We start from the raw sequence: 53,392 nt of genomic DNA on the forward strand, positions 1-53,392 counted from the left end.
ACGGAGAGGCCAGTCCCAAGTCGATCGGCACTTTCTCAGCCGAGCTATAGTCACTTTCCCGCACCTACTCCCGAACTCTGCATGCGCAGATTGATCAACCTAGATCTCTGGACAATCTGTGGCAGACTCCATGGGCAATCTCCATGTTCAGGAGACTCAGGGGTATAAAAGTCTATTGGATCATGTCTCCAGCGCCCCCCCCACAGCTGTAGCTACAACCACTTAATGTCGAGGCTCTCATCCACATTCATTCATATGATTTCAGAATACCGGAAGTGTTGCGTTGGTCTAGATTCAGAGCCCTATCAAGAAGGGGGCATAGGTCACAGTGTTATCCTGTCTTTATGTTACATACAGTTATGCCAAATATTAATAAGGTATTATAAATTTTTTTATTGTTAACTAAGTAAAAAAAATATCAATATAAGTCTAGTAATGTATGAATTAGTAAATAAAATATAGTATGTTCTGATGAGTAAATAGGGGTGGGATTAAATAAGTGTATGCTTCTTCCCACTCCTTTTCAAATATGTAAATGAATAAAAAAATATATATATTTAGTTTGACTTTTTTGTTTGTTTTTTGTTATTTTTAATTTTGCATATATGTAGCAGGTATATATAAAATATACTGTTATGTATTCCACAAAGAATCCCTCCCTCACGTTTTATTATTATTATTATTATTATTATTATTATTATTTTTATTCTCAAAGTCTTTTATTTTGAAATCGTCACTTCCTCCCGAAGTGACGTATTTACTTTGGTGCGCGCCTCTTCCCGTTCAGTCTGGCCTGAATGAGGAAGAGGTAGGAGTTGCTCAGTATTTCTAAAACATATCTTTGGTTTAAAAGAACGTATTGATGGTTTACTATTGTAAATAAGTTGCCGGGCAAATGAACCGGGGTGTATGTAATGGTATCTAAGCAATAATGAACAGTTGTGCACTTTTTGTAAAGGAATTTAACTGTGGTGACGATCTCTTGTATGACACATGCTGATTGAGTTAGTAGTATGGATGAGCAGGTTGTGTAGGCCTCGTCCTGACAGTGTGACATATTTCCCTCATTGCAGCCTGTGAACTGGAGCCACCTAGTGGACAAGAAGTAATGCCATATTCTTCTTGTTTGTTTTGCTCCCAGGTAAATTAATGAATCCTATTGTTTATCTTGTATTATCTTATTGTATTGTTTCATTATAAATGTGTTATTTCAATGTTTGATTAAAAATGGTGTTCAGTCTGGCCTGAATGAGGAAGAGCCTGTGAACTGGAGCCACCTAGTGGACAAGAAGTAATGCCATATTCTTCTTGTTTGTTTTGCTCCCAGAAATAAACATTGAATGGGCCGCAACCTGTCTCTTCACTTCACATGCACGACGACATTCAAGAGGGTGGCCTTAGACCAGCTACATATACATTTATTATTTGAACGGCTTAAGGCGATATATGTACTTGATGTTTGTTTGGTATGTTGCATATTTGAAATAAACTTCAATCAAATCAAATTAAATCAAAATGTTACCCTGTGTTTATGTCACCCTGTCTTTATGTCACCCTGTCTTTATGTCACCCTGTCTTTATGTCACCCTGTCTTTGTTACCCTGTCTTTATGTCACCCTGTCTTTATGTCACCCTGTCTTTATGTTACCCTGTCTTTATGTCACCCTGTCTTTATGTCACCCTGTCTTTATGTCACCCTGTCTTTATGTCACCCTGTCTTTATGTCACCCTGTCTTTATGTCACCCTGTCTTTATGTCACCCTGTCTTTATGTTACTGTCTTTATGTTACTGTCTTTATGTCACCCTGTCTTTATGTCACCCTGTCTTTATGTTACCCTGTCTTTATGTTACCCTGTCTTTATGTTACTGTCTTTATGTTGCCCTGTCTTTATGTCACCCTGTCTTTATGTCACCCTGTCTTTATGTCACCCTGTCTTTATGTCACCCTGTCTTTATGTCACCCTGTCTTTATGTCACCCTGTCTTTATGTCACCCTGTCTTTATGTTACTGTCTTTATGTTACTGTCTTTATGTCACCCTGTCTTTATGTCACCCTGTCTTTATGTTACCCTGTCTTTATGTTACCCTGTCTTTATGTTACTGTCTTTATGTTACCCTGTCTTTATGTCACCCTGTCTTTATGTCACCCTGTCTTTATGTCACCCTGTCTTTATGTCACCCTGTCTTTATGTCACCCTGTCTTTATGTTACCCTGTCTTTATGTCACCCTGTCTTTATGTTACTGTCTTTATGTTACCCTGTCTTTATGTCACCCTGTCTTTATGTTACCCTGTCTTTATGTCACCCTGTCTTTATGTCACCCTGTCTTTATGTTACCCTGTCTTTATGTCACCCTGTCTTTATGTCACCCTGTCTTTATGTCACCCTGTCTTTATGTCACCCTGTCTTTATGTCACCCTGTCTTTATGTCGCCCTGTCTTTATGTCACCCTGTCTTTATGTCACCCTGTCTTTATGTCACCCTGTCTTTATGTTACCCTGTCTTTATGTCACCCTGTCTTTATGTCACCCTGTCTTTATGTCACCCTGTCTTTATGTCACCCTGTCTTTATGTCACCCTGTCTTTATGTCACCCTGTCTTTATGTCACCCTGTCTTTATGTTACCCTGTCTTTATGTCACCCTGTCTTTATGTCACCCTGTCTTTATGTCACCCTGTCTTTATGTCACCCTGTCTTTATGTCACCCTGTCTTTATGTTGCCCTGTCTTTATGCAGCAGCAGAGACGGAACACGACACGGAAAGAAAACACGGTGTCTCTGCCTTCTCAGAACGCTCCTCTTTCTCTTTCATCGTGAAAACCTTGTCTTTCCATCAAATGGTAAATGAGGCATTTTTATATATAACGCTTTTATCCAAAGCACTTTACAACTTATGCTCAACATTCACACACCGACGGCGGAGGCGACCATGCAAGGTGCCGACCTGCTTATCGGGAGCAATTAGGGGATTCTGTGTCTTGCTCAAGGACAATTCCTTGCCCGGGAGGAGCTGGAATCTAACCGGGAACCATCTGATTACCAGACGACCACTCCCTACCTCTCGAGCCACCGTCGCCCCTTTTATGCAAGACACTTTCTGTAAATAATTGACTATTTTATTTTATATTAAATTGTATCTCACTACTACGACTTAGTGTGACCATTCTTGTATTCATTGTTGTTGTTGTTGTTGAGTCTGAGCTCGAAACACAAACATTTCATTACCATTCATGATTTGATTAATATATCTGCATTATTTTTATCCCACTTTATGCTTTGCTCTCGCTGCTTGTTTTACACTGACTTTGTGTCTTATTTCTCACTGATGTAAAGCACTTTGGACTGCAATCCCCTGCTGTATGAAAGGTGCTATACAAATAAAGTGATTATCTCCCAGCATGCACCACTGTTCTGCTCTCTCTCCCAGCATGCACCACTGTTCTGCTCCCTCTCAACCATAGATATATATAGAACACTAGATAGCTTAAGGCGGAGTCACCAGCGTCACTGAACCGCCGCCATCTTGCCCCAGTCAGCCTTGAGTGAGGGTGAGTGAGCTGCACAGACAAAAATACTCATAACTCGCTGAAATATTGACGGATTTACAAACGGTTTGGTTTATTACAAGCATTATTAACGTGGTAATGATTCAAGCGGTTTATAAAAAAACATCTTTAAATTTTTTTTTATAAGTATGCAGTATCATAACTACATCTTTGATGTTTATAGCAAACCAACCCGTTTGAAAATCGAGCAATCTATGGTTATTTAAATAGTACATGCACCATAGACATTAATGTTATCAGTAGCTGAGCTGCCTGGGGCAAGATGGCCGCCCTACGACGACGTCGCTCTCCATTGGCCGGCAGCGCGGGTAAGCTATCTAGTGTTCTATATATATCTATGCCTCTCTCCACATGGTCTCCCAGCATGCACCACTGTGCTGCTCCCTCTCTCCCCATGGTCTCCCAGCATGCACACTGTTCTGCTCTCTCTCTCCCAGCATGCACCACTGTTCTGCTCTCTCTCTCTCCCAGCATGCACCACTGTTCTGCTCTCTCTCCCAGCATGCACCACTGTTCTGCTCTCTCTCTCCCAGCATGCACCACTGTTCTGCTCTCTCTCCCAGCATGCACCACTGTTCTGCTCTCTCTCTCTCCCAGCATGCACCACTGTTCTGCTCTCTCTCTCTCTCCCAGCATGCACCACTGTTCTGCTCTCTCTCTCCCAGCATGCACCACTGTTATGCTCTCTCTCCCAGCATGCACCACTGTTCTGCTCTCTCTCTCCCAGCATGCACCACTGTTCTGCTCTCTCTCCCAGCATGCACCACTGTTCTGCTCTCTCTCCCAGCATGCACCACTGTTCTGCTCTCTCTCTCCCAGCATGCACCACTGTTCTGCTCTCTCTCTCCCAGCATGCACCACTGTTCTGCTCTCTCTCCCAGCATGCACCACTGTTCTGCTCTCTCTCTCTCCCAGCATGCACCACTGTTCTGCTCTCTCTCTCCCAGCATGCACCACTGTTCTGCTCTCTCTCTCCCAGCATGCACCACTGTTCTGCTCTCTCTCTCCCAGCATGCACCACTGTTCTGCTCTCTCTCTCTCCCAGCATGCACCACTGTTCTGCTCCCTCTCTCTCCCAGCATGCACCACTGTTCTGCTCTCTCTCTCCCAGCATGCACCACTGTTCTGCTCTCTCTCTCCCAGCATGCACCACTGTTCTGCTCTCTCTCTCCCAGCATGCACCACTGTTCTGATTCTGTTCAAAATCTGACCAATGAGTGACAGTTTGCTCTCGCGTGCATTTGTTTTGATCCGCTATTAACACAACCGTGTGAACACAAACGAACTAAAGGACAAGTGCAACATTGTATCATTATAGTCCCTGTGTCTCCCTGAATCGGAACAAAGCAAACGAACTACAGGTGTGAAAACGCCCTAATTACTGTTGTCCTGCTTTTGGACTTTTTGCATCTGGTCACCCTAGGTGTGTCGTGCAAAGTTCAAATGGCTGAGCCTGTTCACCCACATTCTATGTAAATTAAACCGTAGTCTAGAGATACCAGTAGTGGTTAGTTTAGTGATAAAAGTTTGTTTGGAATTTTAGTTCTACATGCACCATGTCGGACTCGGACAATCCTCATACCCTAAGCTGTTACCGTCTGCTGTTATTTCTGGCTCCTATTGTGATGGACGCATGGGCGGTTGTGTCTTACTACCAAGAAGAGGACTACGTATACATGTGGGTCCTATTGTTGTTCCTGATCGGCTCCTCCGTCATCGGACAGGTCTACAGTTGGCGGTTTTATCGCGATGATGACTACAAGCCACAGACCACAGTGGAGAATTGTCTGAGCCCGGTCGCACTCAAGACTCTCCATGTGTTTCAAATGGGAGTCTACCTCAGGTCGGTACGCTTTGTTTACTTTCTATTGGCATCATGTGCTCACAGTAAGTTCAAGTTTAGTTTTATTAACACATATAATGTACATTTTACAGTGGAATGCTTGGTTCTGTATGAGCCTCCTGAGATTGTGCTTCATACAGTAAAAAAGTATAATAAAGAATAAAGAGTAGTGTAATAACAAAGCCAACTAAAGCGTAATTTCATATCTTAACATTGTTTTCATCCATACTATAGTTTAAAGACATGCAATTACGTAACTAGCGGTCGAGCAGCATCATTTATTTTTATTTATTCGTACATGGAATTACCACAGTCCAACAGTACATATTCATTATAATGAATATGAATAACGATGGGATTTCTTCTTGTACTGCACCATCTTCTCAAAAGAAATTGGTGTGTGTGTGTGTGTGTGTGTGTATTGCTTTGTATACTTTTGAAGAAAAGTACTGAGACTCGTGACGTCTCCTCCTAGGAAAGCCGGTGTCGTGGAAGTCGAAGTGCGTAACTTCTTCAAAAAGAAGGGCGACCTGGACGCGGTGGTGTCCCTGAGCCACGAGCTTGGGTTGCTGGACTTGCTGCGGCTCATAGAGATCTTCACAAAGAGCGCCCCGCTGTCGGTTCTGGTCCTCACCGTCATGATCCAGAGAGGCATGGGGGAGCGTTTTACATGTATGTATTACCGGTACGCCTCAAAACGGCATTGTGTTTGTGTAGTCAAGGAGGTTAAAAGGAGTTCACAGGCTGTCAGATCCCTTATAGCACATGTGTAGTTTAGCCCCTATCAGTACATATTTATAAATGTGGACGTATACTATTCCAAAGCCACAACTTAATATTCCACAGGGTCACTTTACCAAAAAAGAATGCTTTATTTTGTACATAATCTCACACATCCCACCAGTGATGTCATCAGCGACATAATGTCCCGGACATTGAATCCTTGTGTTGTATTAAGTACAGCACCATGAAATGATGTAGAGGAAAAAATAGCAATACCTTGTCTTATAGGGACTGCTACCATATAATTTCATCAAGCTGTAATTAACAATACAAGGATTCAATGTCCCCGATGACATTACTGGTGACCATATTCAAACTATTTTACTCAATAAATTTCAAACTACAGTCAGGTCCATACATATTTTGACATTGTCACAATTTTCAGAATTTTGGCTCTGTACACCAAAATGGATTTTAAATTAAACAAGTAAGTGCAGACTTTAAAGGGGAACTATCTTACTATTTCTTACACTATTTGGGCAATTTTACACAATTCCTGTGAGTCTATGGAACACATCTGTAAGGTTTATAAAAAAAAATCATTGTTTTGTATTTCTAATCTAGTACTCTAGAGCAGCATTTTCTGCACTTCCAGATTCCAAGCTGTTTTTGGCTCCGCCCATACTCGCAATGCGCTTTGAGTGACAGTCACCCACAGTCTACACTGGCTTTGGGGGGTGAGATAGAGAGGGAGACTAATTAATTTCGCCACGGGACAATGCATTGGTAACTTGTTTCAAATGACAATATATACCCCCGTGAATATTATTGCACGGATCGGAATACGCGTGGGAGCATGCGCTATGATATTTTGCAACAGGTTGGCGGTGATACAAGCGAGTGCTGTGATACGAGAGAGAGCGAGAGAGAGAACGAGCAAGTGAGAGAGAGAGATGCTCCGGGAGCACGCGTGTTTCCCCCCACACACACGCAATCGCGAGTGTGTGTAAATGCTCCGAGACGAGTCGCACCGTATGAGAGCCTCTCTCTCCCTCTATCTGTCTGTCTCTCTCTCCCTCTCTCTCTCTTTTTGAGGAAGTGACAGGGAAACCGCTTCGCATTATTTCCACTTTCTCCGGTGTTGAGCAAATTGTTGATTGTGGGCGGTGGCTACAACCACAGAAGGAGCTGAGGTATGCAGATCAGAATCCTTACACGTCACAGGTACGCTAAATTCAGAATGGCTTAGTTCACTGGGGGAGGAACGTGTCTCATCTGAACTGGAGGAATGCGCAAAAATTTGAATTTGAGACATAGACAGTGTTGGTACAACCCCACATTGCTAGAAAACAATGCTAAACACTGGAAAAGGCCATTTATAAGATAGTTCCCCTTTAACCTTTAATTTGAGGGTACTGTATTTACATCCAAATCAGGTGAACAGTGTAGGAATTACAACAATTTATACACATGCACCCCCCTTTTTAAGGGACCAAAAGTAATTGGACAAACTAACAATCCATAAATAAAATGGTCACTTTTAATACTTGGTTGCAACTCCTTTGCAGTCGATAACAGCCTGAAGTCTGGAACCCATATACTACATCACCAGACACTGGGTTTTATCCCTGGTGATGCCCTGGTGACTGTCTTCAGTTCCTGCTGGTTCTTCGGGGCATTTTCCCTTACATTTTGTCTTCAGCAAGTGAAATGCATGCTCAATTGGATTCAGGTCAGGTGATTGACTTGGCCATTGCATAACATTCCACTTCTTTGCCTTAGGCGAGACACCCCAGGTGAATAGGCAAATATACTTTTTGATTGATTTTGAGATTTTGTTATATTTTGCTTCCTAAACATGTCTTCTATGAAACTAGTGACAATAAAACGTCAATAACACACATTTAGTTGTTTATTTGACCTCATTTTGCCTTATTGCATCCATAAATGTGCACATATTTAATGGGGAAGTGCCTCATTTGCATATATAAACATAAAATTCAGAAAACTTGCAATATATTTTTTCTTAGTTTATATGTACATAACAAACTGGGAAAGTTTCATAGTGATATCTATTCAAATATTTGTTTGCCTATTAGGGGGTACTACACTGTACTACACTGTTTGTAGCCTGTGTGTAGTTCTGTTCAGTTCAATAACATCATTATTATTATTATTCAGTTATCAGGCATGTGTTTAGGTTGTCTATTACTAATGGTTTGATTAGGTATTGTGTTTGTAAATATCTGTTTAAAAAAAAAAGTATGGCATTTTACAATACAGAACTTTGAAGGCGTTTTCCCAAAAATGAGTTTTAAGAGTTTTTCCTCATACTCTGAGCCAGAAATCTCCACTTCAGTAGCACTCACATACACCAAACCTTCCAGTTCTATTCATATCTATGTTCTGAAGGTATTTACAGAAGGGTTTGTTGATATCGCATTCATACCCTGATTTATATCACATTTTATTCCTAAAAACATGGCGAAATATGGAATTTTACCATAAAAATGGACTGAATGGAGTATTTTCTGATTTATGCAGTGATAAAAAGAGATATCCAAAATCCCCTCTGTAATAACCTTTGGCTCTAATATGTCAACAAAATTAAACTATAATTTTGAAAATGGCTTTATCCAATGTTCAGATTTCTGTCCTGGAATTATATGCAAATTAGTGCATATTTAAGTAGATTATGCCTAATTTGCATATTTAAACATACAATTTCAGAAAACTTGTAATACAAAAAAGTCTTGTCTTAATATAAGTAATCAACTGTGGAAGTTTCATTGTGATATCTATTAGTTAAATGTTTTACCCTATTCACCTGTAGTGTCTCCCCTTAAAAAACTTGTTGGTTGCTTTCACAGTATGCTTTGGGTCATTGTCCATCTGCACTATGAAGCACCATCTAATGAGTTCTGAAGCATTTGGCTGAATATGAGCAGATAATATTGCCCGAAACACTTCAGAATTCATCCTGCAATTGTCAGCAGTCACATCATCAATAAATACAAGGGAACCAGCTCCATTGGCAGCCATACATGCCCACGCCATAACACTACCACCACCATGCTTCACTGATGAGGTGATATGCTTTCGATCATGAGCAGTTCCTTTCCTTCTCCATACTCTTCTCTTCCCATCATGCTGGTACAAGTTGATCTTTGTCTCAGCTGTCCCTAAAGTGTTGTTCCAGAACTGTACATGCTTTTTTTCTTTAGATACTTTATTATTATAATTTTCTTTTACTAACTCTACTTTGACACAGATACGTCTTTTGGTGTTGCTGAGCTCATCAGTGGGTTCTTTCATTTTGATAATGTACCAAACAGTTGATTTGACCACACCTAATGTTTTTCTTATCTCTCTCGTGGGTTTTATTTCGTTTTTGGCTTGCTTCACTGATAGTACGGGATCTCCTCTCTGGTAAACAAGAATACCCTGAAGACTCTTAGGAGCACTCATTCAAGGGTACTACGACTATGCTTGCACCTCATGGTACCAAAGCACCTCAAAGGCGCTAAAAACAAAATTACAAACATCACAAAACAAACTGGTCAGACTACTGCTTGACCTTACTCCTAGAACCCACCTCACCCCTGCCCACTTTGACAACCTAGGATGGCTTAGAGTAGACGACAGAGTACAGCAACTTGAAATGGGCCTGATCTACAAGATACACTACACCACTAAGGTACCCATATACATGTCAAAATACTTCCCAAAGGTCAGTGAATACCATGAACACAACACCAGAGGGAGCTCCACAAATCATGTTAAACCCAGATTCGGCTCAAACAAGGGACTAAACACGTTTAGCAATTATGCAACAACAATGTAGAATGCCCTACCCACAGCTGTAAAGGAATGTGAATCACTACCCACCTTCAAAACCTCTCTAAAAGAGCACCTACGGGAGACTGCAATTCAAAACTGGCCAAACCCCACCCCCTTCAATGTACAGTTTCTTCCCCCTCAAATGTATATACTCTCAAATGTATATAATGTATATACTCTCTTTTTAGAAACTCTGTCTATTAATCAGAGTTTCCAACGCCAGGGTATATATGACAGGCGTTGTACTCTTAAACAGTACTGTATATTTGTAGATCTGGTATGTCATAAATGTCTGGATGTAACAGTACTGTCTATCTGTATGTCATATTATGTTATGATGAATTGAAAATGGGGGACCCTGATGTAAACAAGACGAAAGTCTTTCTCTGGTCTGCATCCCCTTAACAATTGTGTGTATTGAGCCGTACTGTATTGTACCCATTCTGCAATCTGTTTGATTGATTGAAAATCTACAATTTTCAATCAATCAATCAATTGTCCAATTACTTTTGGTCCCTTAAAAAGGAGGAGGCATATATAGGCAAAACCTGATTTGGATGTAAATACTCTCAAATTACAGCACTTAAAGCACATCTTGATTGTTTAATTTCAAATCCAGTGTTGTGGTGTACCGAGCCAAAATTGAGAACAATTTCCAAATATTTATGGATTGTAATTAATATGTCCAAAACCTTTTAGAATTTTTCATGCAAAATAAATCAGCAGTTTTTTTTGGTGAAGTGCCCCTTTTAATGTTACCTTGCTGTGAAAGGACTACTACTTTGTGTTGTAATGTAATGATTAATGGTCTAGTTTTTCAACGTCTGTGGCATGATACTAGGCTGAGAGTTTTCATACGGAAGATGTCAGCACAGTGTCATAAGTTAAAGCTCAATGGGTTATCCAGATATTTTTTTACATTTTTTACATTGAAATGTCCTGACCTCTCTGTGGTCTAACAAACATGCAGGTAACAAACATGAGCCGTTATCAGCCTAGTATCGTGCCACAGAAGTTAATATTGTGGGAAAACTAGACCATTAATCATGAAATTACAACTGCTACAACGCTACAAAAAGTAGTAGTAATTTCACAGCAAGGTCATTGACCACTGAGAGATCAATCTATGGACGCCATAACAAACCACAGTAGCTTGGGTACTGCGTCCGTCCAAATTCCAAAGCCACGATAGGGACTAGGTGCAGCTAGAACTAGTCTGTGGCGCGCTACCCCTTTGCTTTGGCACCACAATATTGCCCGTGTCCCATAGACCACTGCAACACTTCCGGTATTCTGAAATCATGGGAGAGAGAGAGCGGGGGGAGAAAATGAATGAATGTGGATGAGAGCCTTGCCATTAAGTGGTTGTAGCTACGGCTGTGGGGGTGCTGGAGACATGATCCAATAGACGTTTATACGCCTGAGTGTCCTGAACATGGAGAGACCAATCCCAAGTTGGTCGGCACTTTCTCGGCTGAGCTATAGTCACTTTTCCACACCTATTCCCGTACTCTGCATGCACAGATTGATAAACCTAGATCTCTGGACAATCCAGAGAGACTCCGTGGGCAATCTGTGCATGCAGAGTTCGGGAGTAGGTGCGGAAAAGTTACTATAGACTATACTATAGTGACTATTAGTCTTTGTTTAGGGAAGGAAATCGAGATCACTGAAAAGCCAATCAAGTTTATGCCATTTTGGAGCTAGAAAGTAACCACCGATTGTACTATACATACTGTAGGAGCATCTCCTAGGTTCAACGTGGGCTCACTTTGCCTCACACAATTTGTAACACAAGAAGCCAATTTAATGGTGGATTCTTGTACCGGATTTGAAAATGGGGGACCCTGATGTAAACAAGACGAAAGTCTTTCTCTGGTCTGCATCCTCTTAACAATTGTATGTATTGAGCTGTACTGTACTGTACCCATTCTGCAATCTGTTAATAAAGTTTTCAATCAATCAATCAATCTCTCTTCTCCTCAGTGTTACAGCTAGCCTCTAAAGCATTGGTCATCGCCAATGGTGTGGATCGGTACCATCGCGCCATGCTCTCCTTCCGGCCCGACAAGAAGGAGCAGACGGACTGTTCGACGTTGGTCTACATTTTGGTCTACTTCCTCTGGAACCTGCTGATGATCGCCGCCCGCATTGCCGCCCTCAGTCTTTTCGCCTCCGTCCTGCCCTGTTTCATCTTTGCCCACTTCCTGTGTTCCTGGATGATCCTGTTCCTCGTCGCCTGGTGGTTGCAGACAGACTTCATGAAAAGCGTGGGTGGAGAGTGGCTCTACCGGGCCACCCTAGGCCTTATCTGGTATTTCAGCTGGTTCAAGGCGGTGAATAGACGGACGAGGAACTGGTCTATTCTGTACCACGCCTGGATGATGCTGGATCTGGTGCTGCTGTGTGGTCTGTGGTGTTGGCGGAGCTACTGTGAGCTGCCACAGCCCCACTACACCTTTATAGTTAGTTCTGTAATCATTGCAGTCTATGGTATCGGTCTTGCATGTAAAGTAATGTATTACAGCTATTATCCAAATATGACGAAAGATCCAAAGTGTGAATCGGTTAAGAGTTTGGACGTGCCAGTCGAACAGGATACTGAGATCAGAGAGAGAGAGAGAGAGATGAATGAAACGGACGATATAGAGACAGAGGACCGCAGCATGCACGGAGCGAGAGCACGGAGAGGGTCCAAAAGAATGAAGAAGTTGTCGGAGAACTTTTACTCCTCCTTTTACTCCTGACCCGCATCACTTGACAGCCTCGAGACACAAAGGGGAAGATGAAGGTGACTGAGTCATACAGGCTTGTGTGGATAGAGATGCTTGAAATGTTTGGCGCTTTGTGCAGCTTTTTGACAAAGAACGATGTGAAGCATGCCAAGCTAATTCAGTGCCAAGTAGGACATGGCTTTATATAGTCCTGTTTGTAATTAATCACTCCTTGACGCCAAAATAAAATGTTTACCTTCATTCTCAAATAAAATTCTTATTTCAATACAGGAGTTGTAGTGCTATTTTTGGAAGTGGGGGAGCACACAATCAATCAATACAATGTATTTGTATAGCACATTTTAAACATGACACTTGTCAACCGACATGCTTTACAGTGGGTCACGTAGCAAAACAAATTGAAAGTACTCCTAAAGTATAAATAAACAGAAAATAAACAACCAACAGACAAACAAAGAAACAGAACAACACACAAACAAACAATGCAAGAGTCAGAGTGAGTCAGGGAAGGCTAAGGAATATAGGTGAGTTTTGAGCTTAGATTAAAAGACTCGATGGAGGGGGTAGATTTGATGGACGTGGGGATGCTGGTCCAGAGGTCAGGGGCTGCGATAGCAAAAGCACGCCCCCCCCCCCACCCCCCCCCCTAGACTTGAAGTTGGACCTACGGGTGGTTAGGAGACCCTTATCAGCAGATCTGAGGGCCCTGATGTTGGTATAGGGCAGGGGTCAGGAACCGTTTTGACTGGGAGAGCCATAAAAGCCAAATATTTCTAAATATATTTCATTGAGAGCCATATAGTATTTTTAACGTATAATAAATTAAATATGTCTTACTTTTAATGCGACTTCTGGTGTTGCATGGTTTTGCTGATGGCCTTGTAATCTGGTTCATACGTGCTGAGGTTGAGCTTCATGCAGGCGTTGAGGCTTCCATCAGTTAAACGTGAGCGTAGGTTGGTCTTAATGTTCCTCATATGCGAGAATGACTGCCCACATGCATATGTAGAGCCAAACATGGTCAATACGGCAATACTCACATGCTGCATTGTGTGGTATGTCACAGGAAGCTCGTTCCAAGTTTTAAGAATCAGCTGGTCTTCAGGTTGAAGATTTTTAATTTCTGTCCACTTGTGTTCTCTCGCCAGCTCTGCTCGCTATATCTTCAGCTACAGATACTATTAGCTGTATCTTCAAAACTAATTTCTGTTTACTTTAAAATGACACAGTATTATTAAGAAATATCACAAGTATTAAAAAAAAAATTAAAATAAAAATGTTACTCAAAAATGTCTGGGAGCCATATGCTGTCACCAGAAGAGCCATATATGGCTTGCGAGCCATAGGTTCCCGACCCCTGGGGGTGAGGAGGTCTGATAAAAGGGGGCCTTACCATTAAGAGCTTTGTAGACGAATAGGAGAACTTTGAATTCTATCCTGTAGTCGTGTAATGAAGGGAGGCAAGAACAGGGGTAAATAATATGAGCTCTCTTCCAAGTACTGTGGGGTAACTGTAGGCGGGCTATGGTCGACTTATTAAGCCCCAGGTACAGGGAGTTACAGTAATCTAGTCGTGAAGATATGAAGGCGTGAATGACTCAAGGTCTGAGGGGGAGAGTGAGTATGGCCTTGATCCTAGCTGTGGACCGAAGCTGGAAAAAAACACTGAACTAGGGCAGACAGGTTACCCAGGCTGCTGGCGATGACACTGGTTTGGTTTGGGGGGCCGAAAAGGAGGATTTCACATTTAGAATAATTTAGTTTGTAGGAAATGTTGTGCCATCCAGCATTTTATGTCATAGACAGGATCGGAGGCTGTCAAGACTGGACTTGTCACTGGGTTTCATGGGGAGATAGACCCGAGTGTCGTCCCGCATAACAATGGAAGGAGATAGTGTTTTTGAATGACTAAACCAAGGGGCAGCATATACAGAGAAAATAGAATAGGGCCAAGGATGGAGCCTTGTGGGACCCTGCAGGAGAGAGGCAGAGGGAGAGGAGCCATTTCCGATGTTGACAGAAGCTTAGGTAGGAGGTGAACCGCACAGTTCCTACATTTGGTTTATTATTTGAAAATACTCCCCCACCCCCACCCCCCCCCCCCCCCCCACCCTTCACTATACACCCCGCTGACAGAATTTTACAGGAGACTAATGCTAAGGAATAATGTATGTATGTAAGGAAGTGATAAGAACCTTAAACTGCTTCTGCCATAATATGTATTTTCTATTCACTTTTATATTACATGTTCATTGTCCATAAAAAGATAATTTGTGTTAAACCTATGTACGTACAGGCTATGGATGTACATTTTCATAAGGAAGCAAATTTTAAAACTATACTTGTTGTCGTGGCGGTATATCCCCAGAACGCCCCCAATCCTCAATGACACATTTTGACCACACCCCTAATAATACATATTATACAAATATACAAATTTCCGTTACTGTACGACAAATGGGTCAGGAGATGCGCTCATTTTAAAATTGAGTTTGGCCAAATGGTGGCGCTAGAGCAAAGGTCATGGGGTCACCAAAATCAACAGCGTTGTTCCGCTAGAGGTCACGAATATTCACAGAAAAGTTTAAAAGATTGGAATGAAAACTATTTGAGTTATCGCAGTAAAACGAAGAATCTGCAGACGTGGTAGCGGTGGAAGTGATGGGTGGTAGCTAATACAATCTGTTATACTGCTAGTATAGATCTCTGCAACACTTCTGGTATTCTGAAATCATGGGAGAGTGGGGGGAGAAAATGAATGAATGTGGATGAAAGACTTACCATTAGGTGGTTGTAGCTGTGGGGGTGCGGGAGACATGATCCAATAGACTTGTATACGCCTGGCCTGAGTCTGCTGAACACGGAGAGGCCAGTCCCAAGTCGATCGGCACTTTCTCAGCCGAGCTATAGTCACTTTCCCGCACCTACTCCCGAACTCTGCATGCGCAGATTGATCAACCTAGATCTCTGGACAATCTGTGGCAGACTCCATGGGCAATCTCCATGTTCAGGAGACTCAGGGGTATAAAAGTCTATTGGATCATGTCTCCAGCGCCCCCCCCACAGCTGTAGCTACAACCACTTAATGTCGAGGCTCTCATCCACATTCATTCATATGATTTCAGAATACCGGAAGTGTTGCGTTGGTCTAGATTCAGAGCCCTATCAAGAAGGGGGCATAGGTCACAGTGTTATCCTGTCTTTATGTTACATACAGTTATGCCAAATATTAATAAGGTATTATAATTTTTTTTATTGTTAACTAAGTAAAAAAAATATCAATATAAGTCTAGTAATGTATGAATTAGTAAATAAAATATAGTATGTTCTGATGAGTAAATAGGGGTGGGATTAAATAAGTGTATGCTTCTTCCCACTCCTTTTCAAATATGTAAATGAATAAAAAAATATATATATTTAGTTTGACTTTTTTGTTTGTTTTTTGTTATTTTTAATTTTGCATATATGTAGCAGGTATATATAAAATATACTGTTATGTATTCCACAAAGAATCCCTCCCTCACGTTTTATTATTATTATTATTATTATTATTATTATTATTATTATTATTATTATTATTATTTTTATTCTCAAAGTCTTTTATTTTGAAATCGTCACTTCCTCCCGAAGTGACGTATTTACTTTGGTGCGCGCCTCTTCCCGTTCAGTCTGGCCTGAATGAGGAAGAGGTAGGAGTTGCTCAGTATTTCTAAAACATATCTTTGGTTTAAAAGAACGTATTGATGGTTTACTATTGTAAATAAGTTGCCGGGCAAATGAACCGGGGTGTATGTAATGGTATCTAAGCAATAATGAACAGTTGTGCACTTTTTGTAAAGGAATTTAACTGTGGTGACGATCTCTTGTATGACACATGCTGATTGAGTTAGTAGTATGGATGAGCAGGTTGTGTAGGCCTCGTCCTGACAGTGTGACATATTTCCCTCATTGCAGCCTGTGAACTGGAGCCACCTAGTGGACAAGAAGTAATGCCATATTCTTCTTGTTTGTTTTGCTCCCAGGTAAATTAATGAATCCTATTGTTTATCTTGTATTATCTTATTGTATTGTTTCATTATAAATGTGTTATTTCAATGTTTGATTAAAAATGGTGTTCAGTCTGGCCTGAATGAGGAAGAGCCTGTGAACTGGAGCCACCTAGTGGACAAGAAGTAATGCCATATTCTTCTTGTTTGTTTTGCTCCCAGAAATAAACATTGAATGGGCCGCAACCTGTCTCTTCACTTCACATGCACGACGACATTCAAGAGGGTGGCCTTAGACCAGCTACATATACATTTATTATTTGAACGGCTTAAGGCGATATATGTACTTGATGTTTGTTTGGTATGTTGCATATTTGAAATAAACTTCAATCAAATCAAATTAAATCAAAATGTTACCCTGTGTTTATGTCACCCTGTCTTTATGTCACCCTGTCTTTATGTCACCCTGTCTTTATGTCACCCTGTCTTTATGTCACCCTGTCTTTATGTCACCCTGTCTTTATGTTACCCTGTCTTTGTTACCCTGTCTTTATGTCACCCTGTCTTTATGTCACCCTGTCTTTATGTCACCCTGTCTTTATGTCACCCTGTCTTTATGTCACCCTGTCTTTATGTCACCCTGTCTTTATGTTACCCTGTCTTTATGTCACCCTGTCTTTATGTTACTGTCTTTATGTCGCCCTGTCTTTATGTCACCCTGTCTTTATGTCACCCTGTCTTTATGTCACCCTGTCTTTATGTCACCCTGTCTTTATGTCACCCTGTCTTTATGTTACTGTCTTTATGTCACCCTGTCTTTATGTCACCCTGTCTTTATGTCACCCTGTCTTTATGTCACCCTGTCTTTATGTCACCCTGTCTTTATGTCACCCTGTCTTTATGTCACCCTGTCTTTATGTTACTGTCTTTATGTCGCCCTGTCTTTATGTCACCCTGTCTTTATGTCACCCTGTCTTTATGTTACTGTCTTTATGTTACCCTGTCTTTATGTCACCCTGTCTTTATGTCACCCTGTCTTTATGTCACCCTGTCTTTATGTCACCCTGTCTTTATGTCACCCTGTCTTTATGTCACCCTGTCTTTATGTCACCCTGTCTTTATGTTACTGTCTTTATGTCACCCTGTCTTTATGTCACCCTGTCTTTATGTTACTGTCTTTATGTTACTGTCTTTATGTCACCCTGTCTTTATGTCACCCTGTCTTTATGTCGCCCTGTCTTTATGTCACCCTGTCTTTATGTTACCCTGTCTTTATGTTACCCTGTCTTTATGTTACCCTGTCTTTATGTCACCCTGTCTTTATGTTACCCTGTCTTTATGTTACCCTGTCTTTATGTCACCCTGTCTTTATGTCACCCTGTCTTTATGTCACCCTGTCTTTGTTACCCTGTCTTTATGTCACCCTGTCTTTATGTCACCCTGTCTTTATGTTACCCTGTCTTTATGTTACCCTGTCTTTATGTCACCCTGTCTTTATGTTACCCTGTCTTTATGTCACCCTGTCTTTATGTCACCCTGTCTTTATGTCACCCTGTCTTTATGTTACCCTGTCTTTATGTCACCCTGTCTTTATGTCACCCTGTCTTTATGTTACCCTGTCTTTATGTCACCCTGTCTTTATGTCACCCTGTCTTTATGTCACCCTGTCTTTATGTCACCCTGTCTTTATGTCACCCTGTCTTTATGTCACCCTGTCTTTATGTCACCCTGTCTTTATGTCACCCTGTCTTTATGTCACCCTGTCTTTATGTCACCCTGTCTTTATGTCACCCTGTCTTTATGTCACCCTGTCTTTATGTTACCCTGTCTTTATGTCACCCTGTCTTTATGTTACCCTGTCTTTATGTCACCCTGTCTTTATGTCACCCTGTCTGTCTTTATGTCACCCTGTCTTTATGTCGCCCTGTCTTTATGTCACCCTGTCTGTCTTTATGTCACCCTGTCTTTATGTCACCCTGTCTTTATGTTACCCTGTCTTTATGTCACCCTGTCTTTATGTCACCCTGTCTGTCTTTATGTCACCCTGTCTGTCTTTATGTCACCCTGTCTTTATGTCACCCTGTCTTTATGTCACCCTGTCTGTCTTTATGTCACCCTGTCTTTATGTCGCCCTGTCTTTATGTCACCCTGTCTGTCTTTATGTCACCCTGTCTTTATGTCACCCTGTCTTTATGTCACCCTGTCTTTATGTCACCCTGTCTTTATGTTACCCTGTCTTTATGTCACCCTGTCTTTATGTCGCCCTGTCTTTATGTCACCCTGTCTTTATGTCACCCTGTCTTTATGTTACCCTGTCTTTATGTCACCCTGTCTTTATGTCGCCCTGTCTTTATGTCACCCTGTCTTTATGTCACCCTGTCTTTATGTCACCCTGTCTTTATGTCACCCTGTCTTTATGTCACCCTGTCTTTATGTTACTGTCTTTATGTCACCCTGTCTTTGTTACCCTGTCTTTATGTCACCCTGTCTTTATGTCACCCTGTCTTTATGTCACCCTGTCTTTATGTCACCCTGTCTTTATGTTACTGTCTTTATGTCACCCTGTCTTTGTTACCCTGTCTTTATGTCACCCTGTCTTTATGTCACCCTGTCTTTATGTTACCCTGTCTTTATGTCACCCTGTCTTTATGTCACCCTGTCTTTATGTCACCCTGTCTTTATGTTACCCTGTCTTTATGTTACTGTCTTTATGTTACCCTGTCTTTATGTCACCCTGTCTTTATGTCACCCTGTCTTTATGTTACTGTCTTTATGTCGCCCTGTCTTTATGTCACCCTGTCTTTATGTTACTGTCTTTATGTCGCCCTGTCTTTATGTCACCCTGTCTTTATGTCACCCTGTCTTTATGTTACTGTCTTTATGTCGCCCTGTCTTTATGTCACCCTGTCTTTATGTCACCCTGTCTTTATGTTACTGTCTTTATGTCACCCTGTCTTTATGTTACTGTCTTTATGTCGCCCTGTCTTTATGTCACCCTGTCTTTATGTTACTGTCTTTATGTCGCCCTGTCTTTATGTTACCCTGTCTTTATGTCACCCTGTCTTTATGTTACTGTCTTTATGTCGCCCTGTCTTTATGTTACTGTCTTTATGTCACCCTGTCTTTATGTCACCCTGTCTTTATGTCACCCTGTCTTTATGTCGCCCTGTCTTTATGTCACCCTGTCTTTATGTTACTGTCTTTATGTCACCCTGTCTTTATGTTACTGTCTTTATGTCACCCTGTCTTTATGTCGCCCTGTCTTTATGTTACTGTCTTTATGTCGCCCTGTCTTTATGTCACCCTGTCTTTATGTCACCCTGTCTTTATGTCACCCTGTCTTTATGTCACCCTGTCTTTATGTCACCCTGTCTTTATGTTACCCTGTCTTTATGTTACCCTGTCTTTATGTCGCCCTGTCTTTATGTCACCCTGTCTTTATGTCACCCTGTCTTTATGTCACCCTGTCTTTATGTCGCCCTGTCTTTATGTCACCCTGTCTTTATGTCGCCCTGTCTTTATGTCACCCTGTCTTTATGTCACCCTGTCTTTATGTTACTGTCTTTATGTCGCCCTGTCTTTATGTTACCCTGTCTTTATGTCACCCTGTCTTTATGTCACCCTGTCTTTATGTCACCCTGTCTTTATGTCACCCTGTCTTTATGTCACCCTGTCTTTATGTTACTGTCTTTATGTCACCCTGTCTTTATGTCACCCTGTCTTTATGTTACCCTGTCTTTATGTCACCCTGTCTTTATGTTACTGTCTTTATGTCACCCTGTCTTTATGTCACCCTGTCTTTATGTCACCCTGTCTTTATGTCACCCTGTCTGTCTTTATGTTACCCTGTCTTTATGTCACCCTGTCTTTATGTCACCCTGTCTTTATGTCACCCTGTCTTTATGTCACCCTGTCTTTATGTCACCCTGTCTTTATGTCACCCTGTCTTTATGTCGCCCTGTCTTTATGTCACCCTGTCTTTATGTCACCCTGTCTTTATGTCACCCTGTCTTTATGTCACCCTGTCTTTATGTCACCCTGTCTTTATGTCACCCTGTCTTTATGTTACCCTGTCTTTATGTCACCCTGTCTTTATGTTGCCCTGTCTTTATGTCACCCTGTCTTTATGTCACCCTGTCTTTATGTCACCCTGTCTTTATGTCACCCAGCGGCAGCAGAGACGGAACACGACACGGAAAGAAAACACGGTGTCTCTGCCTTCTCAGAACGCTCCTCTTTCTCTTTCATCGTGAAAACCTTGTCTTTCCATCAAATGGTAAATGAGGCATTTTTATATATAACGCTTTTATCCAAAGCACTTTACAACTTATGCCTCACATTCACACACCGACGGCGGAGGCGACCATGCAAGGTGCCGACCTGCTTATCGGGAGCAATTAGGGGATTCTGTGTCTTGCTCAAGGACAATTCCTTGCCCGGGAGGAGCTGGAATCTAACCGGGAACCTTCTGATTACCAGACGACCACTCCCTACCTCTCGAGCCACCGTCGCCCCTCCCCCCCCCCCCAGTCAACACTCCAGGAACAACGTCGTGGAGTCACACCTGCCAAGTGAGCAAAGGAGCTGGACATTAACCTCTTAAAGATGGTGTCACTTCCTGCCAAGTGAGCAAAGGAGCTGGACATTAACCTCTTAAAGATGGTGTCACTTCCTGCCAAGTGAGCGAGGGAGCTGGACATTAGATTAGATTAGATTAGATTAGATTAGATTAGATTGTACTTTATTGTCATTATATTTGCATACAACGAGATCTGGGACTCAATTTAAGGTGCAGTAATAAAATCACACAAGTAATGAGAAACATAAAATACTATACAGAAACATTAAATACTATACAATAAGACAATGTTACAGTCCTGTACAATATACAAAATAACAACAATATACAGAATAGCAATACACAAATAACAATCACAGTGTCAGACAGTAGTGGGTGGGTATTGCACATCAGGATGTTGCACAGTGTGGGGGGAGGGGGAAGGTGAATTATTAGTGCTATTAATTATTAGAATTATTGAGTGTATTAACCTCTTAAAGACTCTTGAACACACACACAAACACACGCACCGTGCACTGCACCTTAACATGCACATACACTTTTATGCAAGACACTTTCTGTAAATAATTGACTATTTTATTTTATATTAAATTGTATCTCACTACTACGACTTAGTGTGACCATTCTTGTATTCATTGTTGTTGTTGTTGAGTCTGAGCTCGAAACACAAACATTTCATTACCATTCATGATTTGATTAATATATCTGCATTATTTTTATCCCACTTTATGCTTTGCTCTCGCTGCTTGTTTTACACTGACTTTGTGTCTTATTTCTCACTGATGTAAAGCACTTTGGACTGCAATCCCCTGCTGTATGAAAGGTGCTATACAAATAAAGTGATTATCTCCCAGCATGCACCACTGTTCTGCTCTCTCTCCCAGCATGCACCACTGTTCTGCTCCCTCTCAACCATAGATATATATAGAACACTAGATAGCTTAAGGCGGAGTCACCAGCGTCACTGAACCGCCGCCATCTTGCCCCAGTCAGCCTTGAGTGAGGGTGAGTGAGCTGCACAGACAAAAATACTCATAACTCGCTGAAATATTGACGGATTTACAAACGGTTTGGTTTATTACAAGCATTATTAACGTGGTAATGATTCAAGCGGTTTATAAAAAAACATCTTTAAATTTTTTTTTATAAGTATGCAGTATCATAACTACATCTTTGATGTTTATAGCAAACCAACCCGTTTGAAAATCGAGCAATCTATGGTTATTTAAATAGTACATGCACCATAGACATTAATGTTATCAGTAGCTGAGCTGCCTGGGGCAAGATGGCCGCCCTACGACGACGTCGCTCTCCATTGGCCGGCAGCGCGGGTAAGCTATCTAGTGTTCTATATATATCTATGCCTCTCTCCACATGGTCTCCCAGCATGCACCACTGTGCTGCTCCCTCTCTCCCCATGGTCTCCCAGCATGCACACTGTTCTGCTCTCTCTCTCCCAGCATGCACCACTGTTCTGCTCTCTCTCTCTCCCAGCATGCACCACTGTTCTGCTCTCTCTCCCAGCATGCACCACTGTTCTGCTCTCTCTCTCCCAGCATGCACCACTGTTCTGCTCTCTCTCCCAGCATGCACCACTGTTCTGCTCTCTCTCTCTCCCAGCATGCACCACTGTTCTGCTCTCTCTCTCTCTCCCAGCATGCACCACTGTTCTGCTCTCTCTCTCCCAGCATGCACCACTGTTATGCTCTCTCTCCCAGCATGCACCACTGTTCTGCTCTCTCTCTCCCAGCATGCACCACTGTTCTGCTCTCTCTCCCAGCATGCACCACTGTTCTGCTCTCTCTCCCAGCATGCACCACTGTTCTGCTCTCTCTCTCTCCCAGCATGCACCACTGTTCTGCTCTCTCTCTCCCAGCATGCACCACTGTTCTGCTCTCTCTCCCAGCATGCACCACTGTTCTGCTCTCTCTCTCTCCCAGCATGCACCACTGTTCTGCTCTCTCTCTCCCAGCATGCACCACTGTTCTGCTCTCTCTCTCCCAGCATGCACCACTGTTCTGCTCTCTCTCTCCCAGCATGCACCACTGTTCTGCTCTCTCTCTCTCCCAGCATGCACCACTGTTCTGCTCCCTCTCTCTCCCAGCATGCACCACTGTTCTGCTCTCTCTCTCCCAGCATGCACCACTGTTCTGCTCTCTCTCTCCCAGCATGCACCACTGTTCTGCTCTCTCTCTCCCAGCATGCACCACTGTTCTGATTCTGTTCAAAATCTGACCAATGAGTGACAGTTTGCTCTCGCATGCATTTGTTTTGATCCGCTATTAACACAACCGTGTGAACACAAACGAACTAAAGAACAAGTGCAACATTGTATCATTATAGTCCCTGTGTCTCCCTGAATCGGAACAAAGCAAACGAACTACAGGTGTGAAAACGCCCTAATTACTGTTGTCCTGCTTTTGGACTTTTTGCATCTGGTCACCCTAGGTGTGTCATGCAAAGTTCAAATGGCTGAGCCTGTTCACCCACATTTTATGTAAATTAAACCGTAGTCTAGAGATACCAGTAGTGGTTAGTTTAGTGATAAAAGTTTGTTTGGAATTTTAGTTCTACATGCACCATGTCGGACTCGGACAATCCTCATACCCTAAGCTGTTACCGTCTGCTGTTATTTCTGGCTCCTATTGTGATGGACGCATGGGCGGTTGTGTCTTACTACCAAGAAGAGGACTACGTATACATGTGGGTCCTATTGTTGTTCCTGATCGGCTCCTCCGTCATCGGACAGGTCTACAGTTGGCGGTTTTATCGCGATGATGACTACAAGCCACAGACCACAGTGGAGAATTGTCTGAGCCCGGTCGCACTCAAGACTCTCCATGTGTTTCAAATGGGAGTCTACCTCAGGTCGGTACGCTTTGTTTACTTTCTATTGGCATCATGTGCTCACAGTAAGTTCAAGTTTAGTTTTATTAACACATATAATGTACATTTTACAGTGGAATGCTTGGTTCTGTATGAGCCTCCTGAGATTGTGCTTCATACAGTAAAAAAGTATAATAAAGAATAAAGAGTAGTGTAATAACAAAGCCAACTAAAGCGTAATTTCATATCTTAACATTGTTTTCATCCATACTATAGTTTAAAGACATGCAATTACGTAACTAGCGGTCGAGCAGCATCATTTATTTTTATTTATTCGTACATGGAATTACCACAGTCCAACAGTACATATTCATTATAATGAATATGAATAACGATGGGATTTCTTCTTGTACTGCACCATCTTCTCAAAAGAAATTGGTGTGTGTGTGTGTGTGTGTGTGTATTGCTTTGTATACTTTTGAAGAAAAGTACTGAGACTCGTGACGTCTCCTCCTAGGAAAGCCGGTGTCGTGGAAGTCGAAGTGCGTAACTTCTTCAAAAAGAAGGGCGACCTGGACGCGGTGGTGTCCCTGAGCCACGAGCTTGGGTTGCTGGACTTGCTGCGGCTCATAGAGATCTTCACAAAGAGCGCCCCGCTGTCGGTTCTGGTCCTCACCGTCATGATCCAGAGAGGCATGGGGGAGCGTTTTACATGTATGTATTACCGGTACGCCTCAAAACGGCATTGTGTTTGTGTAGTCAAGGAGGTTAAAAGGAGTTCACAGGCTGTCAGATCCCTTATAGCACATGTGTAGTTTAGCCCCTATCAGTACATATTTATAAATGTGGACGTATACTATTCCAAAGCCACAACTTAATATTCCACAGGGTCACTTTACCAAAAAAGAATGCTTTATTTTGTACATAATCTCACACATCCCACCAGTGATGTCATCAGCGACATAATGTCCCGGACATTGAATCCTTGTGTTGTATTAAGTACAGCACCATGAAATGATGTAGAGGAAAAAATAGCAATACCTTGTCTTATAGGGACTGCTACCATATAATTTCATCAAGCTGTAATTAACAATACAAGGATTCAATGTCCCCGATGACATTACTGGTGACCATATTCAAACTATTTTACTCAATAAATTTCAAACTACAGTCAGGTCCATACATATTTTGACATTGTCACAATTTTCAGAATTTTGGCTCTGTACACCAAAATGGATTTTAAATTAAACAAGTAAGTGCAGACTTTAAAGGGGAACTATCTTACTATTTCTTACACTATTTGGGCAATTTTACACAATTCCTGTGAGTCTATGGAACACATCTGTAAGGTTTATAAAAAAAAATCATTGTTTTGTATTTCTAATCTAGTACTCTAGAGCAGCATTTTCTGCACTTCCAGATTCCAAGCTGTTTTTGGCTCCGCCCATACTCGCAATGCGCTTTGAGTGACAGTCACCCACAGTCTACACTGGCTTTGGGGGGTGAGATAGAGAGGGAGACTAATTAATTTCGCCACGGGACAATGCATTGGTAACTTGTTTCAAATGACAATATATACCCCCGTGAATATTATTGCACGGATCGGAATACGCGTGGGAGCATGCGCTATGATATTTTGCAACAGGTTGGCGGTGATACAAGCGAGTGCTGTGATACGAGAGAGAGCGAGAGAGAGAACGAGCAAGTGAGAGAGAGAGATGCTCCGGGAGCACGCGTGTTTCCCCCCACACACACGCAATCGCGAGTGTGTGTAAATGCTCCGAGACGAGTCGCACCGTATGAGAGCCTCTCTCTCCCTCTATCTGTCTGTCTCTCTCTCCCTCTCTCTCTCTTTTTGAGGAAGTGACAGGGAAACCGCTTCGCATTATTTCCACTTTCTCCGGTGTTGAGCAAATTGTTGATTGTGGGCGGTGGCTACAACCACAGAAGGAGCTGAGGTATGCAGATCAGAATCCTTACACGTCACAGGTACGCTAAATTCAGAATGGCTTAGTTCACTGGGGGAGGAACGTGTCTCATCTGAACTGGAGGAATGCGCAAACATTTGAATTTGAGACATAGACAGTGTTGGTACAACCCCACATTGCTAGAAAACAATGCTAAACACTGGAAAAGGCCATTTATAAGATAGTTCCCCTTTAACCTTTAATTTGAGGGTACTGTATTTACATCCAAATCAGGTGAACAGTGTAGGAATTACAACAATTTATACACATGCACCCCCCTTTTTAAGGGACCAAAAGTAATTGGACAAACTAACAATCCATAAATAAAATGGTCACTTTTAATACTTGGTTGCAACTCCTTTGCAGTCGATAACAGCCTGAAGTCTGGAACCCATATACTACATCACCAGACACTGGGTTTTATCCCTGGTGATGCCCTGGTGACTGTCTTCAGTTCCTGCTGGTTCTTGGGGGCATTTTCCCTTACATTTTGTCTTCAGCAAGTGAAATGCATGCTCAATTGGATTCAGGTCAGGTGATTGACTTGGCCATTGCATAACATTCCACTTCTTTGCCTTAGGCGAGACACCCCAGGTGAATAGGCAAATATACTTTTTTTGTTGATTTTGAGATTTTGTTATATTTTGCTTCCTAAACATGTCTTCTATGAAACTAGTGACAATAAAACGTCAATAACACACATTTAGTTGTTTATTTGACCTCATTTTGCCTTATTGCATCCATAAATGTGCACATATTTAATGGGGAAGTGCCTCATTTGCATATATAAACATAAAATTCAGAAAACTTGCAATATATTTTTTCTTAGTTTATATGTACATAACAAACTGGGAAAGTTTCATAGTGATATCTATTCAAATATTTGTTTGCCTATTAGGGGGTACTACACTGTACTACACTGTTTGTAGCCTGTGTGTAGTTCTGTTCAGTTCAATAACATCATTATTATTATTATTCAGTTATCAGGCATGTGTTTAGGTTGTCTATTACTAATGGTTTGATTAGGTATTGTGTTTGTAAATATCTGTTTAAAAAAAAAAGTATGGCATTTTACAATACAGAACTTTGAAGGCGTTTTCCCAAAAATGAGTTTTAAGAGTTTTTCCTCATACTCTGAGCCAGAAATCTCCACTTCAGTAGCACTCACATACACCAAACCTTCCAGTTCTATTCATATCTATGTTCTGAAGGTATTTACAGAAGGGTTTGTTGATATCGCATTCATACCCTGATTTATATCACATTTTATTCCTAAAAACATGGCGAAATATGGAATTTTACCATAAAAATGGACTGAATGGAGTATTTTCTGATTTATGCAGTGATAAAAAGAGATATCCAAAATCCCCTCTGTAATAACCTTTGGCTCTAATATGTCAACAAAATTAAACTATAATTTTGAAAATGGCTTTATCCAATGTTCAGATTTCTGTCCTGGAATTATATGCAAATTAGTGCATATTTAAGTAGATTATGCCTCATTTGCATATTTAAACATACAATTTCAGAAAACTTGTAATACAAAAAAGTCTTGTCTTAATATAAGTAATCAACTGTGGAAGTTTCATTGTGATATCTATTAGTTAAATGTTTTACCCTATTCACCTGTAGTGTCTCCCCTTAAAAAACTTGTTGGTTGCTTTCACAGTATGCTTTGGGTCATTGTCCATCTGCACTATGAAGCACCATCTAATGAGTTCTGAAGCATTTGGCTGAATATGAGCAGATAATATTGCCCGAAACACTTCAGAATTCATCCTGCAATTGTCAGCAGTCACATCATCAATAAATACAAGGGAACCAGCTCCATTGGCAGCCATACATGCCCACGCCATAACACTACCACCACCATGCTTCACTGATGAGGTGATATGCTTTCGATCATGAGCAGTTCCTTTCCTTCTCCATACTCGTCTCTTCCCATCATGCTGGTACAAGTTGATCTTTGTCTCAGCTGTCCCTAAAGTGTTGTTCCAGAACTGTACATGCTTTTTTTCTTTAGATACTTTATTATTATAATTTTCTTTTACTAACTCTACTTTGACACAGATACGTCTTTTGGTGTTGCTGAGCTCATCAGTGGGTTCTTTCATTTTGATAATGTACCAAACAGTTGATTTGACCACACCTAATGTTTTTCTTATCTCTCTCGTGGGTTTTATTTCGTTTTTGGCTTGCTTCACTGATAGTACGGGATCTCCTCTCTGGTAAACAAGAATACCCTGAAGACTCTTAGGAGCACTCATTCAAGGGTACTACGACTATGCTTGCACCTCATGGTACCAAAGCACCTCAAAGGCGCTAAAAACAAAATTACAAACATCACAAAACAAACTGGTCAGACTACTGCTTGACCTTACTCCTAGAACCCACCTCACCCCTGCCCACTTTGACAACCTAGGATGGCTTAGAGTAGACGACAGAGTACAGCAACTTGAAATGGGCCTGATCTACAAGATACACTACACCACTAAGGTACCCATATACATGTCAAAATACTTCCCAAAGGTCAGTGAATACCATGAACACAACACCAGAGGGAGCTCCACAAATCATGTTAAACCCAGATTCGGCTCAAACAAGGGACTAAACACGTTTAGCAATTATGCAACAACAATGTAGAATGCCCTACCCACAGCTGTAAAGGAATGTGAATCACTACCCACCTTCAAAACCTCTCTAAAAGAGCACCTACGGGAGACTGCAATTCAAAACTGGCCAAACCCCACCCCCTTCAATGTACAGTTTCTTCCCCCTCAAATGTATATACTCTCAAATGCATATAATGTATATACTCTCTTTTTAGAAACTCTGTCTATTAATCAGAGTTTCCAACGCCAGGGTATATATGACAGGCGTTGTACTCTTAAACAGTACTGTATATTTGTAGATCTGGTATGTCATAAATGTCTGGATGTAACAGTACTGTCTATCTGTATGTCATATTATGTTATGATGAATTGAAAATGGGGGACCCTGATGTAAACAAGACGAAAGTCTTTCTCTGGTCTGCATCCCCTTAACAATTGTGTGTATTGAGCCGTACTGTATTGTACCCATTCTGCAATCTGTTTGATTGATTGAAAATCTACAATTTTCAATCAATCAATCAATTGTCCAATTACTTTTGGTCCCTTAAAAAGGAGGAGGCATATATAGGCAAAACCTGATTTGGATGTAAATACTCTCAAATTACAGCACTTAAAGCACATCTTGATTGTTTAATTTCAAATCCAGTGTTGTGGTGTACCGAGCCAAAATTGAGAACAATTTCCAAATATTTATGGATTGTAATTAATATGTCCAAAACCTTTTAGAATTTTTCATGCAAAATAAATCAGCAGTTTTTTTTTGTGAAGTGCCCCTTTTAATGTTACCTTGCTGTGAAAGGACTACTACTTTGTGTTGTAATGTAATGATTAATGGTCTAGTTTTTCAACGTCTGTGGCATGATACTAGGCTGAGAGTTTTCATACGGAAGATGTCAGAACAGTGTCATAAGTTAAAGATCAATGGGTTATCCAGATATTTTTTTACATTTTTTACATTGAAATGTCCTGACCTCTCTGTGGTCTAACAAACATGCAGGTAACAAACATGAGCCGTTATCAGCCTAGTATCGTGCCACAGAAGTTAATATTGTGGGAAAACTAGACCATTAATCATGAAATTACAACTGCTACAACGCTACAAAAAGTAGTAGTAATTTCACAGCAAGGTCATTGACCACTGAGAGATCAATCTATGGACGCCATAACAAACCACAGTAGCTTGGGTACTGCGTCCGTCCAAATTCCAAAGCCACGATAGGGACTAGGTGCAGCTAGAACTAGTCTGTGGCGCGCTACCCCTTTGCTTTGGCACCACAATATTGCCCGTGTCCCATAGACCACTGCAACACTTCCGGTATTCTGAAATCATGGGAGAGAGAGAGCGGGGGGAGAAAATGAATGAATGTGGATGAGAGCCTTGCCATTAAGTGGTTGTAGCTACGGCTGTGGGGGTGCTGGAGACATGATCCAATAGACGTTTATACGCCTGAGTGTCCTGAACATGGAGAGACCAATCCCAAGTTGGTCGGCACTTTCTCGGCTGAGCTATAGTCACTTTTCCACACCTATTCCCGTACTCTGCATGCACAGATTGATAAACCTAGATCTCTGGACAATCCAGAGAGACTCCGTGGGCAATCTGTGCATGCAGAGTTCGGGAGTAGGTGCGGAAAAGTTACTATAGACTATACTATAGTGACTATTAGTCTTTGTTTAGGGAAGGAAATCGAGATCACTGAAAAGCCAATCAAGTTTATGCCATTTTGGAGCTAGAAAGTAACCACCGATTGTACTATACATACTGTAGGAGCATCTCCTAGGTTCAACGTGGGCTCACTTTGCCTCACACAATTTGTAACACAAGAAGCCAATTTAATGGTGGATTCTTGTACCGGATTTGAAAATGGGGGACCCTGATGTAAACAAGACGAAAGTCTTTCTCTGGTCTGCATCCTCTTAACAATTGTATGTATTGAGCTGTACTGTACTGTACCCATTCTGCAATCTGTTAATAAAGTTTTCAATCAATCAATCAATCTCTCTTCTCCTCAGTGTTACAGCTAGCCTCTAAAGCATTGGTCATCGCCAATGGTGTGGATCGGTACCATCGCGCCATGCTCTCCTTCCGGCCCGACAAGAAGGAGCAGACGGACTGTTCGACGTTGGTCTACATTTTGGTGTACTTCCTCTGGAACCTGCTGATGATCGCCGCCCGCATTGCCGCCCTCAGTCTTTTCGCCTCCGTCCTGCCCTGTTTCATCTTTGCCCACTTCCTGTGTTCCTGGATGATCCTGTTCCTCGTCGCCTGGTGGTTGCAGACAGACTTCATGAAAAGCGTGGGTGGAGAGTGGCTCTACCGGGCCACCCTAGGCCTTATCTGGTATTTCAGCTGGTTCAAGGCGGTGAATAGACGGACGAGGAACTGGTCTATTCTGTACCACGCCTGGATGATGCTGGATCTGGTGCTGCTGTGTGGTCTGTGGTGTTGGCGGAGCTACTGTGAGCTGCCGCAGCCCCACTACACCTTTATAGTTAGTTCTGTAATCATTGCAGTCTATGGTATCGGTCTTGCATGTAAAGTAATGTATTACAGCTATTATCCAAATATGACGAAAGATCCAAAGTGTGAATCGGTTAAGAGTTTGGACGTGCCAGTCGAACAGGATACTGAGATCAGAGAGAGAGAGAGAGAGATGAATGAAACGGACGATATAGAGACAGAGGACCGCAGCATGCACGGAGCGAGAGCACGGAGAGGGTCCAAAAGAATGAAGAAGTTGTCGGAGAACTTTTACTCCTCCTTTTACTCCTGACCCGCATCACTTGACAGCCTCGAGACACAAAGGGGAAGATGAAGGTGACTGAGTCATACAGGCTTGTGTGGATAGAGATGCTTGAAATGTTTGGCGCTTTGTGCAGCTTTTTGACAAAGAACGATGTGAAGCATGCCAAGCTAATTCAGTGCCAAGTAGGACATGGCTTTATATAGTCCTGTTTGTAATTAATCACTCCTTGACGCCAAAATAAAATGTTTACCTTCATTCTCAAATAAAATTCTTATTTCAATACAGGAGTTGTAGTGCTATTTTTGGAAGTGGGGGAGCACACAATCAATCAATACAATGTATTTGTATAGCACATTTTAAACATGACACTTGTCAACCGACATGCTTTACAGTGGGTCACGTAACAAATTGAAAGTACTCCTAAAGTATAAATAAACAGAAAATAAACAACCAACAGACAAACAAAGAAACAGAACAACACACAAACAAACAAGGCAAGAGTCAGAGTGAGTCAGGGAAGGCTAAGGAATATAGGTGAGTTTTGAGCTTAGATTAAAAGACTCGATGGAGGGGGTAGATTTGATGGACGTGGGGATGCTGGTCCAGAGGTCAGGGGCTGCGATAGCAAAAGCACGCCCCCCCCCCCACCCCCCCCCTAGACTTGAAGTTGGACCTACGGGTGGTTAGGAGACCCTTATCAGCAGATCTGAGGGCCCTGATGTTGGTATAGGGCAGGGGTCAGGAACCGTTTTGACTGGGAGAGCCATAAAAGCCAAATATTTCTAAATATATTTCATTGAGAGCCATATAGTATTTTTAACGTATAATAAATTAAATATGTCTTACTTTTAATGCGACTTCTGGTGTTGCATGGTTTTGCTGATGGCCTTGTAATCTGGTTCATACGTGCTGAGGTTGAGCTTCATGCAGGCGTTGAGGCTTCCATCAGTTAAACGTGAGCGTAGGTTGGTCTTAATGTTCCTCATATGCGAGAATGACTGCCCACATGCATATGTAGAGCCAAACATGGTCAATACGGCAATACTCACATGCTGCATTGTGTGGTATGTCACAGGAAGCTCGTTCCAAGTTTTAAGAATCAGCTGGTCTTCAGGTTGAAGATTTAATTTAATTTCTGTCCACTTGTGTTCTCTCGCCAGCTCTGCTCGCTATATCTTCAGCTACAGATACTATTAGCTGTATCTTCAAAAGTAATTTCTGTTTACTTTAAAATGACACAGTATTATTAAGAAATATCACAAGTATTAAAAAAAATAAAAAAATAAAAATGTTACTCAAAAATTTCTGGGAGCCATATGCTGTCACCAGAAGAGCCATATATGGCTCGCGAGCCATAGGTTCCCGACCCCTGGGGGTGAGGAGGTCTGATAAAAGGGGGCCTTACCATTAAGAGCTTTGTAGACGAATAGGAGAACTTTGAATTCTATCCTGTAGTCGTGTAATGAAGGGAGGCAAGAACAGGGGTAAATAATATGAGCTCTCTTCCAAGTACTGTGGGGTAACTGTAGGCGGGCTATGGTCGACTTATTAAGCCCCAGGTACAGGGAGTTACAGTAATCTAGTCGTGAAGATATGAAGGCGTGAATGACTCAAGGTCTGAGGGGGAGAGTGAGTATGGCCTTGATCCTAGCTGTGGACCGAAGCTGGAAAAAAACACTGAACTAGGGCAGACAGGTTACCCAGGCTGCTGGCGATAACACTGGTTTGGTTTGGGGGGCCGAAAAGGAGGATTTCACATTTAGAATAATTTAGTTTGTAGGAAATGTTGTGCCATCCAGCATTTTATGTCATAGACAGGATCGGAGGCTGTCAAGACTGGACTTGTCATTGGGTTTCATGGGGAGATAGACCCGAGTGTCGTCCCGCATAACAATGGAAGGAGATAGTGTTTTTGAATGACTAAACCAAGGGGCAGCATATACAGAGAAAATAGAATAGGGCCAAGGATGGAGCCTTGTGGGACCCTGCAGGAGAGAGGCAGAGGGAGAGGAGCCATTTCCGATGTTGACAGAAGCTTAGGTAGGAGGTGAACCGCACAGTTCCTACATTTGGTTTATTATTTGAAAATACTCCCCCACCCCCCCCCCCCCCCCCCCCCCACCCCCACCCCCTTCACTATACACCCCGCTGACAGAATTTTACAGGAGACTAATGCTAAGGAATAATGTATGTATGTAAGGAAGTGATAAGAACCTTAAACTGCTTCTGCCATAATATGTATTTTCTATTCACTTTTATATTACATGTTCATTGTCCATAAAAAGATAATTTGTGTTAAACCTATGTACGTACAGGCTATGGATGTACATTTTCATAAGGAAGCAAATTTTAAAACTATACTTGTTGTCGTGGCGGTATATCCCCAGAACGCCCCCAATCCTCAATGACACATTTTGACCACACCCCTAATAATACATATTATACAAATATACAATTTCCGTTACTGTACGACAAATGGGTCAGGAGATGCGCTCATTTTAAAATTGAGTTTGGCCAAATGGTGGCGCTAGAGCAAAGGTCATGGGGTCACCAAAATCAACAGCGTTGTTCCGCTAGAGGTCACGAATATTCACAGAAAAGTTTAAAAGATTGGAATGAAAACTATTCGAGTTATCGCAGTAAAACGAAGAATCTGCAGACGTGGTAGCGGTGGAAGTGATGGGTGGTAGCTAATACAATCTGTTATACTGCTAGTATAGATCTCTGCAACACTTCTGGTATTCTGAAATCATGGGAGAGTGGGGGGAGAAAATGAATGAATGTGGATGAAAGACTTACCATTAGGTGGTTGTAGCTGTGGGGGTGCGGGAGACATGATCCAATAGACTTGTATACGCCTGGCCTGAGTCTGCTGAACACGGAGAGGCCAGTCCCAAGTCGATCGGCACTTTCTCAGCCGAGCTATAGTCACTTTCCCGCACCTACTCCCGAACTCTGCATGCGCAGATTGATCAACCTAGATCTCTGGACAATCTGTGGCAGACTCCATGGGCAATCTCCATGTTCAGGAGACTCAGGGGTATAAAAGTCTATTGGATCATGTCTCCAGCGCCCCCCCCACAGCTGTAGCTACAACCACTTAATGTCGAGGCTCTCATCCACATTCATTCATATGATTTCAGAATACCGGAAGTGTTGCGTTGGTCTAGATTCAGAGCCCTATCAAGAAGGGGGCATAGGTCACAGTGTTATCCTGTCTTTATGTTACATACAGTTATGCCAAATATTAATAAGGTATTATAATTTTTTTTATTGTTAACTAAGTAAAAAAAATATCAATATAAGTCTAGTAATGTATGAATTAGTAAATAAAATATAGTATGTTCTGATGAGTAAATAGGGGTGGGATTAAATAAGTGTATGCTTCTTCCCACTCCTTTTCAAATATGTAAATGAATAAAAAAATATATATATTTAGTTTGACTTTTTTGTTTGTTTTTTGTTATTTTTAATTTTGCATATATGTAGCAGGTATATATAAAATATACTGTTATGTATTCCACAAAGAATCCCTCCCTCACGTTTTATTATTATTATTATTATTATTATTATTATTATTATTATTATTATTATTATTATTATTATTATTATTTTATTCTCAAAGTCTTTTATTTTGAAATCGTCACTTCCTCCCGAAGTGACGTATTTACTTTGGTGCGCGCCTCTTCCCGTTCAGTCTGGCCTGAATGAGGAAGAGGTAGGAGTTGCTCAGTATTTCTAAAACATATCTTTGGTTTAAAAGAACGTATTGATGGTTTACTATTGTAAATAAGTTGCCGGGCAAATGAACCGGGGTGTATGTAATGGTATCTAAGCAATAATGAACAGTTGTGCACTTTTTGTAAAGGAATTTAACTGTGGTGACGATCTCTTGTATGACACATGCTGATTGAGTTAGTAGTATGGATGAGCAGGTTGTGTAGGCCTCGTCCTGACAGTGTGACATATTTCCCTCATTGCAGCCTGTGAACTGGAGCCACCTAGTGGACAAGAAGTAATGCCATATTCTTCTTGTTTGTTTTGCTCCCAGGTAAATTAATGAATCCTATTGTTTATCTTGTATTATCTTATTGTATTGTTTCATTATAAATGTGTTATTTCAATGTTTGATTAAAAATGGTGTTCAGTCTAGCCTGAATGAGGAAGAGCCTGTGAACTGGAGCCACCTAGTGGACAAGAAGTAATGCCATATTCTTCTTGTTTGTTTTGCTCCCAGAAATAAACATTGAATGGGCCGCAACCTGTCTCTTCACTTCACATGCACGACGACATTCAAGAGGGTGGCCTTAGACCAGCTACATATACATTTATTATTTGAACGGCTTAAGGCGATATATGTACTTGATGTTTGTTTGGTATGTTGCATATTTGAAATAAACTTCAATCAAATCAAATTAAATCAAAATGTTACCCTGTGTTTATGTCACCCTGTCTTTATGTCACCCTGTCTTTATGTCACCCTGTCTTTATGTCACCCTGTCTTTATGTTACCCTGTCTTTATGTTACCCTGTCTTTGTTACCCTGTCTTTATGTCACCCTGTCTTTATGTTACCCTGTCTTTATGTCACCCTGTCTTTATGTCACCCTGTCTTTATGTCACCCTGTCTTTATGTCGCCCTGTCTTTATGTCACCCTGTCTTTATGTCACCCTGTCTTTATGTCACCCTGTCTTTATGTCACCCTGTCTTTATGTCACCCTGTCTTTATGTCACCCTGTCTTTATGTTACCCTGTCTTTATGTCACCCTGTCTTTATGTCACCCTGTCTTTATGTTACCCTGTCTTTATGTCACCCTGTCTTTATGTCACCCTGTCTTTATGTTACCCTGTCTTTATGTCACCCTGTCTTTATGTTGCCCTGTCTTTATGTCACCCTGTCTTTATGTCACCCTGTCTTTATGTTACCCTGTCTTTATGTCACCCTGTCTTTATGTTGCCCTGTCTTTATGTCACCCTGTCTTTATGTTACTGTCTTTATGTCACCCTGTCTTTATGTCACCCTGTCTTTATGTCACCCTGTCTTTATGTCACCCTGTCTTTATGTTACCCTGTCTTTATGTTACTGTCTTTATGTTACTGTCTTTATGTCACCCTGTCTTTATGTCACCCTGTCTTTATGTCACCCTGTCTTTATGTCACCCTGTCTTTATGTTACCCTGTCTTTATGTTACTGTCTTTATGTTACTGTCTTTATGTCACCCTGTCTTTATGTCACCCTGTCTTTATGTTACCCTGTCTTTATGTCACCCTGTCTTTATGTCACCCAGCGGCAGCAGAGACGGAACACGACACGGAAAGAAAACACGGTGTCTCTGCCTTCTCAGAACGCTCCTCTTTCTCTTTCATCGTGAAAACCTTGTCTTTCCATCAAATGGTAAATGAGGCATTTTTATATATAACGCTTTTATCCAAAGCACTTTACAACTTATGCCTCACATTCACACACCGACGGCGGAGGCGACCATGCAAGGTGCCGACCTGCTTATCGGGAGCAATTAGGGGATTCTGTGTCTTGCTCAAGGACAATTCCTTGCCCGGGAGGAGCTGGAATCTAACCGGGAACCTTCTGATTACCAGACGACCACTCCCTACCTCTCGAGCCACCGTCGCCCCTCCCCCCCCCCCCCCCCCCCCCCAGTCAACACTCCAGGAACAACGTCGTGGAGTCACACCTGCCAAGTGAGCAAAGGAGCTGGACATTAACCTCTTAAAGATGGAGTCACTTCCTGCCAAGTGATTAGATTAGATTAGATTGTACTTTATTGTCATTATATTTGCATACAACGAGATCTGGGACTCAATTTAAGGTGCAGTAATAAAATCACACAAGTAATGAGAAACATAAAATACTATACAGAAACATTAAATACTATACAATAAGACAATGTTACAGTCCTGTACAATATACAAAATAACAACAATATACAGAATAGCAATACACAAATAACAATCACAGTGTCAGACAGTAGTGGGTGGGTATTGCACATCAGGATGTTGCACAGTGTGGGGGGAGGGGGAAGGTGAATTATTAGTGCTATTAATTATTAGAATTATTGAGTGTATTAACCTCTTAAAGACTCTTGAACACACACACAAACACACGCACCGTGCACTGCACCTTAACATGCACATACACTTTTATGCAAGACACTTTCTGTAAATAATTGACTATTTTATTTTATATTAAATTGTATCTCACTACTACGACTTAGTGTGACCATTCTTGTATTCATTGTTGTTGTTGTTGAGTCTGAGCTCGAAACACAAACATTTCATTACCATTCATGATTTGATTAATATATCTGCATTATTTTTATCCCACTTTATGCTTTGCTCTCGCTGCTTGTTTTACACTGACTTTGTGTCTTATTTCTCACTGATGTAAAGCACTTTGGACTGCAATCCCCTGCTGTATGAAAGGCGCTATACAAATAAAGTGATTATCTCCCAGCATGCACCACTGTTCTGCTCTCTCTCCCAGCATGCACCACTGTTCTGCTCCCTCTCAACCATAGATATATATAGAACACTAGATAGCTTAAGGCGGAGTCACCAGCGTCACTGAACCGCCGCCATCTTGCCCCAGTCAGCCTTGAGTGAGGGTGAGTGAGCTGCACAGACAAAAATACTCATAACTCGCTGAAATATTGACGGATTTACAAACGGTTTGGTTTATTACAAGCATTATTAACGTGGTAATGATTCAAGCGGTTTATAAAAAAAACATCTTTAAATTTTTTTTTATAAGTATGCAGTATCATAACTACATCTTTGATGTTTATAGCAAACCAACCCGTTTGAAAATCGAGCAATCTATGGTTATTTAAATAGTACATGCACCATAGACATTAATGTTATCAGTAGCTGAGCTGCCTGGGGCAAGATGGCCGCCCTACGACGACGTCGCTCTCCATTGGCCGGCAGCGCGGGTAAGCTATCTAGTGTTCTATATATATCTATGCCTCTCTCCACATGGTCTCCCAGCATGCACCACTGTGCTGCTCCCTCTCTCCCCATGGTCTCCCAGCATGCACACTGTTCTGCTCTCTCTCTCCCAGCATGCACCACTGTTCTGCTCTCTCTCTCTCCCAGCATGCACCACTGTTCTGCTCTCTCTCCCAGCATGCACCACTGTTCTGCTCTCTCTCTCCCAGCATGCACCACTGTTCTGCTCTCTCTCCCAGCATGCACCACTGTTCTGCTCTCTCTCTCTCCCAGCATGCACCACTGTTCTGCTCTCTCTCTCTCTCCCAGCATGCACCACTGTTCTGCTCTCTCTCTCCCAGCATGCACCACTGTTCTGCTCTCTCTCTCCCAGCATGCACCACTGTTCTGATTCTGTTCAAAATCTGACCAATGAGTGACAGTTTGCTCTCGCGTGCATTTGTTTTGATCCGCTATTAACACAACCGTGTGAACACAAACGAACTAAAGAACAAGTGCAACATTGTATCATTATAGTCCCTGTGTCTCCCTGAATCGGAACAAAGCAAACGAACTACAGGTGTGAAAACGCCCTAATTACTGTTGTCCTGCTTTTGGACTTTTTGCATCTGGTCACCCTAGGTGTGTCGTGCAAAGTTCAAATGGCTGAGCCTGTTCACCCACATTTTATGTAAATTAAACCGTAGTCTAGAGATACCAGTAGTGGTTAGTTTAGTGATAAAAGTTTGTTTGGAATTTTAGTTCTACATGCACCATGTCGGACTCGGACAATCCTCATACCCTAAGCTGTTACCGTCTGCTGTTATTTCTGGCTCCTATTGTGATGGACGCATGGGCGGTTGTGTCTTACTACCAAGAAGAGGACTACATATACATGTGGGTCCTATTGTTGTTCCTGAGCGGCTCCTCCGTCATCGGACAGGTCTACAGTTGGCGGTTTTATCGCGATGATGACTACAAGCCACAGACCACAGTGGAGAATTGTCTGAGCCCGGTCGCACTCAAGACTCTCCATGTGTTTCAAATGGGAGTCTACCTCAGGTCGGTACGCTTTGTTTACTTTCTATTGGCATCATGTGCTCACAGTAAGTTCAAGTTTAGTTTTATTAACACATATAATGTACATTTTACAGTGGAATGCTTGGTTCTGTATGAGCCTCCTGAGATTGTGCTTCATACAGTAAAAAAGTATAATAAAGAATAAAGAGTAGTGTAATAACAAAGCCAACTAAAGCGTAATTTCATATCTTAACATTGTTTTCATCCATACTATAGTTTAAAGACATGCAATTACGTAACTAGCGGTCGAGCAGCATCATTTATTTTTATTTATTCGTACATGGAATTACCACAGTCCAACAGTACATATTCATTATAATGAATATGAATAACGATGGGATTTCTTCTTGTACTGCACCATCTTCTCAAAAGAAATTGGTGTGTGTGTGTGTGTGTGTATTGCTTTGTATACTTTTGAAGAAAAGTACTGAGACTCGTGACGTCTCCTCCTAGGAAAGCCGGTGTCGTGGAAGTCGAAGTGCGTAACTTCTTCAAAAAGAAGGGCGACCTGGACGCGGTGGTGTCCCTGAGCCACGAGCTTGGGTTGCTGGACTTGCTGCGGCTCATAGAGATCTTCACAAAGAGCGCCCCGCTGTCGGTTCTGGTCCTCACCGTCATGATCCAGAGAGGCATGGGGGAGCGTTTTACATGTATGTATTACCGGTACGCCTCAAAACGGCATTGTGTTTGTGTAGTCAAGGAGGTTAAAAGGAGTTCACAGGCTGTCAGATCCCTTATAGCACATGTGTAGTTTAGCCCCTATCAGTACATATTTATAAATGTGGACGTATACTATTCCAAAGCCACAACTTAATATTCCACAGGGTCACTTTACCAAAAAAGAATGCTTTATTTTGTACATAATCTCACACATCCCACCAGTGATGTCATCAGCGACATAATGTCCCGGACATTGAATCCTTGTGTTGTATTAAGTACAGCACCATGAAATGATGTAGAGGAAAAAATAGCAATACCTTGTCTTATAGGGACTGCTACCATATAATTTCATCGAGCTGTAATTAACAATACAAGGATTCAATGTCCCCGATGACATTACTGGTGACCATATTCAAACTATTTTACTCAATAAATTTCAAACTACAGTCAGGTCCATACATATTTTGACATTGTCACAATTTTCAGAATTTTGGCTCTGTACACCAAAATGGATTTTAAATTAAACAAGTAAGTGCAGACTTTAAAGGGGAACTATCTTACTATTTCTTACACTATTTGGGCAATTTTACACAATTCCTGTGAGTCTATGGAACACATCTGTAAGGTTTATAAAAAAAAATCATTGTTTTGTATTTCTAATCTAGTACTCTAGAGCAGCATTTTCTGCACTTCCAGATTCCAAGCTGTTTTTGGCTCCGCCCATACTCGCAATGCGCTTTGAGTGACAGTCACCCACAGTCTACACTGGCTTTGGGGGGTGAGATAGAGAGGGAGACTAATTAATTTCGCCACGGGACAATGCATTGGTAACTTGTTTCAAATGACAATATATACCCCTGTGAATATTATTGCACGGATCGGAATACGCGTGGGAGCATGCGCTATGATATTTTGCAACAGGTTGGCGGTGATACAAGCGAGTGCTGTGATACGAGAGAGAGCGAGAGAGAGAACGAGCAAGTGAGAGAGAGAGATGCTCCGGGAGCACGCGTGTTTCCCCCCACACACACGCAATCGCGAGTGTGTGTAAATGCTCCGAGACAAGTCGCACCGTATGAGAGCCTCTCTCTCCCTCTATCTGTCTGTCTCTCTCTCCCTCTCTCTCTCTTTTTGAGGAAGTGACAGGGAAACCGCTTCGCATTATTTCCACTTTCTCCGGTGTTGAGCAAATTGTTGATTGTGGGCGGTGGCTACAACAAAAGAAGGAGCTGAGGTATGCAGATCAGAATCCTTACACGTCACAGGTACGCTAAATTCAGAATGGCTTAGTTCACTGGGGGAGGAACGTGTCTCATCTGAACTGGAGGAATGCGCAAAAATTTGAATTTGAGACATAGACAGTGTTGGTACAACCCCACATTGCTAGAAAACAATGCTAAACACTGGAAAAGGCCATTTATAAGATAGTTCCCCTTTAACCTTTAATTTGAGGGTACTGTATTTACATCCAAATCAGGTGAACAGTGTAGGAATTACAACAATTTATACACATGCACCCCCCTTTTTAAGGGACCAAAAGTAATTGGACAAACTAACAATCCATAAATAAAATGGTCACTTTTAATACTTGGTTGCAACTCCTTTGCAGTCGATAACAGCCTGAAGTCTGGAACCCATATACTACATCACCAGACACTGGGTTTTATCCCTGGTGATGCCCTGGTGACTGTCTTCAGTTCCTGCTGGTTCTTGGGGGCATTTTCCCTTACATTTTGTCTTCAGCAAGTGAAATGCATGCTCAATTGGATTCAGGTCAGGTGATTGACTTGGCCATTGCATAACATTCCACTTCTTTGCCTTAGGCGAGACACCCCAGGTGAATAGGCAAATATACTTTTTTTGTTGATTTTGAGATTTTGTTATATTTTGCTTCCTAAACATGTCTTCTATGAAACTAGTGACAATAAAACGTCAATAACACACATTTAGTTGTTTATTTGACCTCATTTTGCCTTATTGCATCCATAAATGTGCACATATTTAATGGGGAAGTGCCTCATTTGCATATATAAACATAAAATTCAGAAAACTTGCAATATATTTTTTCTTAGTTTATATGTACATAACAAACTGGGAAAGTTTCATAGTGATATCTATTCAAATATTTGTTTGCCTATTAGGGGGTACTACACTGTACTACACTGTTTGTAGCCTGTGTGTAGTTCTGTTCAGTTCAATAACATCATTATTATTATTATTCAGTTATCAGGCATGTGTTTAGGTTGTCTATTACTAATGGTTTGATTAGGTATTGTGTTTGTAAATATCTGTTTAAAAAAAAAAGTATGGCATTTTACAATACAGAACTTTGAAGGCGTTTTCCCAAAAATGAGTTTTAAGAGTTTTTCCTCATACTCTGAGCCAGAAATCTCCACTTCAGTAGCACTCACATACACCAAACCTTCCAGTTCTATTCATATCTATGTTCTGAAGGTATTTACAGAAGGGTTTGTTGATATCGCATTCATACCCTGATTTATATCACATTTTATTCCTAAAAACATGGCGAAATATGGAATTTTACCATAAAAATGGACTGAATGGAGTATTTTCTGATTTATGCAGTGATAAAAAGAGATATCCAAAATCCCCTCTGTAATAACCTTTGGCTCTAATATGTCAACAAAATTAAACTATAATTTTGAAAATGGCTTTATCCAATGTTCAGATTTCTGTCCTGGAATTATATGCAAATTAGTGCATATTTAAGTAGATTATGCCTCATTTGCATATTTAAACATACAATTTCAGAAAACTTGTAATACAAAAAAGTCTTGTCTTAATATAAGTAATCAACTGTGGAAGTTTCATTGTGATATCTATTAGTTAAATGTTTTACCCTATTCACCTGTAGTGTCTCCCCTTAAAAAACTTGTTGGTTGCTTTCACAGTATGCTTTGGGTCATTGTCCATCTGCACTATGAAGCACCATCTAATGAGTTCTGAAGCATTTGGCTGAATATGAGCAGATAATATTGCCCGAAACACTTCAGAATTCATCCTGCAATTGTCAGCAGTCACATCATCAATAAATACAAGGGAACCAGCTCCATTGGCAGCCATACATGCCCACGCCATAACACTACCACCACCATGCTTCACTGATGAGGTGATATGCTTTCGATCATGAGCAGTTCCTTTCCTTCTCCATACTCGTCTCTTCCCATCATGCTGGTACAAGTTGATCTTTGTCTCAGCTGTCCCTAAAGTGTTGTTCCAGAACTGTACATGCTTTTTTTCTTTAGATACTTTATTATTATAATTTTCTTTTACTAACTCTACTTTGACACAGATACGTCTTTTGGTGTTGCTGAGCTCATCAGTGGGTTCTTTCATTTTGATAATGTACCAAACAGTTGATTTGACCACACCTAATGTTTTTCTTATCTCTCTCGTGGGTTTTATTTCGTTTTTGGCTTGCTTCACTGATAGTACGGGATCTCCTCTCTGGTAAACAAGAATACCCTGAAGACTCTTAGGAGCACTCATTCAAGGGTACTACGACTATGCTTGCACCTCATGGTACCAAAGCACCTCAAAGGCGCTAAAAACAAAATTACAAACATCACAAAACAAACTGGTCAGACTACTGCTTGACCTTACTCCTAGAACCCACCTCACCCCTGCCCACTTTGACAACCTAGGATGGCTTAGAGTAGACGACAGAGTACAGCAACTTGAAATGGGCCTGATCTACAAGATACACTACACCACTAAGGTACCCATATACATGTCAAAATACTTCCCAAAGGTCAGTGAATACCATGAACACAACACCAGAGGGAGCTCCACAAATCATGTTAAACCCAGATTCGGCTCAAACAAGGGACTAAACACGTTTAGCAATTATGCAACAACAATGTAGAATGCCCTACCCACAGCTGTAAAGGAATGTGAATCACTACCCACCTTCAAAACCTCTCTAAAAGAGCACCTACGGGAGACTGCAATTCAAAACTGGCCAAACCCCACCCCCTTCAATGTACAGTTTCTTCCCCCTCAAATGTATATACTCTCAAATGTATATAATGTATATACTCTCTTTTTAGAAACTCTGTCTATTAATCAGAGTTTCCAACGCCAGGGTATATATGACAGGCGTTGTACTCTTAAACAGTACTGTATATTTGTAGATCTGGTATGTCATAAATGTCTGGATGTAACAGTACTGTCTATCTGTATGTCATATTATGTTATGATGAATTGAAAATGGGGGACCCTGATGTAAACAAGACGAAAGTCTTTCTCTGGTCTGCATCCCCTTAACAATTGTGTGTATTGAGCCGTACTGTATTGTACCCATTCTGCAATCTGTTTGATTGATTGAAAATCTACAATTTTCAATCAATCAATCAATTGTCCAATTACTTTTGGTCCCTTAAAAAGGAGGAGGCATATATAGGCAAAACCTGATTTGGATGTAAATACTCTCAAATTACAGCACTTAAAGCACATCTTGATTGTTTAATTTCAAATCCAGTGTTGTGGTGTACCGAGCCAAAATTGAGAACAATTTCCAAATATTTATGGATTGTAATTAATATGTCCAAAACCTTTTAGAATTTTTCATGCAAAATAAATCAGCAGTTTTTTTTGGTGAAGTGCCCCTTTTAATGTTACCTTGCTGTGAAAGGACTACTACTTTGTGTTGTAATGTAATGATTAATGGTCTAGTTTTTCAACGTCTGTGGCATGATACTAGGCTGAGAGTTTTCATACGGAAGATGTCAGAACAGTGTCATAAGTTAAAGCTCAATGGGTTATCCAGATATTTTTTTACATTTTTTACATTGAAATGTCCTGACCTCTCTGTGGTCTAACAAACATGCAGGTAACAAACATGAGCCGTTATCAGCCTAGTATCGTGCCACAGAAGTTAATATTGTGGGAAAACTAGACCATTAATCATGAAATTACAACTGCTACAACGCTACAAAAAGTAGTAGTAATTTCACAGCAAGGTCATTGACCACTGAGAGATCAATCTATGGACGCCATAACAAACCACAGTAGCTTGGGTACTGCGTCCGTCCAAATTCCAAAGCCACGATAGGGACTAGGTGCAGCTAGAACTAGTCTGTGGCGCGCTACCCCTTTGCTTTGGCACCACAATATTGCCCGTGTCCCATAGACCACTGCAACACTTCCGGTATTCTGAAATCATGGGAGAGAGAGAGCGGGGGGAGAAAATGAATGAATGTGGATGAGAGCCTTGCCATTAAGTGGTTGTAGCTACGGCTGTGGGGGTGCTGGAGACATGATCCAATAGACGTTTATACGCCTGAGTGTCCTGAACATGGAGAGACCAATCCCAAGTTGGTCTGCACTTTCTCGGCTGAGCTATAGTCACTTTTCCACACCTATTCCCGTACTCTGCATGCACAGATTGATAAACCTAGATCTCTGGACAATCCAGAGAGACTCCGTGGGCAATCTGTGCATGCAGAGTTCGGGAGTAGGTGCGGAAAAGTTACTATAGACTATACTATAGTGACTATTAGTCTTTGTTTAGGGAAGGAAATCGAGATCACTGAAAAGCCAATCAAGTTTATGCCATTTTGGAGCTAGAAAGTAACCACCGATTGTACTATACATACTGTAGGAGCATCTCCTAGGTTCAACGTGGGCTCACTTTGCCTCACACAATTTGTAACACAAGAAGCCAATTTAATGGTGGATTCTTGTACCGGATTTGAAAATGGGGGACCCTGATGTAAACAAGACGAAAGTCTTTCTCTGGTCTGCATCCTCTTAACAATTGTATGTATTGAGCTGTACTGTACTGTACCCATTCTGCAATCTGTTAATAAAGTTTTCAATCAATCAATCAATCTCTCTTCTCCTCAGTGTTACAGCTAGCCTCTAAAGCATTGGTCATCGCCAATGGTGTGGATCGGTACCATCGCGCCATGCTCTCCTTCCGGCCCGACAAGAAGGAGCAGACGGACTGTTCGACGTTGGTCTACATTTTGGTGTACTTCCTCTGGAACCTGCTGATGATCGCCGCCCGCATTGCCGCCCTCAGTCTTTTCGCCTCCGTCCTGCCCTGTTTCATCTTTGCCCACTTCCTGTGTTCCTGGATGATCCTGTTCCTCGTCGCCTGGTGGTTGCAGACAGACTTCATGAAAAGCGTGGGTGGAGAGTGGCTCTACCGGGCCACCCTAGGCCTTATCTGGTATTTCAGCTGGTTCAAGGCGGTGAATAGACGGACGAGGAACTGGTCTATTCTGTACCACGCCTGGATGATGCTGGATCTGGTGCTGCTGTGTGGTCTGTGGTGTTGGCGGAGCTACTGTGAGCTGCCGCAGCCCCACTACACCTTTATAGTTAGTTCTGTAATCATTGCAGTCTATGGTATCGGTCTTGCATGTAAAGTAATGTATTACAGCTATTATCCAAAGATGACGAACGATCCAAAGTGTGAATCGGTTAAGAGTTTGGACGTGCCAGTCGAACAGGATACTGAGATCAGAGAGAGAGAGAGAGAGATGAATGAAACGGACGATATAGAGACAGAGGACCGCAGCATGCACGGAGCGAGAGCACGGAGAGGGTCCAAAAGAATGAAGAAGTTGTCGGAGAACTTTTACTCCTCCTTTTACTCCTGACCCGCATCACTTGACAGCCTCGAGACACAAAGGGGAAGATGAAGGTGACTGAGTCATACAGGCTTGTGTGGATAGAGATGCTTGAAATGTTTGGCGCTTTGTGCAGCTTTTTGACAAAGAACGATGTGAAGCATGCCAAGCTAATTCAGTGCCAAGTAGGACATGGCTTTATATAGTCCTGTTTGTAATTAATCACTCCTTGACGCCAAAATAAAATGTTTACCTTCATTCTCAAATAAAATTCTTATTTCAATACAGGAGTTGTAGTGCTATTTTTGGAAGTGGGGGAGCACACAATCAATCAATACAATGTATTTGTATAGCACATTTTAAACATGACACTTGTCAACCGACATGCTTTACAGTGGGTCACGTAGCAAAACAAATTGAAAGTACTCCTAAAGTATAAATAAACAGAAAATAAACAACCAACAGACAAACAAAGAAACAGAACAACACACAAACAAACAATGCAAGAGTCAGAGTGAGTCAGGGAAGGCTAAGGAATATAGGTGAGTTTTGAGCTTAGATTAAAAGACTCGATGGAGGGGGTAGATTTGATGGACGTGGGGATGCTGGTCCAGAGGTCAGGGGCTGCGATAGCAAAAGCACGCCCCCCCCCCCCCCACCCCCCCCCCCCTAGACTTGAAGTTGGACCTACGGGTGGTTAGGAGACCCTTATCAGCAGATCTGAGGGCCCTGATGTTGGTATAGGGCAGGGGTCAGGAACCGTTTTGACTGGGAGAGCCATAAAAGCCAAATATTTCTAAATATATTTCATTGAGAGCCATATAGTATTTTTAACGTATAATAAATTAAATATGTCTTACTTTTAATGCGACTTCTGGTGTTGCATGGTTTTGCTGATGGCCTTGTAATCTGGTTCATACGTGCTGAGGTTGAGCTTCATGCAGGCGTTGAGGCTTCCATCAGTTAAACGTGAGCGTAGGTTGGTCTTAATGTTCCTCATATGCGAGAATGACTGCCCACATGCATATGTAGAGCCAAACATGGTCAATACGGCAATACTCACATGCTGCATTGTGTGGTATGTCACAGGAAGCTCGTTCCAAGTTTTAAGAATCAGCTGGTCTTCAGGTTGAAGATTTTTAATTTCTGTCCACTTGTGTTCTCTCGCCAGCTCTGCTCGCTATATCTTCAGCTACAGATACTATTAGCTGTATCTTCAAAACTAATTTCTGTTTACTTTAAAATGACACAGTATTATTAAGAAATATCACAAGTATTAAAAAAAAAATTAAAATAAAAATGTTACTCAAAAATGTCTGGGAGCCATATGCTGTCACCAGAAGAGCCATATATGGCTCGCGAGCCATAGGTTCCCGACCCCTGGGGGTGAGGAGGTCTGATAAAAGGGGGCCTTACCATTAAGAGCTTTGTAGACGAATAGGAGAACTTTGAATTCTATCCTGTAGTCGTGTAATGAAGGGAGGCAAGAACAGGGGTAAATAATATGAGCTCTCTTCCAAGTACTGTGGGGTAACTGTAGGCGGGCTATGGTCGACTTATTAAGCCCCAGGTACAGGGAGTTACAGTAATCTAGTCGTGAAGATATGAAGGCGTGAATGACTCAAGGTCTGAGGGGGAGAGTGAGTATGGCCTTGATCCTAGCTGTGGACCCAAGCTGGAAAAAACACTGAACTAGGGCAGACAGGTTACCCAGGCTGCTGGCGATGACACTGGTTTGGTTTGGGGGGCCGAAAAGGAGGATTTCACATTTAGAATAATTTAGTTTGTAGGAAATGTTGTGCCATCCAGCATTTTATGTCATAGACAGGATCGGAGGCTGTCAAGACTGGACTTGTCATTGGGTTTCATGGGGAGATAGACCCGAGTGTCGTCCCGCATAACAATGGAAGGAGATAGTGTTTTTGAATGACTAAACCAAGGGGCAGCATATACAGAGAAAATAGAATAGGGCCAAGGATGGAGCCTTGTGGGACCCTGCAGGAGAGAGGCAGAGGGAGAGGAGCCATTTCCGATGTTGACAGAAGCTTAGGTAGGAGGTGAACCGCACAGTTCCTACATTTGGTTTATTATTTGAAAATACTCCCCCACCCCCACCCCCCCCCCCCGCCCACCCCCTTCACTATACACCCCGCTGACAGAATTTTACAGGAGACTAATGCTAAGGAATAATGTATGTATGTAAGGAAGTGATAAGAACCTTAAACTGCTTCTGCCATAATATGTATTTTCTATTCACTTTTATGTTACATGTTCATTGTCCATAAAAAGATAATTTGTGTTAAACCTATGTACGTACAGGCTATGGATGTACATTTTCATAAGGAAGCAAATTTTAAAACTATACTTGTTGTTGTGGCGGTATATCCCCAGAACGCCCCCAATCCTCAATGACACATTTTGACCACACCCCTAATAATACATATTATACAAATATACAAATTTCCGTTACTGTACGACAAATGGGTCAGGAGATGCGCTCATTTTAAAATTGAGTTTGGCCAAATGGTGGCGCTAGAGCAAAGGTCATGGGGTCACCAAAATCAACAGCGTTGTTCCGCTAGAGGTCACGAATATTCACAGAAAAGTTTAAAAGATTGGAATGAAAACTATTTGAGTTATCGCAGTAAAACGAAGAATCTGCAGACGTGGTAGCGGTTGAAGTGATGGGTGGTAGCTAATACAATCTGTTATACTGCTAGTATAGATCTCTGCAACACTTCTGGTATTCTGAAATCATGGGAGAGTGGGGGGAGAAAATGAATGAATGTGGATGAAAGACTTACCATTAGGTGTAGCTGTGGGGGTGCGGGAGACATGATCCAATAGACTTGTATACGCCTGGCCTGAGTCTGCTGAACACGGAGAGGCCAGTCCCAAGTCGATCGGCACTTTCTCAGCCGAGCTATAGTCACTTTCCCGCACCTACTCCCGAACTCTGCATGCGCAGATTGATCAACCTAGATCTCTGGACAATCTGTGGGAGACTCCATGGGCAATCTGCATGTTCAGGAGACTCAGGGGTATAAAAGTCTATTGGATCATGTCTCCAGCCCCCCCCCCCCCCCCCACAGCTGTAGCTACAACCACTTAATGTCGAGGCTCTCATCCACATTCATTCATATGATTTCAGAATACAAGAAAGTGTTGCGTTGGTCTAGATTCAGAGCCCTATCAAGAAGGGGGCATAGGTCACAGTGTTATCCTGTCTTTATGTTACATACAGTTATGCCAAATATTAATAAGGTATTATAATTTTTTTTATTGTTAACTAAGTAAAAAAAAAATCAATATAAGTCTAGTAATGTATGAATTAGTAAATAAAATATAGTATGTTCTGATGAGTAAATAGGGGTGGGATTAAATAAGTGTATGCTTCTTCCCACTCCTTTTCAAATATGTAAATGAATAAAAAAATATATATATTTAGTTTGACTTTTTTGTTTGTTTTTTGTTATTTTTAATTTTGCATATATGTAGCAGGTATATATAAAATATACTGTTATGTATTCCACAAAGAATCCCTCCCTCACGTTTTATTATTATTATTATTATTATTATTATTATTATTATTATTATTATTATTATTATTATTATTATTTTTATTCTCAAAGTCTTTTATTTTGAAATCGTCACTTCCTCCCGAAGTGACGTATTTACTTTGGTGCGCGCCTCTTCCCGTTCAGTCTGGCCTGAATGAGGAAGAGGTAGGCGTTGCTCAGTATTTCTAAAACATATCTTTGGTTTAAAAGAACGTATTGATGGTTTACTATTGTAAATAAGTTGCCGGGCAAATTAACCGGGGTGTATGTAATGGTATCTAAGCAATAATGAACAGTTGTGCACTTTTTGTAAAGGAATTTAACTGTGGTGACGATCTCTTGTATGACACATGCTGATTGAGTTAGTAGTATGGATGAGCAGGTTGTGTAGGCCTCGTCCTGACAGTGTGACATATTTCCCTCATTGCAGCCTGTGAACTGGAGCCACCTAGTGGACAAGAAGTAATGCCATATTCTTCTTGTTTGTTTTGCTCCCAGGTAAATTAATGAATCCTATTGTTTATCTTGTATTATCTTATTGTATTGTTTCATTATAAATGTGTTATTTCAATGTTTGATTAAAAATGGTGTTCAGTCTGGCCTGAATGAGGAAGAGCCTGTGAACTGGAGCCACCTAGTGGACAAGAAGTAATGCCATATTCTTCTTGTTTGTTTTGCTCCCAGAAATAAACATTGAATGGGCCGCAACCTGTCTCTTCACTTCACATGCACGACGACATTCAAGAGGGTGGCCTTAGACCAGCTACATATACATTTATTATTTGAACGGCTTAAGGCGATATATGTACTTGATGTTTGTTTGGTATGTTGCATATTTGAAATAAACTTCAATCAAATCAAATTAAATCAAAATGTTACCCTGTGTTTATGTCACCCTGTCTTTATGTCACCCTGTCTTTATGTCACCCTGTCTTTATGTCACCCTGTCTTTATGTCACCCTGTCTTTATGTCACCCTGTCTTTATGTCACCCTGTCTTTATGTCACCCTGTCTTTATGTCACCCTGTCTTTATGTTACCCTGTCTTTGTTACCCTGTCTTTATGTCACCCTGTCTTTATGTCACCCTGTCTTTATGTCGCCCTGTCTTTATGTCACCCTGTCTTTATGTTACCCTGTCTTTATGTCACCCTGTCTTTATGTCACCCTGTCTTTATGTCACCCTGTCTTTATGTCACCCTGTCTTTATGTTACCCTGTCTTTATGTCACCCTGTCTTTATGTCGCCCTGTCTTTATGTCACCCTGTCTTTATGTCACCCTGTCTTTATGTCACCCTGTCTTTGTTACCCTGTCTTTATGTCACCCTGTCTTTATGTCACCCTGTCTTTATGTCACCCTGTCTTTATGTCACCCTGTCTTTGTTACCCTGTCTTTATGTCACCCTGTCTTTATGTCACCCTGTCTTTATGTTACCCTGTCTTTATGTCACCCTGTCTTTATGTCACCCTGTCTTTATGTCGCCCTGTCTTTATGTCACCCTGTCTTTATGTTACCCTGTCTTTATGTCACCCTGTCTTTATGTCACCCTGTCTTTATGTTACTGTCTTTATGTCACCCTGTCTTTATGTTACCCTGTCTTTATGTCACCCTGTCTTTATGTCACCCTGTCTTTATGTCACCCTGTCTTTATGTTACCCTGTCTTTATGTTGCCCTGTCTTTATGTCACCCTGTCTTTATGTCACCCTGTCTTTATGTCACCCTGTCTTTATGTCACCCAGCGGCAGCAGAGACGGAACACGACACGGAAAGAAAACACGGTGTCTCTGCCTTCTCAGAACGCTCCTCTTTCTCTTTCATCGTGAAAACCTTGTCTTTCCATCAAATGGTAAATGAGGCATTTTTATATATAACGCTTTTATCCAAAGCACTTTACAACTTATGCCTCACATTCACACACCGACGGCGGAGGCGACCATGCAAGGTGCCGACCTGCTTATCGGGAGCAATTAGGGGATTCTGTGTCTTGCTCAAGGACAATTCCTTGCCCGGGAGGAGCTGGAATCTAACCGGGAACCTTCTGATTACCAGACGACCACTCCCTACCTCTCGAGCCACCGTCGCCCCTCCCCCCCCCCCCCAGTCAACACTCCAGGAACAACGTCGTGGAGTCACACCTGCCAAGTGAGCAAAGGAGCTGGACATTAACCTCTTAAAGATGGAGTCACTTCCTGCCAAGTGAGCAAAGGAGCTGGACATTAACCTCTTAAAGATGGTGTCACTTCCTGCCAAGTGAGGGCGAGGGAGCTGGACATTAACCTCTTAAAGATGGAGTCACTTCCTGCCAAGTGAGCAAAGGAGCTGGACATTAACCTCTTAAAGATGGTGTCACTTCCTGCCAAGTGAGCGAGGGAGCTGGACATTAGATTAGATTAGATTAGATTAGATTAGATTAGATTGTACTTTATTGTCATTATATTTGCATACAACGAGATCTGGGACTCAATTTAAGGTGCAGTAATAAAATCACACAAGTAATGAGAAACATAAAATACTATACAGAAACATTAAATACTATACAATAAGACAATGTTACAGTCCTGTACAATATACAAAATAACAACAATATACAGAATAGCAATACACAAATAACAATCACAGTGTCAGACAGTAGTGGGTGGGTATTGCACATCAGGATGTTGCACAGTGTGGGGGGAGGGGGAAGGTGAATTATTAGTGCTATTAATTATTAGAATTATTGAGTGTATTAACCTCTTAAAGACTCTTGAACACACACACAAACACACGCACCGTGCACTGCACCTTAACATGCACATACACTTTTATGCAAGACACTTTCTGTAAATAATTGACTATTTTATTTTATATTAAATTGTATCTCACTACTACGACTTAGTGTGACCATTCTTGTATTCATTGTTGTTGTTGTTGAGTCTGAGCTCGAAACACAAACATTTCATTACCATTCATGATTTGATTAATATATCTGCATTATTTTTATCCCACTTTATGCTTTGCTCTCGCTGCTTGTTTTACACTGACTTTGTGTCTTATTTCTCACTGATGTAAAGCACTTTGGACTGCAATCCCCTGCTGTATGAAAGGTGCTATACAAATAAAGTGATTATCTCCCAGCATGCACCA

At 41.5% G+C, this 53,392-nt stretch overlaps 4 protein-coding genes across 4 annotated transcripts in view; all 4 read left to right on the forward strand.

The window, feature by feature from the left end:
• Positions 1-1,109, forward strand: part of LOC311242416 (XK-related protein 8-like) — a gene marked incomplete at both ends in the record, with an annotated part of 11,483 nt that extends 10,374 nt beyond the window's left edge. The window contains one exon of the mRNA XM_084331379.1: positions 1,074-1,109. Within this exon, the coding sequence (XP_084187505.1) occupies positions 1,074-1,109 (36 nt within the window). The remainder of the gene's footprint in view (positions 1-1,073) is intronic.
• Positions 1,110-5,123: 4,014 nt separating this feature from the next.
• LOC311242417 (XK-related protein 8-like) lies at positions 5,124-16,698 on the forward strand (the record flags this gene model as incomplete). The annotated part of the gene is made up of 4 exons (XM_084331380.1): positions 5,124-5,410; positions 5,886-6,082; positions 11,960-12,369; positions 16,663-16,698. 4 exons carry the CDS (start codon positions 5,124-5,126, stop codon positions 16,696-16,698), a joined length of 930 nt encoding a protein of 309 aa, XP_084187506.1.
• Positions 16,699-23,854: 7,156 nt separating this feature from the next.
• On the forward strand, positions 23,855-35,444 carry LOC311242418 (XK-related protein 8-like; the record flags this gene model as incomplete). Its single annotated transcript, XM_084331381.1, has 4 exons — positions 23,855-24,141; positions 24,617-24,813; positions 30,692-31,170; positions 35,409-35,444. 4 exons carry the CDS (start codon positions 23,855-23,857, stop codon positions 35,442-35,444), a joined length of 999 nt encoding a protein of 332 aa, XP_084187507.1.
• Positions 35,445-39,145: 3,701 nt separating this feature from the next.
• LOC311242419 (XK-related protein 8-like) lies at positions 39,146-50,735 on the forward strand (the record flags this gene model as incomplete). Its single annotated transcript, XM_084331382.1, has 4 exons — positions 39,146-39,432; positions 39,904-40,100; positions 45,979-46,457; positions 50,700-50,735. The coding sequence occupies 4 exons, from the start codon at positions 39,146-39,148 to the stop codon at positions 50,733-50,735; spliced, it is 999 nt and encodes a 332-aa protein (XP_084187508.1).
• Between the last annotated feature and the right edge of the window lie 2,657 nt (positions 50,736-53,392).

The sequence above is a fragment of the Notolepis coatsorum genome (assembly GCF_963971535.1).
Source record: "Notolepis coatsorum genome assembly, chromosome: 16".
Lineage (NCBI taxonomy): Eukaryota > Metazoa > Chordata > Actinopteri > Aulopiformes > Paralepididae > Notolepis > Notolepis coatsorum.